Source organism: Oryctolagus cuniculus, chromosome 5 (genome assembly GCF_964237555.1).
Source record: "Oryctolagus cuniculus chromosome 5, mOryCun1.1, whole genome shotgun sequence".
NCBI classification, from domain to species: Eukaryota; Metazoa; Chordata; class Mammalia; order Lagomorpha; family Leporidae; genus Oryctolagus; species Oryctolagus cuniculus.
In genome coordinates this window covers 27,641,305-27,713,393 of record NC_091436.1, presented here as the reverse complement: position 1 = coordinate 27,713,393, position 72,089 = coordinate 27,641,305, and the positions used below count along the sequence as shown (strand labels likewise).

Genomic DNA, 72,089 nt, shown 5'->3' with positions numbered 1-72,089 from the left:
TATATATGAAATACATGAAACTTGTATAACTTAAATAAAATTCTTAAAAAGTAAATTTTTAGCATAATGAAATATTAAGGTGTGTTTATTTACCTGGATTTTGCTTAGAATATTCAATGTTTTAGTGCAAATAACCAATATACAAAATCTGCCCAACTGGTAATTCTTTTGTAATAGAGTGACAGCTTTTTAGCTGAACACAAAATACATATTAGATCATTTCTATTTATAGGCTAAGGAAAGTGAATGGGTGGAAAAACTGTCAGTGAAGATGTGTGAGGACTGCACTGTTCACTTTCATTTTCTTTTTTTTAAGATTTATTTTATTTATTTGAAAGATAGAGTTACAGAGAGAGGTAGAGACAGAGAAAGAGAGGTCTTCCATCCACTGGTTCACTCCCCCAATGGTTGCAACAGCCCGAGCTGCGTCAATCCAATCTGAAGCCAGGAGCCAGGAGCTTCTTCCTGGTCTCCCACTTGGGTGTGGGGATCAAGGACTTGGGCCATCTTCTGCTGCTCTCCCAGGCCATAGTAGAGAGCTTCATCCGGTCTCCCATGTGCACACAGAGGCCAAGACTTGGGCCATATTCCACTGATTTCCCAGGTGCGTTAGCAGGGAGTTAGATCAAACAGAAATGGAGCAGCTGGTCCCTGGGAGTTCTTTATCTGATCATGTTTTATAAAATAGTATTTCTGTTAAATATCTTTTTAAAATGTCTCATTTTAAAGGAAAACCTTATGCAGTTCAAGAGAATTAAAATCATGATTCTGCCAACAGTCTTGAATATTTTTAATTGACAAATCATTGAAATGAAAATCATATGCTTCTAAGACTATTCTTTTACTTCTAAAAGAATTAATTTTGATGTCCTTATAAATATGATGTCAACATATAAGAAAAATATGAGTAAATAGTGATTTCTATTTTCAACAATATTTGAACGTAGACATATTTTTCTTTTACATGTACTCATTTTGAAAATCATCTCTAAATCCCTGACTGAGATGAAAGGACCTAATCTTCTTAAAACATGACTAAAACCCCTTATTATAGTTCCAGATAATTATGACTCTTCCAACTGTAGAGACCAAGTAACATAAAACTCTATTTACCAAAATATTTTTTTTTCTCTTTTCAATATTAAGTTTGAGGCCACATGATATTATATAATCTCTAAACTTCAATTTAGACATTGCCAAAAAATATGGTTAGAAATTCATAACTCACAAATGAGTTTTCCCAACACCATATGTGATAAACAAAATTTTTCATACTCTGTCAGCTAAATAGTTATCGAAAATGACAGATCACAAAATGCAAATAGAGAAGTATGATTATCTGCAGCGTTTGAGTATTTTTATAAAATAAAAAGTCATCCTTCAGTTTGTTATCTGACACATAGCAAAATTCATTGTGAAATCAGCCCTCTTCTGAGTAGAGAATTCTTCCATGCCTGAGGATAGTGCAGGGGAAAGAGATCAAAGAAAACCAGAGTAATCATGGGAGCAAACAAAGTCTACAAGAATAATTCCATCACCTTTCCCATGATTCTCCATCAGAAGAATAAACCTACAGCTTAGAAGATGTGGGTGTCATTTGAGAAATAAACCTGGGATGCTGGATCTGCCTGTGAAAATCCATACCCACGAAAGGCACATAAAAGTAGGATTAACCGAAAGGACCAGGGTTTTATTAATTCAACATTTTGCCTGGCGTATTATGATCATGGTAGGTAAATTCAACAGTGATTTATCACTTCCATTTTTCTTGTTTTTTTTTTGTTTCTCACTTTCTTAATAATTTTAATCAAGATAAGAAGTCTAATCAAAGTTGGCAATATTAACGGTTGATAGAATTGGACCATAATGGTTTTCCTACACTTTCCTTCAAATGTGACAATTGATAATGATTTCTAAAACAGTAAAAATAGTAGAAAAGTCATGTTGTATCATTTATTTGCATACTTGCTTTAGAAATTGTATCTTTTTTCTTTTGAATATTTTATGAGAATTTATTCATATATTACTAATCTAGAAACACTTAATAGAGTTGTGCTTTTGGTGATGCCTTATTAAAATGGCTAGTTTCAAACCTTTGTTTTACCTTAATTTAAATAAAAATATGCCTCCCTAGAATAAAAGAACAATTGTCTTTGGATACCAAAACATATATATTAAATGATGGTTGGATCTTCCAAGCTGAATTCTCAGACAGCAAGAAGAGAAAAATTGATTCAGCCTATAGTGACTAAACCATGCTTCCACACGTAGGTGGAAAAGATGATCTACAGCTGGCCCAAAATGTTGAACTATGCAATGCATCAGAAGAGAATCCTCTGGCTCTTCACATCCTCTTCCATCTCCAAGTCCATTGACATTCACCAGGAGCTTGTGGAAGAGTTGGAAAAATGTAACAGGATCCCTTTTCTAAATGTCCATGTGGACTCTATTGCAGAACTTGTGTGCAAAGGGAGAAGAAGGCCTTCAGTGATCTCTAGAGTTTACTCTAGACTGGAATGGAAATGATGGAATGTTCCAAGTAGGTTGAAGAAGGTGTGCAGAAGTCACAAAAGGTTATGAAAGAAATATTGGACATGCTAACTGCTGCTCCAGGAGGTATCTGTGCCATGTTCCAGGAAGAATGTTGTCTCTGGGTCAATCAGACTGGACAAGTACAGACCCAAATTCGTACTTTTCCTGGACAAAGCCAAACAGATCCAGGACCAGGCCAAGTAGGGCTGGGATTTCTGGCCTGACATCTGGTCATGGAAATACTGGGTATTTCCTCTCCTTGCCCCAATAACTTCTATAATCTTGCTGCTTCTCTTTGGACCATGTGTTTTTAATGCCCTTGTTCATTTTGTCTCTAACAGACTAAAAGCTGTCAAACTCCAAATGGTCATCAGACAAGGCTTCCAGCCCATTCCACTGGACAACCCGAGCAGCCCTCTGGACCGAGCAGGACAGTCTTTCCAAGGCCACTGTTGCACACCATGAGACAGATAGCAAGAGGAAATACCCAAATCCCCTCGACACCCACATGCCAGCTTTGAAGAAGTTACAGGTCTCACTCTTCGTATAGACAGCTCTTGACTCACAACCCCGTCAGTGTACAGTAAAGTGATGTTACTATTGGCATATTCTTGTTCTACTTCTGAAATCTTCAGGAATATAAATATTACCTTTCTAAAATTAACCTTTATTAACAAATCTATTTGTTTAAAATCCATTTGATTAAACATATTGCATACAAACACTTAACCAAAAATTAAATAGTTTTTTTTTTCCTTATGGATTAACAAATCACTATCCCTATCTGTTCATGTTGGGCAAGTCTACATTTTGAAAATAGAGTCATTTCTATAGCAAGTAACAACGTTATAACATTAGAAAGGGAGTGGAAGAACAGACAATAGAAGTGATTAACTAAATACACTATTTTTATTTAAAATCTAAGTAATAATTATGATAAAGCCATCCAAAAATACTGAAGTGATTAAAATAAATACAAGATGATGACATATAAAGAAAATATTTTACAATAGATTTTCTATTTACTACTTTCTAACAGTTTATTTATTTGATAATAAAGCGGATAAATATTTTCTTAAAAAGGGATACTTTCCCAGTTGTTTCCTCTCTTTTTTTGTCTTTTTGATTGCCAGTGTGCCTTTAAATTTCAAGGCTATGTAGGATTCACTTTCTCTCAAATATACAAATATCAAACACTGGCACTTTATAATTTTGAAATAGCAAGTTCATAGCCAATAAAAATAAAAACAGCAACTCATACAGAATAGAAGCATGAGAAGAGAAGGGATTCTGAGAAAAACAATCTGAGAAATCATAACTCTTGCTAGAATAGTGCTTCGAACACTCACACACATCAAATGGCTGTGGTATCTATCACAAGTGAAGAGCTTCAAGTCAAAATAAATGAACTGATCATTGATACTGTTCGGTGAGGTACTAACATTTTGTCAAACTAATTGCTCTTTTTTTGCCATATCTAAGTGTTTGAGTTCATTTTAAATGGCTAATTTTACCTTTTATTGTGAATTTTGTTTCAAGGTTTTTGTTCAGTCCAACCAAAGCAGAACTATCCCACAAAGAATATCATTCTTCTAGTGCCTGCCTCTTATTTTTCCTGATTCGTTGGAATTTAACATACTTAACCCAAATGCTACAGATATCATTTTCAATTTCTTCTATTTATTTCTTTGCTATGTTTCAAGATTTTTATAATAACAAATATAAGGTTCAATTAGCCTCTACTGTATAAACAATGAAGTTACGAAACAACTGATTGGAAAGCATCTTAAAACTCAAGCAGAAAGACTCCCACATGATTACTCTTTACTAATACACTTTTATTTGAAGGCAGTTAATTCCATCATCAAGTTTTTCATTATATTGGTTTGAAAGCTGATGTTTTATAATTTCAGCTCTTTTAAAATAACTATTACTGCTTTCCTGGCCTCTTTCCTTAATCTTTTCAAATAACCCCTCTCTGGTAATTTGTGTCTTTCCTCAGTACATAAACATCCTTGATTTCTTCCTTCTCAAAAACAAAACAAAACAAAACAAAACAAACAAAACCTCTCCTTAACTTGGGGTCTTTTCTCTTCAGAAGCAAATTGCTTATAGGCCCAGTCATCTCCATTTCACCTTTCTTAACCCTTCCTGTTCTGTCAGGCTCCTGAATATTGCCCTGTTGTGCTGTTCAGGAGGGCCCAGTTTAACCCAATCACTGCCCTTTTACCTTTCATGACTTCTTCTCTAATTATGCAGCCATTAATACTTTTTCTCAAGATTCTGGCTATTAACGATCTACTTTTCCATAGTGTTCCTGAGTCAAGAGTCTATCTTTTCAAATCCTCTTTTGTAAAAAGATAAATGACATGTTTAGAAGATTTAAAATGGCAATGTGATGTCTAGAATCCACATTATTAAAAGGGTTTGTAAGCTGAAGATTTTCCTACTAAGGTATCCAGTGAAAGCATTTCATCTAGATGTTTATCCTGAGGAGTTTTTAAAGATATAAAACATATGGAAATATTTAAACTGCTTGTCAAATACAAGTCAACTTGTCTGTGTACTGACATTTTTAAAATATAGCATGGCTTCAATCAGAAGAGAAGAGAAGAGGAAAGAAAAGAAAAGGAAAGCCATAAATTTGTCTCTCTCTCTCTCTCTCTCTCTCTCTCTCCTTCTCCTTCCAACTCTCCTGTCATTCTCATTCTCTCTCTTTCTTTCTTCTCTGGTCTCTTTTTCTTATCCGGTTTTAGTGGACTTGTTTTATTCATTTATTATGTATTGGTATTATGTATTTTATCATTGATTATGCATTTGGAAACTTTTGTTAATCATCTTTAAAGCAACTATTTTTGCCCCTCATCCTTACTTTTCTTTATGCCATTTAGCAATGACATTGTACACATTATTACTGAAGCTCACTAGTGGAAAGGAATAGAATCAGAGAATGCTAAAGAGAAATCAGCAATTGCTGCTGTAGTTTGGATATGGCTGTCCTTGAAGGGCTCATGTGCTGGAAGCTGAGTTCCCAGGGTAGCAGTGTTCAGGTGGTGGAAGCTCTAAGAGGAGGAGTCCAGTGGATAGCAATGAGTTCAAAGGGACTCCATCCTTATAAATAGGTTAATGCTGTCTCCGGGGAGTGAGTTGAGTCTACTGCGACTTGATTAGTTCCTGGGACTTCATTAGCTGGATGTTACAAGATAATGAGCCTGAACTCTCCTCTGTCTGCTGCTTCCTTTCTTCCCAGGTGAGCTTGATGGTTCTTGCCGTGGGATACTATCTGCCACTGTCTCACCAGAACCTGGTGCCAGCACGGTGCTGTGGGATCTTCAGAACTGTGAGATAAGTAAGCCTCTTTTCCTCAAGAAGAGCTCAGCCCCAACTATTTTGTTATAGCAACACAAAATGGTCCAATACATCTACCAACCAACTAGGTACGTTAGGTTTATAAGACATTTTTAATTATAAACTTAGGTTGTTATTATCACCTATATTCTGCATTGAATAATCAACTTTTTATGTTAAGAAAATGTCAGGAAATTTAAAAAATATATAATATTAAATTTAATTGTACCCCTTGTAAACTTCTGTAACACCCTGAAATAACAATTTATTTATTTATTTATTTATTTAGGATTATCCATCATAGGATGCTGTCAAGATATATAACAAGTTATTTAATTATTGGAAACGTGTGTTAGAGATATTTGCAATCCCCAATTTCTTTCATAAAACAGAAAACCAAAGATAAACCTTTTTTAACCCCACATTTTATAATGGCTCAAATTATGTGAAAAAGATAGCAAATATTTTCACACACTTTGTATAGGCAATACACTATGAATATTATCATTACTTATCAAGAATATAATATGAATATTATTATTATATATGATCAATTGATTATGACTTTTCCGACTTCTATGAACACTGTGAAGACAGCATTTAGTTTCTGAGATACACAGAGGTTTGACTCTTGGAACAATTTTAGGTTTTATCTTGGGAAAACAGTCAGACTTTCTTTCCAAATTCTCTATTTCTCCTCTGTTAACCTCTCCCAATAATTAGCAAGCATACAGAAAACCTTCAATAATTTTATGTAGCCTTTCATCTTCTGCTCCCTAATTGTTAGCTTTCAGTTGTTTTAATCGATATTGAAATTTCTTTGAAATGCTACCATCCTGTGCTGTTACTGAGAGAATTCATCAGAGACCTTCCACTAGAATTCCTGTTCTAAAGAGTTGCAAAGACTTGGAGGAATTGAGAACAGTCATGGAAGGAGATGCAGTTTATTAAAATTAAATGTCATTAGGGTCAAGAATAAGCATGAAGTAAAAATGAAGATGGAGTTATCTGGTTTATGCAATCATAATATTTTCTCTTGAATATTAAACATCATATGATGGGTTTATACCAAGGTTACCACAAAGGAACTTAAATGTTATGTTTCAAGAACAGTTTTATATTTATAATAATGGCACAAAATGTTATATCCTAATTGAACTAAAACAGTAACATGTGCTTTTTGATTAGCATTTGATTTTGTTCTTCATCTCATTAAGGGATTTCCACAACTTGTCACCTTTTTCTTCAAAGAGGACATTTTCCATTATCACTATAATCCCGTTGTAAAGAGAAGATTATGTCAAGAAATATAAACACTGAAAGATATAAGAGGATAGCACAACAATTACATAGACCAAGGAAATCACACTTCTAGCAATAATGACTAATGAGATAACTGAGACCAACAGTCTCAGTGAGGACATACAAAAAATCAGTCAAAATATTAAAAGTAAAATCTGAACATGAGCCCTTGGCACAGAGTTAAAAGGCTGCTGGGGATGCCTGCATCCTGTATAGGAGTGCTTGGTTTCAAGTCTTGGCACTACTTCCTACTAATGCACACCCCAGGAGGCTGATGATTCGGGTTCATATCCTTGGCTCTCTGCCAACTACATGGGACACTTGGATTGAGTTCTGGGGTCCTGGCTTTTACCTGGCTCATACCTGGACATTTCGGCATCTGGGAGAGGGAAAATGTCTATGTCTTTCTCGGTGCCTCTGCCTTTCAAGATAAATAAATAAGCAAATAAATGAATAGATCAAAATTAAAAATGGAATTTGTACAAAGGTATAAAAGAGACATTAAGATAGTTAAATTATGATTAACTAAGAGGCACTTGTTTGTCCTGACATGTCCTAATATGAATGAAAAAATATCAGAATGAGTTTGTAAAGATATGTCCAACGTACACACACACACACACACACGCACATATGTACTAAAATAATTTCTTATTAGGAATATATATAGAATTTATACAAAGCAATTAGAAGATGGCAATCAATTTTAAAAATGAAAAACAAATTAAACATGGGCATAGGATTTGACAGAAATTTCAACAATTCTTTCAGTCCTCTCAGTTTCAATTACGAAGACAGTTACCACTACAGTCTATAGCAATGTTTTTTTTGTTGTTTTTTTGGTTTTTTTTTTTTTTGACAGGCAGAGTGGACAGTGAGAGAGAGAGAGAGACAGAGAGAAAGGTCTTCCTTTTGCCGTTGGTTCACCCTCCAATGGCCGCTGCGGCTGCTGTGCTGCGGCCAGCGCACCACGCTGATCTGAAGCCAGGAGCCAGGTACTTATCCTGGTCTCCCATGGGGTGCAAGGCCCATGTACTTGGGCCATCCTCCACTGCACTCCCTGGCCACAGCAGAGAGCTGGCCTGGAAGAGGGGCAACCGGGACAGAATCCGGCGCCCCGACCGGGACTAGAACCCGGTGTGCCGGTGCCACAAGGCAGAGGATTAGCCTAGTGAGCCACGGCGCCGGCCTTACAGCAATGTTTTTAAACCAAGAGTCCGCTAATACCAAGGTACGTGAGGATATAGAGCACCTGGGTCTTCTGGGGTCCATTAGAGTATAAGAACTGTTAGTGCAGCTTTGAAAAGCTGCCTGCTGTCTACCATGAAACTTGCATGGAATATTCACAATCTGGTAATTTCATCTAGCATCTATCTGAATAGATATATACACATATAAATGTAGATATATGTGTATGTGTATTAATAGCTATAGCACAAATGTATGCATTTGTGCACTGAAAAATATGCACACTAATATGTTTTATTTATTTTTTTAAGATTTATTTATTTTACTTGAAAGATTTGCACAGAGAGAGGAGAGGCAGAGAGGGAGAGAGAGAGAGAGAGAAAAGTCTTCCATCCGATGGTTCACTCCACAATTGGCCGCAACGGCCTGAGCTGCGTCGATCTGAAGCCAGGAGCCAGGAGCTTCCTCCAGGTCTTCCCATGCGGGTACAAGGGCCCAAGGACTTGGGTGATCTTTTACTACTTTCCCAGGCTATAGCAGAGAGCTGGACAGGAAATGGAGTAGCCAGGTCTCGAACTGGCGCCCATATGGGATGCCGGCACTTCAGGCCAGAGTGTTAACCTGCTGCACCACAGCGCTGGCCCCCATTAATATATTTTAAATGTATATATATACACACACACACACACACACACACACATATGAAAAAAGCTGAATCTATACCAATAGTGGAATACTTGGGAATGAGTTTGTTAAAGAAATTTTAATGTATTTAAAACAGAGAACACTGCAAAAATTCAGATGATATACTGCTATTTACAATAAGATATGTGACTCTAAAAACATAATGCTTAGTGAAACACTCTACATAGGAAAGGACACATGTTGTACAATGACAATTACAAAAGATTAAATTCTACTAACATTAGTTTTGTAGATATTTAACTATTGTATATTCAAGTCTTTTTTGCTAATTTTGAATACTTTTTTAATTCTGCTATGATAAAGTGACTGAACATAGTATTGTATTAAAACATCTGCTAACTTCAAGTGGATTTATGAGGCTAAAATAATTTATAGATTTTGACAAATAAATCATATTGAAATATCTGATTTGTAGAGAAAGCTTTTTAGAGGTCCTAAGCCTTATTGGACTAATATCAGGATTGATTAAGTTTATTAACATTTTCTACTTCAGAATGTAAAAATCAAATAAACTAAGGCTGTGATTTGCCTTTTTGATAATTAACTAAATAAGTTTTACCACATTGGAAAGAAAAATATGCATATTAAATAGTAATTAAAAGCCAAAATAAGTTACTCTTCCTTCCACCCTAAAACCTTCAAAGCCCATGGCCTGTTGAATGATGAGGAAGTCAGTGTTATATCAATTTCCGTATAATTTATCTATATAACCTTGTTTTTAAAATTAGGTAATTTTTTTTTTATTTCTTCCAAAGAAATATCTCTGTTTAGAGACTCTTCTTTTGGATAATTGCTTTAAGTAATTTACATTTTGCAAGGAAATTTATGTTTTAGAAGTCATTTGCATGAAGTTGAACAAATTTATTCTCTTGAAGTTAATTTGATGGCATACAGCTATGTTTTTTCCTCACTTTAATTAATAATTTTTGGACAGTGTTAAGCTTTTACTCTTTTTCCTTGATAGTTATATGTATTTAGCAAATTACTGCTTTATTTTTATTTTTTGAAGAATCAAATTAAATTGCAATTTTTTCCTTAATATAGCTCGCTTTAAATCTATTTTTGTTTATTTTAATAATTTTAACTATATTTGTTATTGATCTATTATTCATTTTCTCAGAAATTTAAAAAATATGTTGTTAAAATATTTTTTGCTATTTTGTTGCATTATCTCTAGAGTTGCCAGTATTTTGAAAATTAAGAAGACTTTGCTTGATAACTCAACTGGGAAAGAGATCTTACAAAAATGAATAACTAATTTGCCATCTATGATAGATATTCTGTAGTGTTGATTCCACATGACACTCAGGGATGCAAATGACTTCATGAATGATTAGCAATGATTAATCCAAAATGAGAAAATTTGCAAAATCACTCATTTCCTGCAATAAAGATTTCTTGTGTGGTTGGTTTTTTGTTTCTGTATTTGAAGAAAAGACTTCTAGGATCTAATACAAGTAGAGGTCTATTTATAAAACTTTCTCAGTAAAGTATAACTTGTTAGTAACTATTTATAGCAAAATACATCTAACATAATTTTAAAACATTTAAATATGACTCCAACTATCAGAAAAACATAATGGCTCTCAGATAACTTCCAATATTAACTTAAAATATATATCTTTTAATTTCTATATTAACATTCCAGAAAAGGAACAAAGCTTAGAAAAAAGATAAATATAAAATAATAGTTATGATTTTCGTATGCTGAATGACTGCTTTTATTTACCCAAGAATCACCTCAGATTTCCAGTATAATTTTTTTTTGATTTTCATGATTCTGCTAATACACTTTAAAATTAATATCTGAATAATTAACTTTTATTGTTTTCATACTTTTAATAAACAAATAAATGTATTATAGTTATTTTTCTTTTTTAAGATTTATTTATTCATTTGAGATGCAGAGTTACAGACAGTCAAAGGTAGAGACAGAGAGATCTTCCATCTGCTGGTTTATTCTCCTAGGGGTCAAAGCAGCTGGAGCTGGGCCAATCTGAAGCCAAGAGCCAGGAACGTCCTCCAGCTCTCCCACGTGGGTGCAGAGGCCCAAGCACTTGGGCCACCTTATACTGATTTCCCAGGCCATAGCAGAGAGCTGGATTGGAAGAGGAGCACCAGGGACACAAACCTGCAGCCATGTTGGATGCTGGCATCCCAGACAAAGGCTTAATCAAATCATCATGGCTCTGCCTCCCTAGAGCTATTTTTTCATCAACCAAATTTCAAAAACAAAACAGGGATCTTTCTTTCTCTCTCTCTTTCTCTTTCTTTCTTTCTTTCTTTCTTTCTTTCTTTCTTTCTTTCTTTCTTTCTTTCTTTCTTTCTTTTTCCCTTCCCTTCCCATCCCCTTCCCTTCCCTTCCCATCCCTTCCCTTCCCTTCCCTTCCCTTCCCTTCTCTCTTCTTTTCTTTTCTTTCATGCTGTCTTTATGTCATTCTCACTCTCTTTTCTTTCTCTCTTTCCTTTTCTCCTTCCTTCATTCCACACACTCTCTCTCTTCCCTTTGCTACTTTTTTCCTTCCTTCTAACCTTTCAACCTTCCTCCCTTCCTTCCTTCCATCATTCTCAAGGCAGGGAGACAGAGCCACACAAACACACACACACACACAGAGAGAGAGAGAGAGAGAGAGAGAGAGCGAACAAGAGCTCAGAGCAGGACTTGACCAATTATGGGAGTTAGAAACACAACCTAGGTCTCCCAGAGAGATGGCAGAAACTCAATTACTGGATCAAATCAAAAGCCAAAGCTGGATACCAACCCAGCCACAATGGTGTAACTTGTGGGCATATTAATTTCCATGTTAAATGTGTGCCCCCAAATTGGCAATTTTTATTTTAAATTATTGGCCTAGGAGAAAAATTGGAATACTTAGCTGTGTATAAACTTTCCTGAGATGAAGAATTTAGTTCATGTTTACCTTGAATCCAGCCCTATTTTCTGAGTGAGCTGACTTTTATAAAATATGAATTTGGATCTATACCATAAACCTCAGGGTCATTTGTATTAAATATTTGGACTTCATATTTTTAACATAATTCTATTTTTCAAAGATGAGAAAGTGTTTTTTGGCAGCACAAGCAAGGTCTGGAAATGAATTATTTAGAAGGGATGCCAAGCATTTCATAGGTTAGAGCTGTATCCAAATAGGGCAGTCAAAAGAGCTAGGGCTTTCTATTCATTCATCTGTTTGCTTAGGAAAGGATAAAGACTTAGTTCACTTTCACTTATTGTCTTCATTATCAAGGGAATCCAATACTAATAATGATAATAGATATTTTCGTTCAGGAAATTAAGTATTGCATTGGTGGGAAATTGCAAAATTCAGTTTACAATTGAAATTTTGATTTGGCAGGGCTACAAAATCCAGGAGCTAAATGTTAATCATTTGCTTTGAAGTGGTACTGGAATGTATATATTTAATAATAAAATTACTAGTAAGATACAACTATAATTTATTTTTTTTTAATTTTTTAAAAGATTTTATTTATTTATTTGAGGGGCAGAGTCATAGACAGTGAGAGGAAGAGAAAGAGAGAAAGGTCTTCCATCTACCAGTTCACTCCCCAAATGGCCGCAATGGCAGGAGCTGAGCCGATCAAAAGCCAGGAGCCAGGAGCCAGGAGCCAGGAGCCAGGAGCCACGTGGTTGGGCCATCTTCTACTGCTTTCCCAGGCCATAGCTGAGAGGTGAATCAGAAGAGGAGCAGCTGGGAGGGGAACCGCAGTCCATATGGGTGCCGCAGGCAGAGGATTAACTTACTGTGTCACAGAGTTGGCCCCACATCTACGGTTTATAAATCAGGAAATGTTGACATTATTCGAAGAACTTGATTTTGTTTCTGAATAGGTTTCTACATTTATCTTTTTTTTATATATTAAACTTATTTGTATTATTTGAAAGACGGGGGAGTGTGATAGAGAAACCAACGGGGTGGTGGGGAGGCAATCTTGTATCGCCTGGTTCACTTCTCAAATATCCACAACAACCAACATTGTACCAGGCTGAAACTAGGAACCCAGAATTCAATCTCAGTCTCAGAGATAGAGGGCAGAGGGAAAAGCCATGGGCCATCACTGTTGTCACCAAGGGAGCACATGAGCTGGAAGGTGAAATGAATGGCAGAGCTGGTACTTGAACCCAGATGTTCTCATATGGGATATAATCATCCCAGCCAATGGCTTAATTGCTATGTCAGGCTTTAAACTTTAATGTTTGATTGTAATATACAGCTAGATAACCTCATATTTTCTTTCATTACTACATAGGTTGTGTTAGAAAAGACAGTTCAGTCTGTCTGATTCAAAGAGTTTAAACAATTTTTTTTTTTTTTTGGTAAATGATACAACGTGAAATACTGCTGAGAATTATAGAATAGCAATCAGCTACAAATCAGCTATATATTATTTATCAGCTTTTCAGTTACATTTGAATATTACTGATTATAACATTTAAGCATGTTTAATTATTTATTTTGAAAGGCAGAGAGGAATATAGAGAGATAAAGAAAGATCTACCACTTTCAGGGTCACTCTTCAAATGCCTACAACACCCAGGGCTTGGCCAGGAAGAAGCCAGGAATGGGGAACTCAATCTAAGCTCCCATGTAGGTGGCAGTGACCCAACTGTCATCACCTGTTGCAACTCCAGCTGTGTATTAGATGGAAGCTGGAAGTAGGTTGGAGCCAGGACTTGAAGCTAGGTACTCCAAAGGACATCTTTGGATCACCTTAACCGCCCGACCAAACACCTTCCCCTGATTATGAATATTTATTTCCTATTGATCAGATTTGTTAACACCAATGTAAAATATGTAGAAAGTAGGAAAAAGTCATTGTCTCCTACATATTTACAAATTTAAAATTGCATTGGATTACAAAGATAAGCAAGCACAAAACAACTTGCTAATATGTGATTGTGGCAAATCCATGAATACATGGAAATACCAGTATTAAGTGTTACAGACACAAAAATAACAGACATCATTACGGGCATTAGAAAGAGAAATGGAAATATTTGCTGACTTCATACTCTTCTGGAGTAATTATTTCCAACTGGAGATGAGGTCATTTTTAAAGATTTATTTATTTATTTATTTGAAACTCGGGGTAACAAAAAGAGTGGAGGGGGAATCTTCCATTCACTGGTACACTCCCCAGATGACCACAATGGTCAGGGCTGGGCCAAGGAAAAGCTTCTTCCAGGTCTCTCACAAGGGTAGCAGGGCCCCAAGCACTTGGTCCATCTTCTGCTGCCTTTCTCAGGTACATTAGCAGGAAGATTGATAGGAATTAGAGCGGCCAGGACATGAACTGGAGCCCATATGGGATGCCAGCATTGCAGGCAGCATCTTTGTCTGCTATGCCACAATTCAAGCCCCAGATGAAGTAATTTTTTTTAGCAATAAGTGAAATAATAAAATATTTTCTAAAGTCTCCATGGAAAAATAGGTATTTGAGCAGGATCTTGAAGTTTACACATAATTTTTTCTGCTATCAGGTTACTTGGTTCTAGTACTTAGCCTGTCACTTAGATCCTTTACTATCCCCTACAAAAACAATATTTAAGAGCTACTATTTAGGAGTCAAAAGGCTTCCATGGCCTTGGCAGCTCATGTCAAGAGTTCCAGTGATCACTGACGTGATACATAATAGCGTTAATTGTTAAACGAACAACAGCAGTCACGGTGCGCTTAGTTCCCATGCAGGACTCCTGTCCTCAATGAGCTGTACTTTGAGAATTAACTGTAAAACTTATTCTCAGTTTTTAAGTTTTGTTTGTATGTGTGCAACTTCTTGAAATCTTTACTTAGTATAGAGCTTTTCTTCTGTGTATGAAGTTAATTGAAAACAAATGTTCATGGAGAATGGGACTGGGAATGGGAGACGGAGGAGGAGGTAGGGTGGGAATGGTGGTGGGAGGTGGGTATGGTGAGAAGAATCTCTATATTCATAAAGTTGTACTTATGAAATTTATACTCAATAAATAAAGGTTTTATAATAAAAGAGAGCTACTATTTAGTGAAAACTTACTACATACCACGAACAATTCAAAGCCTATTTCATACACTAATTTAATTATTTCTTATAAATCCTTATTAAATAAATGTAATTGTTGTCTAGCATATTACAGCTAAGAAACTGGGTTGAATTAAAGCACCTCAATCAGTGCTATTAAATAAATGTATATTTTTCATAAAGTTTTCTTTTTCCTTAGATGTCAAATGCATTTATTAATAATGAGGCTCTCTGATGAATATGAGTATTCACTTCTATATGACTTTTAATGGTCGTTTAAAAATATTAATGCTGATATTGAATTAGTACGAGGAGACAACTTGCCAAAAGCACTTTGGGAACTTGTGCTATTCAAGCTAAGAAAGGGGATGTGGATGGTATCAGTAAGTCAATGGGAATTCACTGAATAATATTTTTAAAACATACAGTTGAAGCTTGAGTAGATTCACATATCTGTGGTTTACTAAATGAAAGGAAGAAAAAGAAAGAATTCAAAACAGTAAGAGGTATTTATTGCCTTTTTACAGAAATTATAATTATAAACTATCATAAAAACAAACAGAGAAAATGAAGTTGTAAAATATTGGTGCCCCTGGCATGAAGGAAGAGAAGATGTTGGATAGAAAACAAGAAAGGAGGTATCTTTTTGACCCAAATCATCACACACAGAGAGACACACACACACAAACACTTAAAGAAATAGCATTAGGGCATTCAAATCAAGTTAAGGAAATGTATTGTACTTTGAATGGAGAGTACATTACAGTTTTATTATTAAAGTTCAATTTTTTTTTTTAAATTTTTGACAGGCAGAGTGGACAGTGAGAGAGAGAGAGACAGAGAGAAAGGTCTTCCTTTGCCGTTGGTTCACCCTCCAATGGCCACCGCTGCAGCCGGCGCACCGCGCTGATCCGATGGCAGGAGCCAGGATCCAGGTGCTTTTCCTGGTCTCCCATGGGGTGCAGGGTCCAAGCACCTGGGCCATCCTCCACTGCACTCCCTGGCCATAGCAGAGAGCTGGCCTGGAAGAGGGGCAACCGGGACAGAATCTGGTGCCCCAACCGGGTCTAGAACCCAGTGTGCCGGCGCTGCAAGGTGGAGGATTAGCCTACTGAGCCACGGCACCGGCTTAAAGTTCAATTTTAAATGGCCGGGTATCATTTGCTAAATTTATGATATACAATCTGAGTGAAGGATGAATAGAGAACAATTATAACAGGGAATAATGAATAATAATGTGTGAAGAGGGCCACCATTCATAGTGGTTGTAAGGTGTAAATGACATAGTTCTAAATTTAAAAATAAACATAATTCCTGTGTGTCTACTATATCTGAAGCACTATCCAAACAATTTTCCATGACTTATGCTGTTGAATTATTATGGTCCTATAAGCAATAATTATTTTATTCCTATTTTATTGTTAAAAAATAATATAAGCACAAAGTTTAAAAAATGCGCACAAGGTATCAAGTGCCTACTACTTTGCCTAGATGATGATAGAGACTAAACATAACTGTAATATCTACTTATATTTATATTAAACTATTCTTTCTATTAATGGTAATACATATTTTATAAGTATATATTTTAGGAAGAATATCTGTTTGAAAGTAAATTATTATTATTCATACAATTGAATACACAAGGCCAATAGAATAATTATTAACCAACAGTAGTCTCTAGAGCTTTTTTTGAGTTTGAAAAGATCTAAATGTAATATGAGGGAGGAGGAAGAATTTTGTTGGCAAAGTGATTTTTCTTTGTGGCTAAACCTGTTTTTAAAAATATATTACCAAATCATTATATAACATCAAATGTTTTTCAATAATGACTAAGTATATATGACATTTGTCCCATTCTCTCATTGTCAAAAATGTTTTTATAGTGAATACAAACTAAGCATTGGATATAAATATACTATACTTAATTTCAAAATAACAAGCATTGCTGTAAATAATATTTAAAAATAAGGATTTGATGACTTCCATTGGCCATAACTGAGAAAATGGGTCCAGTTTTATATTGTTGCCACAAGGACTACGAAGCTCCATAATACACATGAGAAAGTGTTTTCAGGTGTTATACAATAATCAGGACAGGACTCTGTGTTTGAGAGAAAGGAAACACTCAAGGCGAGCCCTGTGCACTTTCTCCATTGGTTTCACAGTGATGCAATCCTGCTGTGTTGTGAGAAGGAACACTCCGAAAGCAGGACTCTCAGTGGAATTTGAGAGGCACTGTTCTAGAAGAGTGAGAACTGTACAGAAGGGGAGCTTCAGGGATTTACCTTTGTTCTTGGCCAAGGGCTAAGATTCCCATATGGAGAGCATGAAGACTAAGTCCTGGTAGGAATTGCTTCTGTTGAATTTTGAGCTGAGTAGAGATAGTAGAGGATATACAATTCTGGGAGGCATTCGAATTTGGGAATAGCCAAAGAGATGAGTCCTCTGCAGGAATCATAGATAAAAACCTGGGACCCTAAAAAGCTCACCTGAAAAGTGAGAATCATGTCCATCCCTTAGAGTAAATGCCTCACCTAAACAACTAAAGGTAAAACAGAGTTAGGCTCATTCCAATCATGACTAAACACAAGCTCACAGATGAAAAGCATCTGTCAGTATTGTTAACAGTTTATTGGAATAAAGCTCAATTCTTTAAAGAAAGTAATATAATCCAAAATCTCTAAAAGTCAACATCCAAAACAAAGGATTCCTGTACCTGCAGTGAAACAGGGAGACATGACTACAAAGAAGAGGAGAGAGTGCTAGAAAGGCAATATGAGTCTGGGGGCCAGTGCTGTGGCATAGTAGGCTAAGCCTCCACCTGCAGTGCCAGCATCCCATATGGGCACCCATTCAAGTCCCTGGCCACTCTGCTTCTGACCCAAATCCCTTCTAATGGCCTGGGAAGACAATGGAGGATGTCCCAAGTGCTTGGGCCACTACACCCAAATGGGAGACCTGGAGGAAGCTCCTGGTTCATGGCTTCCAATTCACCCAGCTCTGGCCATTGGGGTCATTTGGGGAGTGAATCAGTGGATGGAAGATTGTATAGATCTCCTATCTCTGTCTCCCTCTGTCTGTAACTGTCTCTTAAATAAATAAATAAATCTTTAATTATTTAAAGCTATATATGGCCATAAAGAATAAATATTTGTGAAACCTCAGTAGAAAAATGGAAAAAAAATGGAAACAAACAACATAGAAAATCTACAATTTAAATCTACAATAGTTAAGGCAAAATATTCACTGGACATCTCTAGGATATTTTTATTTTGATATTGATTATTTGGATCTTGTCTTTTTTATAAAAGATTTATTTATTTATTTGAAAGGCAGAGTTACAGAGAGGCAGACATGGAGTGGGGGGAGGGTGTCTTCCATCACTCCCCAGATGACTACAACGGCTAGAGCTGCACCTATCTGAAGCCGGAGCCAGGAGCCTCCTCCTGGTCTCCCACACAGATGCAGGGCCCCAAGGACTTGCACCATTTTCTACTGCTTTCCTAGGCCACAGCAGAGAGCTAGATTGGAAGTGGAGCAGCCAGGACTTGAACCAGCACCCACATGGGAATCCGGAACTGCAGGCAGTGTCTTTTTGCCAACTATGCCACAGCACCAGTCCCGGATCTTGTCTTTTATAAGAGATTTATTAACCTTCTTGACCTAAAATAAACAGAATTTTATTTTATCAATTTTATTATTTGCCCAGATTTTATTTTATTGATTCACATTCTGATATTCATGATTGCCACACCTCTCCTTCATTGTTTGCTATTTATGGTTTTATAAAGTAGAATGTTGAAAGCATTGATTTAAGACTTTATTTCTATTCCACTATAGCATTAAATGCTATAAATTTCCTCATAAAAACTATTAAATTGCATTCCATAAATGTTGCTATGCTGTGTTCATTTTTGCTCACTTTTCACAATATTTTCTTTGACATATGGGTAATTTAGAAATTCATAATTTAATTGCACATCTTGATAAATATTTCATACATATTTATTTTATTTATTTGTAGTTTTATTATGTAATGCCCAGAAAATGTAGTATCTCAAACATATTGAGCCTCATCTCAAACTTATTGAGACTCAAATATGGCTTATTTTGGTCCACACAACATATGAACTTGAAAACGATGCGCATTTTCTTGTTGTTTGTGTAATATTTTACAATATTAATTAGATTGACTTATTTGACAGTTGTTCAATACTCTTACTCATGGTCTGGATTGATTAATATCAGGTAGGTGACTGGAGAGATGGAGTGAGTTATCTCAAACTATAGTTAGTTAGTTTATTCTATAAAACAGCAAGAAAATTGACAAAAAGTGAACAGAGCCTGGTGGGAAAAGGATCAAGTGATAGTAAACACTAGACCACATATACAAAGAGCGCCCTGCAGAGAAAAAAGGAAGGCAATGTAAAAGAAAAGTTATTTGAATAGACAGTGGCGAAAAATCCCCAGCTTGGTGAAAACACTAATTTACAGATCTGAAATGACCCCTGAAAAGAAAAGATTCTCTCAATGAAGAAGCTACCTTGGAAGAAATTGGAACACATTTTGACAAATTTTGTGGTTCAGTGTATGGCCCCTTTTTGTCTCTATCTACGTGAGCTTGAGTGTGTATACAAAATGTCTAAAGTCTTCATAAGTTTATTTCCTAATATATTTTGTCTACTTGGTCTATAGTTTACCAAAGATTGTCAAAATTCTCAGCTTTGTATGTGGTTTTGTCTTTCTGCTTAAGCCTGGAAGTTTTTCTACATGTATTTTGACATTCTGTCACTAAGTATCTTTCTGTGAAATTTACCATTTTCTTATTAGAAAATGTTCCTGTTTAACTGTGGTAATAATACTCTTAAAGACTATTTGGTCAGAAAAGTATATAATTATTATATAGTATCCTTTTTCTGTTCTCAAGATTTTTCATGCTATGTCTTTTTCTTTTTGCTTTCAACGTCTTTATGTTTAATATTTAAAGTATATTTCTTGTAGGCAGTATCCTGTCTTTTTTTTTTTTTCAAGATTTATTTATGGGCCCGGCACTGTGGTGCAGTAGGTTAATCCTCCGCCTGCAGTGCCGGCATCCCATATGGGTGCCGGATATAATACCAGCTGCTCCTCTTCTGTTCCAGCTCTCTGCTATAGCCTAGGAATATGTGAAGATCTGAAAATTAATAATTCAGTGACAAACATAGAAAAAGAGAAATATATATACACTTCATAAAAGAAAATCTACGGCCTGACATTGTGGTCAGTGAGGAAAGCCACCGCCTGCAACATTAGCATCCCATATGGGCACAGATTCTATGCCTGGCTGCTCTATTTCTGACCCAGTTCCCTGCTAATGGCCTGGGAAATCAATGGATGACCCAAGTCCTTGAGCCCTTGCACCCATGTGGGGGACCTGTGAGAAACTCTTGGCTCCCGACTTTGGCCTGGCATTGCCCCAGCCATTGCGGTCATTTGGGGAGTGAACCAGTAGATGAAAGATATCACTCTCTGTCTCTCTGTGTCTCCCTCTCTCTCTGTAAGGCTGCCTTTCAAATAAATAAATAAATCTTTTAAGAAAAGAAAATCTTTTAAAGAAACAAAATCTATGAATAATGACTATATATTGACACGGGGCTTCACTGACATAACTAATTGAGAATACAATTAATACTATAATTAAATATAACATATTAGAGTGAGAAATATACTAAAACCAAATGCTGGCAATGATGTGAAGCAAATTGAATTATTATAAGTTCCTGGTAAGTTTGTAAAAGTGTATAACCAGTTTATAAATGTTAAGCATTTTTTAAAGTTAAATAATCATCTAATCAGATACTGAGTAATTTCAATCTTTAGAATTTAATCAACAGAAGTAAAATTCATATCTGAGAAAGACAGTTGTCCAACATAATAAAACAGAATTAATATTCTTTAACAGAAGAGTGAATAAACTAAATATTGGTTATTTCTACAGTACACTATTATTTAGAAACATATGGGCGTAAAATATGATACATGCAACACCATGGATAGAAATTTAAAAAAAAAAATTAGGGCTGGTATGATGGCTCAGTAAGTCAAACTGCCACCTATAATGTCAACATCCCATACTGGAGTGCAGATTTGAGTCCTAGCCACTCTACTTCCAATCCACCTTCCTGCTATTGCACATGGGAATACAGCAGAGGATGGCTCAAGAAGTTCGGTCCCTTTTACCCATATGGGAGATCAGTATGGGGTCCCAGGCTCCTGGTTTAAGCCTAGCCCAACTCCAGCTTTTGCAGTCATTTGGGCAATGAACCAGTAAATGGAAGATTGTCTCTCCATCTCTCTGTCACCATACCTTCAAATAGATACAATTAACCCTTTAAAAAAATCTGAAAGAAAAATTATGTTGAGTGACAGATATTAAAACCACAAGTGTAACACAAGACATTATTCTTTTTATACAACCTATATAGTTAATTCATCATGAAAGCAGTCAGATTTATGTTGCCAACACTATTTCTGCAGTAATGTAAAATAGAGATATAAGTAAGTTTCTGATAGGATAGACATGTTCCATAACCTGACTGGGTTGTGGATTATATAAGATTATATGAGTATCAACTTTAATTGAATTTTGCACTTAAGCTGTGAATTTCTCTGTGAAAGCCTTATAAAAATAGAAGAAAGAGAATTTCTAATATAGTGGTTGCAAACATGTAGTGTTCTATACATACAAAAATTTAATAGTCGTAGGACTAAAATAGATTGCCATTTTATTTTCTACCAATATTTTAACACACATGTATACACACAGACATATTCTGAGTAATATTTGTTCTTTCTAGAAAAGTAACTATTTGTTTTAACCCTACATTGTTCATAAATGATAGATTATAAAATAATACATGCTATCACTAATAATTTGATAAAAGTAAAGCTGGTATCTACAAGAAAAAAATTTCTTCTTTAGTCTTGATTTTTCTGAGGAGAAGATCTCAAAAATTAGAAAAAAATTAAAGCTGTGACTATACAGAAAACTGAGGTGATTCCTAGACATTACATCCTGATATTACTCCCTTATCAGCAAGGTAAAGGTTGTTTCTCTTGGCTTAGTCGCATTTTGAAAACCTACTGGGATGCTAATAATGTCTGCTGTCAAGGTCTCACTAAAATCATTACCGATTGTAAGAGAGAAACTAATCATAGTTAATTTGGGCACTAGGCTTCCATTTCCCAAGCGTTCATCCCAATGCATGTAGTCTGCATGCCATATCTTACAAATGCAGAAGACACATGAGGGCTCAGTGGTGTCAGCTGGCAACAAGTCAATGACATCTTTGTTGAAGCTGATGCATGCCATGGTGTACCTGGGTTTGGACAGTGACACCAGACACACAAGCCATTTCTATGACCCACGATACAACCAGGGTCACTTTTGGTCCCCTTGCTCCACGTGTTATCACATACTTATTTTATCTTTGGCATTCCTCCTCCCACTACAGCTATACAAAATAGCTCATGATAGTCCAAGGCACTAAAAATATCACTTTTTGTTAGAATTCTTTGACTCCATTTTTAGACCTTTGAAACTGAAAAGTCAAAAATTTCACTTTTGTAAATCTAAGATTTGTTTGTCACATTCTGTGAAGTAGTGAGCATGAAATATCCTATCTCTCTTATATGAGTAAAGAACCATGTGTACAATAAATTGATTGTGCAAATAGCATCATAAACAAAGCACTAAAACTCAATTAATATGTTGAAATGCTGTAAAAGTTAAGAGTGGGAAATGGAAAGGGAAGAGAAAGAAGGGTTGGAGTGAGATTTGGAGGTAGGGAACTATCACTATGTTCCTGAAGTTGTATTTATGAAATACATGAAATTCTATTACAATGAGGTCTCACCTCACCCCAGTTAGAATGGCTCTCATAAAGAAATCAACAAACAACAAATGCTGGCAAGGATGTAGGGAAAAGGTACCCTAATCCGCTTTTGGTGGGAGTGTCTGGCTCAGCCACTGTGGAAGGCCAAATGGGCGTACATCAGAAATCTGAATATAGACCTGCCATATGACCCAGACATCCTACTCTTGGGAATTTACCCCTCCCCAAAATGAAATCATCATATGAAACAGTCATCTGTACCCCATGTTCAGCATGGCTCATTTCACAATAGCTAACATATGGAATCAACTCAGATGTCCATAAACTGAAGACTGTAAAAAGAAATTATGAAGACTGTAAAAAGAAAATATATATATATACACACATATATACATATGCACATATATATGGTGTGCATATATATATATATATATATGTACTATGGAGTATTTCTCAGCCGTGAAAAAAATGAAATCCTATATTATGCAACAAAAATGGATGCAAGTGGAAACCATTACGCTTAGTGAAATAAGCCAGTCTCAAAAAAAACAAACAAACAAACAAAAAAAAAAAACCAGATATCATGTTTTCCAAGTTTAAGGGTAACTAATAGAGTACCTAAAATGTAATGTAGGAAGTGAAAAGGACATTGCGAGAATTGATAATTGTTTGCAACCCTTGTCTCTTCTATTGAGGAACAGTGTTTTCCTTTTTTCCCTTCATACTATTTGTTCAACCCTTGTACTTAGATTACTGTTAACTGTATGATAATTAAGTAAAATGAAAGTAGATCTCTGTGAAATTTAAAAGTGGGAATAAGAGAGGGAGGAGAAAGAAGGGTAGGAGTGTGGGTGGGAGGGAGAGAAATATCACTATGTTCCTAAAGCTGTATATATGAAATATATGAAATTTGTATAATTTAAGTAAAATGTAAAAAAAGAAATTCTATCATATCACTGCTATTATGATATATAAATGTGTACTTCAAACAGTTCATGTAATAAACATAGAAGAAAGGCATTAATGATAATGTGCATTTTTCTATGAACTGCTTGTTTGAAACACCATTGCATTCTTCAAATCAAGTCTGAATTCCTAATTGGAACAGAAGAACACCTGCATGGAGGAACTTCAGTGTACTCCAACAACTGCATTTGTACTTGAAATAGGCAATTCCAGCCTTACTGAGTTTTTCATTTTGAAAATACTCCAGGTGTTGCTCTGCTTTGAACCTTTACACATTCATTCTCCTGCCAGGAATGCTGTCTACTTCTCAGCCATCCTCTAACATAATACATTCCTCCATGATATTGACAGGAAAAAAGAACATTTTTAATCTCATTAATTTATTCTTTATTTATTAAAAATGCACAGAAAGAAACAGACAGGTATCTTATACCCAGTGGTTCACATCCAAAAAGCCTATCAAAGGGCAGGCCCAAGCTGACCCCGGGATCTAGGAACTCATTCTGGTCTCCCACATAGGTTGCAGAGACTTGAGTCATCAACTCCTGCCTCCCAGGATGTGAATTAGCAGGAAGCTGGATGAAAAGTAGAAAATTAAAAAATGTGCTCTTTTATGGGATCGGGTGTGTAAGACACCTCAAGTGGTCAAAAATCTGCCACGGGAAGATAATTTTACTGAAGTAATCCACATTACTTTTGACTGTTATGATTTTCTTCAACCATGCAGGCAGCTCTAATGAAATTTAATTGAAAGAAAAAGTAACTATAAGATGATATGTCAAAAAGGTTGTGTCAAAAAGCATTTATTTTGTGTAAAAAAAATCTTGAAATCCATGTAAAATGAGGCCTTCAATAAGTTCATTGAAATGCATATGATGAAAGCACTCTGCATATATTTCAAAATATATGTACAAAATGAATTTTTTAGCATTGTGTTTACATGAGGCTTTGGAAGTATCTCATATTAGTCTGTTTCCATTACTATAATGAAATACTTGAGGCTGGTTTACCTTATCAGGACAAGAAATTGATATAACTCATTGTACTAGAGGTTCAAGGACCTAAATCTAGTGAGGGTCTTTTGGCCCACAAAGTCTTGAGGCCACACAGGGCATGAAATAGCAAGAGGCTCCACTGTGATGACTTTATTTAATCCTAATCTACTCCCCAAGGCCCCATCTCTGAATGCAATAGATAAAATCTCTACCTCACAATGGAGTTTAAATTTCAACACTTTAATCACTTCAAAAAATAATTTCTATAGCAACATTTCAGTTAATTTGATGTCAATCTGGAGACATTTGAGGTCATGGTAGGATTTTCTTTTTGGTCCAGGATCGATTGGCTTTAAAACTTAAAAAATAGCTTTGACTGCCTATATATTTTAGATTATTGGGTACTTAGGGACTTTCTGAAGCAACTTAGAGAAAAAAACTGTCCTCTTAACTACACACATACACACACACACACACACATAACCCACTGATATTTTCTTCAGGGAAATCAATATATGATACGGGCATATACATCTTTTCTTGACAGTTGGGGTCTCCCACGGCTTGGCAATTGCCTATGGATCTCTGTGCTCTGGCTTCTTGTCGAGACCAGTGCCCACCTCTTGGAAAAGGAGAAACCATAACCCAAGTTATAAGCAGATTTTGTCTCTTAGGACCAGGGCTAAATCTCTCAAGTCATTGCTAAAATCCTGGACACATAAATTTTTGTTCCCTGGAAATTCATTCAGGTAATCTTTTTTTTTGGAAAAAAATGAACTTGGGTTCACAATATTAAAATATTTGGTATGATTTAGTGCCATCACTTGATTTTAAGAGAAATTATATATTCATAGCATTGTATCTGAGAGCTCTGCTGCCGGGTCAATTTTTCAAAATAAATGTAGAAGGTAGTATATATTTGTAATGTAGAGACCACGGGTGCAACTAATTGCCCATACTAAACTATAGGTATTAAAATTCACACACACACACACACACACACACCCACACACACACACACACTTCACTTGAGTGAGTCCTCCGCTGAGATTTTCACATTTTCAGTTAAGAACATATAATATGTTTCAGATCTTTTATAGGATCAGGAGCTTCATAATCTCTGGAGGTAAATGCTGAGGACCAATTTTTGATTTAAAAAGAAATTAGTAGAGCTGTAACACATATTCTTTTTAGGTTTGGAAATTCTCCACTGCATGACATAGTTACATAAAGAAAGAGTGTCATAAATTATTGGGATAATTTCATTCAGAGTTCAGGTTTGTTACACCGAGGCCAACATACTGAATATAATCCTTAGGAAAACAATAGCAATCTGGCCTGTCTTATAAATAGATGGGAAACCGGGTCAGGAGCAATTTCCTAATTCACTCAGCAGTGAAGATAATTACTGTTTTTAATGATAATGTACTACAGGCCAATCTAATTGGTTCATGCCTCATGTTTAAACAGTTCTAACTTAACAAGTGCAAGAACATTATATCTATGTTGCTAGGTCTAAAAGCACAGATACAGAAAATTGACCTTTAAATGATCTCCTGTGCAATTCTGTACTATTTGTTTTGGATTATTGGAAGTCTTGAATATTTTTAGCTAAAGTGTGTACTTATACATTTTCATAGCTTCTCATTTCCTCTGTGTGATGTCCATTAGGATACACTGAATACATTAAGAAAAGCATGGTCTTGAAAAGCACACACCAGAAAATTAAAAGTAGAGGACTGTTTAAATTATGTGAATCAGAAAAATAGAATTAGGGAAAACTTTCAGCTTCTTCAGTTAGATCTCTTTTTTTCAGAACAAATGAATTCCATTTATGTGTTCTCAATCATCTCACAAGTGCTATGTGGCAAAAATACTGTATTTAGTGGCATCAAAAAGTCATGTTTGGAATAGGTTTACTCTTAGATAAAAATAGGTAATCTTTTGAGCTTCTTCATTATACCTGCTATACAAACTTATATCCCTTACGGCATAATTTTGTCGTTTTATCTCATTAGTGCTAGAGTACCAGGATGCTCTGAGAGCAATCTTAAGATCTTACACCCCTACTGAAACACTCATTTATCTAGCTGCTGGGAGTATTGGCAGATAACAGTTTACATCTCATTCCCTTTCATGAAAATTATCCTCAGCTGAAGGAAGTCACTTCATCTAAGGTCATGGTACCTTTCTGAAGCAGAATATATCCCATGACTGATTAATATGCATGAAATTGAACACACAGAAAATTTTCCTCAACTCACGCCAGTATTCTGTGATTATCTCAATTCTAGGTCTCTCTGAATGATAGTCAGAGGTCTTATTTTTATTTTATAATCGCATACATCATATTCAGTATGGTGGCCTACTTCCCAATCCTTCTACTTTAACTTTCAGAGAAGGGTTGACAGTGAGAACACCCTCAAACTAACTGCCCTGCCTGCCCACTTCCTCAGGCAAATGTCTCAACCAGTGTTCTAGATAACCTCACCACTGAGGCTACCCTATCTTGCATCTTACTTGGTTCTCTACATAAACTTTACAGTTCTGTTTTTATATTTTATTCAGCTTTTTTTATGTGGTTTTAATGAAACTGTTGTCTTCAATATGTAATTCTCTTTTTTAAAGATCTATTTATTTGCTTGAAAGACAGAGTTACAGAGAGGCAGAGGCTGAGAGAGAGGAGAGAGAGGGGGGGAGAGAGAGAGGGAGTGAGAAAGAGAGAGAGAGAAAGGTCTTCTATCTCCCGGTTTACTCCCCAGATGACTGTAATGGCCGGAGCTACATCATTCCAAAGCCAGGAGCCAGGAGCTTCTTCCAGGTCTCCCACACGGGTACTGGGGCCGAAGGACTTGCACCATCTCCTACTGCTTTCCCAGGCCATAGCAGAGAGCTGGATTGGAAGAAGAAACATTGGGATGACATCCCATATGGGATGTCAGCACTGCAGGTAGTGGCTTTACCTGCTGCATCACAGTGCCGGCCCCTTTAATATGTATTTCTTATCTAATGTTCATAGCATTGATTTGCACAAAAAATATTAACTCATTGTTCAACAGAACATAAAATATAAATTCTAACATTCATATATTTGAATTTATGTAAGTCAATCTTCCCAAAGATATTTAGAAAAATACAAATTGTAGTTTATATTCTCAAGAAACTATTATGTCTTAGTTTCCAGAACTTTAATTTAGCTATTTTCCTAGAAAGTCTTAACATTGAAATTACACTGAATGGGATGTCAACATTGCAGGCCACCCCTTAATCCACTATGCCACCACGTGGGCCCTGATAAAGGTTTTAGTGGCAGGGGCCAGTGTGCACATGCTCAAGGTGCTGCTTGCAGTGCCAATGTCCTCTGTCAGGGCGCCATGGAGTCCAGCCTCTTCCACTTCTCATCCAGGTTCCAGCTAACCTGCCTGGGAAGGCGATGGAAGATGCCCCAACTATTTGGGTCCCCCCACCAATTTGGGAGATCAAGATGGAGTTCCTGCCTTCTGGCTTTCAGCTGGCTCAGATCTGACTGTTGTGGTCATTAGGTGAAGGAACCAGCGGGTGGAAAATCCCCCCCCCCGCCTCTTACTCTGCCTCTGTCTCCGTCTGTTTCTCTGGCTTTCAGTAACTCTGCCTTTCAAATAAATAAATAAATAAATCATAAATAAATAAGATTTAACAGCAACAGTTCTCAATGTTTTGGGGGAAATGATTCTAATGGATTTCTGTAATTTCTAAATCATTATTCAAAGCAGCAAAATAAAGTACCTGGATGAAATGAAATTTGCTCTTCTCTGTGTTTTATTTGCTGGCTTTGAGTCAACTATTTACTATCAATTTTTAAAATGAAATGGAAGTAAAAGAATTCTAAGGTCATCCTTACTCTAAATTTATATGTTTTAAGTACTTTAATCAGAGAAAACCAAGTCAATTTTTATGTATCATGATATGAATTGGGAACATTTTACAGAGTTTTAGAAGTTACTGGAGAGTCTATTTTTGAACAACTTAATAATTCAAGAAACACTTTCTGACCACCATGTTCCAGGTTTTGAAAATAGATGAATTAATGTACTCTCTGTTCACATGCAAGCTCAAATTAAGAAGAATAAAGGAGAGGATAAGACTCATTAAAATTTTGAGCTGTGAACACATAATCTTGGTGATTTTCCTGCTGGTAATAAACATTGTCATATAATATTTGTACTAATCCTCATAAGGAAAAAAATATTAATTTCCTTGAACCGAATAAAATGTTTCAATGTAACTGCCTGAAAGTGCCTTTCTATTTTTCCTAGTTCCAATCACCATTTTTTTTTTTTTTTAGAAACTCTTCCCTAGCTAGTTGACCTAATTCAGGTATTTTATCTCCTGCTGGAGGACGGAGCCTGTACTGCAGTCTCTTTCTAGCTCCTCCCATGTTGCATTCCTTGATCTCAGCGGCAGTGTAGGGATGCACATGTGATTCCACTCAAACATAACCCATGTGAAAATTACTTACGTGACCAGGAAGAGCTATTTTCTTTCTTCACCATTTAACCTGAGGGTATTCAAGACTGATTGGCGGGCGCTGCAGCTCCCTAGGCTAATCCTCTGCCTGCGGCGCTGGCATAGGTCGGGGCGCTGGATTCTGTCCCGGTTGCCCCTCTTCCAGTCCTGCTCTCTGCTATGGCCCGAGAGTGCAGTGGAGGACGGCCCAGGTCCTTGGGGCCTGCACCCGCATGGGAGACCAAGAGGAAGCACCCGGCTCCTGGCTTCAGATCTGCGCAGCGCACCAGGCATAATGGCCACTTTGGGGGTGAACCAACGGAAAAAGGAAGACCTTTCTCTCTTTCTCTCTGTCTCTCTCTCACTGTCTAACTCTGCCTGTCCAAAAAAAAAAAAAAAAAAAAAAAAAAAAGACTGATTGGCTCCAAGCCACTTTGCCACCGTAAGCAAAATGTATAGAGACAAATCATGGTCCAAGGGAGATCAGTGCTGGGATAAAATTTGAAGAAAATTTGTTCTGATATCATCAGAATCCCTGTATCTATGCAAGCCTGAACCTAGAGTAATCACTGGACTACACTGCTATGTCTCTTTCTTTATCAAAATAAGGTATATTCGATTAATTTACAGGTATCATATTGATTTCCAGAAAATTATATGAAATAATGACTGCAAAACATTGAGTGTGAAAGATTTATTTTCTCATTTCCACAATGTATTTAAAAAGTAAAAATTTTCTTAGTGGTTTAAGACTCATGTGTCTCCCATTGGGATACCTGGGTTCAATTGTTTTTTCCCAGCTCTAGTCCCATGTCTGCCCCATCCCTGGAAATTGTGGACATCTGGGGGATGAAATATAATACAAGAGCTTGCTCACTCTCTCTCTCCTTCTATCTTCCTCCCTCCCTCTCTCTTTGCCTCTCTCCCTTCTTTCTTCCCTTAATCTCTTTTCTTTTTTCTTTTCCCTCTCCTGCCTCACACTTTTCTCCTCTCCCTTCCCCTCTCTGCTTTTCAATTAAAAAAAAAATGCATAGCATATGATAAGCACTCAGGAAAGAACACATAGTATATGGATCTGTCTCACTTCTCTATAAACTGATGATTGCCAGATTGTTGTTTCTGCTTATATTTGTGTTCATATATAGGAGAGGAGAGCAGAGTTGAAACAGTAAGGATGGTTGGGACTTTGAGGTACAGTGAAAGCACTGATGTGAAAAAAACTCAAGCTTCTTTTCTCCCCATTTATCTCAAAATTATGCAGAAATATAACTTAGAGTTCTTCCTATAATGTAGTTGACAACTACATCTTCCTAAATCTGTGGATTTTATCCAAATTTCATTGGTTGTTATTTGAAATTCTATTGATGAGTAAAAAATTTTGTCAGACCTAAAACATGCACTCTAAGATATTACATGCCCAAGCCATACACATATTACAGCATTTTTGGAAAATAATCTAATTAATTATATTTATATAAATATATATATAATTTTAGTCCATAGATTATACCATCCAAGTAACTTTGAACAAAAAAGAGACTTAAAATTTGCACAAAAGAATCAAAATGACCTGCTGGAATTATTCATGAATATTTTCAACACCAAACGCAAATGATATAATATTTCCAATGTGATAAAAGTTACTGTGACATAAGAAATAAAAATAACATTTTCTTCTTTAACAAGTGATAATGTAAATTAATTTTAAAATTAACTATAGGAACCTGGCCTAATAATCTTTGAGCATAATCATTGCACTAGGAAATGGGTGTTAGGAAAGATAAAAGAAATATGCATAGGCACACCCACTGGGAATATTCTTATGAATAGGTGATCAAAAGCAATAAATGGCAGGTGTCTGGCGTAGTGGTTAGGGTGCTGCTTGGAATGCCCATCCCATCTCAGTGTGTGTGTGTTTGAGCCCAGCTCTGCCTCCCATGATAGGTTGTTACTGATATGCACCCTGCAGATGGTGGCTACCCTGCAGGCAGCATATGGTGGCTCAGGTCCATGTGTTGTGGGACACTTGAGTTGACGTTCAGGCTCCTGGCTTCAGGGTGGCCAATTGCAACGTTTACAGGCATTTACAGAGTGCACCAGCTGTTGGAAGACATCTCTCTCTCTCTCTCTTTCCCTCTCCCCTTCCCTCTTTCTCTCATTCTCTCTCTGTCTCTGTCTCTGTCTCTCTCTCTGTGTGTGTCTCTGTAACTGTGACTTTTAAATAAACAAAAATTTTAAAAATAACAAAATAATGAAAAACACCACTAGAGCTAGAATATTGGGAAAACAATACTGCTTAGAAAAGCTATTAATCATTAAACATATGTAAAGAACACATATTCAAATAAAGATAGATGTTAATAATTTATAGTAAAATAACAAGATAACAAAAATAAGACTGAACATATAAACTAACAAATACATAAAGTAATCCTCAAAAGTGAAAAAGAGTTGTTTTTCACATCTTAAAAAATGTGTTAAAGCAACCATGTTATTCACACTGGATATACTTGAAAATGCCACAGAAATAATGAATATAAAATATATTGAAAATAATGCAATAAAATATAGTGAAAATAAATATTCAATAATATATTGAAAATAAAAATATATTGAAAATAAAAATATATTGAAAATATTTAAAATACAGACAAGGTATTAGAATATCTATATTCTAAAAGGATGCTTTTTGTAATTTTCATTTATCTATTTATTTGACAGGTAAAGAGATGGAGACACACACATACACATACCCACCCTCAGAGGGAGAGGGAACCAGAGACCTCCCATCTGCTAGTTCACACCCCAAATGCCCTCAGTGGTGAGGACTGGGCAAGGGCTACAGCAGGAAGCTATGAACACAATTTGGGTCTCCCACAGGGTAGCAGGAATGCAATTACTTGAGCCATCACTGCTGCCTCCTAGGGGCTGAACTGGCAGGAAATTACAGTTAGGACCCACACCAAATATGACTCTTAGGTGGTATTTTGATATGGGACATGTGCACCTTAATATCTAGATTAGATATTTGTCCCAGAGGTAAGTTTTAATTAAACTAATTGACTAAAATATGAACACAATTTACCATGGATTGTTTTTTAAATGCCACATCAGAACATAGCCACAAGGACAATGGGCAAATAAGGTATCACTGCACAATCAAGTATTAAAGTTGAACAATAAGGAACATTGATAAGAAGAAGATCTGAACCAATGTCTTTTAAAAATAGTTATTTATTTATTTATTTATTTATAAATCAAAATAACAGAGAAGGAGGAGAAACTGAAAGAGATTTTCTGTCAGCTGACTCACTCCTCAGATGCCTGCCACATTTAGGCCTGGGCCAGACTGAAGCCAGGAACCAGGAGCTTCATCTGGGTCTTCCATGTGGGTGGCAGGAGATCAAACACTTGGGTCATCTTCTTCTGCCTTTCCCAGGCCATTAGCAGAGAACTGAATTAAAAATGAAACAACCGGCCGGCGCCGCGGCTCACTAGGCTAATCCTCCGCCTAGCGGCGCCGGCACACCAGGTTCTAGTCCCGGTCGGGGCGCCGGATTCTGTCCCGGTTGCCCCTCTTCCAGGCCAGCCCTCTGCTGTGGCCAGGGAGTGCAGTGGAGGATGGCCCAGGTGCTTGGGCCCTGCACCCCATGGAAGACCAGGAGAAGCACCTGGCTCCTGGCTCCTGCCACCGGATCGGCGCGGTGCGCCGGCCGCAGCGCGTCGGCCGCGGCGGCCATTGGAGGGTGAACCAACGGCAAAGGAAGACCTTTCTCTCTGTCTCTCTCTCTCACTGTCCACTCTGCCTGTCAAAAAAAAAAAAAAAAAAAAAAAAAAAAAAAATGAAACAACCAGCACATGAACCCATGCCTATACGGGATGCCTGTGTCACAGGCAGTGGCTTTGGCTAAGCCGTAACCCCAGTCCCTGAACCAATATCATTGAGTCTTAATAGATCAATAACTGAAACCATGCTTAATTCCTCAGTAAACAAGCATATTTATAAAGTAAAAAAAAAAACAAGTATAGGAAAATATACTTTATAAAATATTTAGGGTAATATTGAAAATAATTACTATTGTTAATTTTTATAATGTTTATTAATGCTTAGAGAATTGGTTCTTCTGGTTGAAAATTATAGATAAAATCATAGTACATTTTTGAAAATATTTGACTATAAATGAGGAAAAATATTTTAAACATTTTATATTAGTTTCTGTATGAACCATAAGTTTCCCAAATTCTACCTCCAATGATAATCAAATTCTGTGTCTTGTCATAAATGACTCCATTCTTTATTTTTTTAATTTATTTATTTGCTTGAAAGGTGGAGTTACAGAGAGGCAGAGGCAGAGAGAGAGAGAGAGAGAGATAGAGAGAGAGAGAGAGGTCTTCCATCCACTGGTTCATTCCCCAGGTGGAGTAGCCAGGATTTGAACCAGTGGCCATATGGGATGCCAGCACCATAGGCAGCAGGTTTACCTGCTATGCCACAGCGCTGACCCCTCTTTATTTTATTTTTAGGTTAAGTGGAATATATTTTGAATTATTAGTAACTCATAAAATGAACTAAGCTTCTCATAAAAGATTTAAATCAAGGCTATTGCTAAAGAGTTATATTGCTGGATTTTAATAAGAGACCTTTTTTTAAAAAAATAAGACTTGTTGTCTTGTTCTTTTTAAAGAAACAATGTGTCACACATAGTTCAGAAATATAAAATCTTAGGCACAGTTAACCTAGAAGCTGCAGATATACAACTTGCCTACAGAAATGTGCAAACTCCATCTTTACTTTGTCATGATTCCCAGATCAGGTGCAGTTCTAGGAATCCACTGTGACATTGCACAATCCTAAAATCTGCATTGCTGGCTTTTTAATATTTCTTCACCCTGTGCCTGGGAATCAAATGGGAAACTTGAGGAGCAGGACGTACTGCTGAACTCCATTAGGAAAATAGTTGACTGACTACCAGAGCGGCATAATCCTAGGACATCTTTACCTTCCCTGTCTCAGAAGATTTTCTTCATGCTGGGTGTAGTTCCTTAACTGCATCCATTAAAGACTAAGGTATTTGACTTTAATGCTTTCTGTCTTTAGAATCTCCATAATTAGCCACATCCTGGTATTTAAAATCAGTTTGACAATTATTTCACTGAATTTTTTTCTTACATGACAGATGACTTCCTGGACTATGGTTTATACAACCAAAAAGAAAAAATACTGTTTACACAGAGAAAATTAGACCTGAGTGCATATATATAATAACAAAAGATAATCAAGAATCTATTTGGGACATGAAGGAAGGAAGATCCAAAAGGAAGTAAATTCAGGCAGAGTAATAAGGTGGGTGGTGTATTAATTCTATCATGTTAAGTACCAAGTCCTCCACCGCTCTTGATTCATTGTCTTCTTGTTAATAATAATAGTAATAACAATAATAAGAATATATTGAAATCCTTATGCTTGGGATTGCAGGATATCCAATTCCTGCTCACCACATCTTCAGAAATATTTATAGATTCCAAGATTTTTTATGTCATTTGTTGCTATGAGCTATCACCAAGTGCTTGCATTTTGATGATATATAAACCAACTTATAACAGTTTCTCAGTTTTGTAATTGATTGCTCTATTTGTCCTAAAACATGGAAACACATATTTACACATATTTTTTAAAGAAGAGGTGACAGGAGTTTTAAAGTTTTTGAAAAATTTCTACAAACCTGGTAAATTTACCTTTCCTGTAAACTCCTAGAATTGTATGCAAAACAAAAATTGCAAAGTTATTTCTAAGACATACTGTTTTTTGCAGTGACAGTGACAGACAGGGACTATAACGAGATTAATTTAAGAGATTTAATATCCTCAAGTCCAAGGAATATGTCTTTTCCGTGTGACTCCAAAGATTTTGTAATGCATACATACGAGGCAAATATCACTAATCAACAAATAATATCATTGCTCTTAAATTCAATAAGTTATGTCCCATAGCCTGGAATTACTTTCCAGTCATCTTCTACCTGGTACTTGCTTCTCCTCAAATCTAAATATTTTTTATTACTTTTTCTTTCTATTAGTTCCCAGATTCCAGACACCATTCTGCTGTTCTTCATTCCTGTGACATTTCCATGTGTCTATCTAGTATCACTTACCTTCTGCCAAAGAAATTGTTTCTATTTTAGTGCCAGTCATCCAGAGATGAATTATCCTGGTTGTAGTTGTGAAAAAGTATTTATTTTACCTTTGCTTATAAAAAATAAGTTTGCTGGGTAGAGAATTCTAGTAATGCAACAGTTATTCTGTAATTCTTTAGTGATACAATGCTACAATATTCATCTTTCAAATTTCCTGTAGAAAATTTAGTCCTCCATTGAAAACCCAGCTCGTACTGGTTGTAGTATATTCGTGTACATTTTAGGAGTGTTTCTCATACCAGGGATGCACCAACATTCTAATAAATGTTAGTTAAAGTTATTGTTGAATTATCTTTAAGCAGCATCGGCAGAGATCTATCTTTCCATTGTTTCTGCTGTTGTGACTTCCCAGGAGAGCTGCTAATTGCAGATCATGAGTTATGACACTCCTGGCACTGGCCCTCTTTCGATCAGCCCTGCCTTTTTCTGTAAAGTTATTGAGCTCTTCCTTTGCCTCTGATGTTGTCTTAACAGCAGGTTTTTGTTTTCTGTTACTCTGTAAGTCCGCAATGTTTGTTTCAAACACTTAATATTTTTGACATTTTTCCAACTGCTCCTTCTTGTTCTCTTCATTTACTTCAACATCACTTATAAAGCAGATGCAAGTTTGCCTGACTTGGCTGCATAAGATTGGCCAGGTTAATGAAGCAAATGTTTACACTCAGTTTTCAAAGCTGACTTTCCAGTTGCTTAAAATATTCTCTATAATTTCTTCCCCTTAAAATATTCCAAGCAGATTCTGGAAAATGTCTTGTTTTTTCTTCCATGAACTCTGGTAATGGATTCAGTATCTTTCCACCAATAGAACATTTGATTGAAAAATCTTACCCTCAACAGCTAGCTGGGGAAAATAACAGTTTTCTAAGCTAATGCATTCTTGGTGATCATTATGGAGAGATACACACAGGAAAGTTGTACCATACACACTCAATTTCTTCCATTACTAACATCTATTGTAGTTTGATATATTTGTTAGAAATGCCAGGTGATACCAATATAACATTATTAGTCCTCTTGCATATTTTGTTGAGATTTCCTTAATTTTTATTTGGTGATTATTTTTCTCTTCCAGGATCCAAACTTTATGTGACATTACATTTTGTCATTCTGTCTCCTTAGCTTCTCTTGACTTTGACAGTTTCTCAATTTTTCCTTGCTTTTAACATTTTTGACTTATTTTGGCATAACTGGTCAGGTATTTTATGTAATATCGTTTAGTTGGAATTTGCTTTCTCTTTTTCTCATGATTTACATTGCTTGGTTTAGGAGAGCATTGTATGTTTCATTTGAAACATTTCTGTTTAATGGATTCCAATTCTGTGGTTAAATTCATCTTCTTGATTACTCTTTTTTCTCCAATAATTTATTTATTTATTTGAAAGGCAAAGCAACAAAGAGAGGGAGAGACAGAGAGAATTCCTATCAACTGGTGCACTCTCCAAATGATCCCAACAGCCAGGACTGAGCCAGGCTAAAACTAGAAGGCAGGAATACCATCCATAGCTTCTAAATTGGTGGCAGGGGCTCAAACACCTTGGCCATCATCTGCTGCCTTCATAGGTGCATTAACTGGGAGCTTGATCAGAAGCAGAGCAGCTAGGACTCAAATAGGCACTTGGATATCAGATGTCATCCTGGAAAGAACAGGTTAATCATCTGTTTTTCCACAATACTGGCCCCTATACTTCTTTCTTGATCATATTAATAAAGGCTACTTAAATGTCTATGGATGACAGTGTCATCATCTAGGGAGAATTTGCCCTCTCATCTGGAAGGAAGATGCATAGATTGGCGGCATATCACCTTAATTCATTCAGGCATGGAGCTGATGAACAGAGGCTGCTTTGCAGCCTTTGCAAGGCCTAGTCCACATTTGATTCCCCTGCCTAGAAAACAGCCCAATAAAGAAGCCAACTTGGGGCCGGCGCCGTGGCTCACTTGGGTAATCCTCCGCCTGCAGCGCTGGCATCCATATGGGCGCCGGTTCTAGTCCCAGCTTTTCCACTTCCAATCCAGCTCTCTGCTGTGGCCTGGGAAAGCAGTAGAAGATGGCTCAAGTCCTTGGGCCCCTGCACCCAGGTGGGAGACTGGGAAGAAGCACCTGGCTCCTGGCACAGCTCCATCAAAGCGGCCATTTGGGGAGTGAACCAACGGACAGGACAGAAGACTTTTCTCTCTGTCTCTCCCTCTCACTGTCTATAACTCTAGCTCTCAAATGAATAAATAAAATGTCAAAAAGAAAAAGAAAGAAAGAAACCAGCTGAGACTCTGGAGTGTCTGTGAGCCTCACATCCTTCTCAAGCCCCAAACTCACCTTTTTTTTTTTTTTTTCTTTTTTTCTTTTTAGCACTGTGCTACTAGAAGCTTTTTTCTGCACTTTATTTCTGGTTTCTTTTTGTCCTTCCTTTTGCAATTCAAGTCCTCAGCATATGTCTTAAGAGGAAATTGGAAGTTTCTGGATTTATTTCTTGTTCTAGTCTCACCAAGATCTTGGCTGCCTCCCAGTCCTGGCTACTTTGGTAGGCACAGCTCCATTTTTGTCTCTCCATCCTCATGAGATTGCCAAAACTTGTGCTGGCTTCTTTTCCATTAGCAGAGGCCATCCGTCGTGGCCCTTGGCTCAGATTTTTGCCAAAAACTAAGAAGTGCTTAAGAATGGAATCAGCTTCAGATTTCTCTCTTTGGGGAATCTTGGCCCCTAGAGTCTTGTTTACTTCAATGGTTTTCTATTAATTAAAAAAAAAAGTTTTTTTTTATTTAACTTCTTTTATTTTCTGGATGTTATAAAGAACATTGGTCTAGTGCAAGTTACATCAGAAGTTTAGAATTCCATTTGTTTCATGTATATAAAACATGGTATTTAAATTTCACTTTTTAATATAAATGTGAATATGGAAAAGCAACAATAAGAAGAGATACTTTCAGTTTGAATTCAAACGTTATACCTATAAAAGTGGTGAGCTATACTTGTGAATTAAGAATGCATTGCACCAAAATAGAAACCAAATACAAATAATTTGAACAAATAAGGATGAATGAATGACCATAAGAGAATGCACTATTGATATAATTAGTTTCACCAGGAATACAACTCAAAATCAATTCAATTTTGAAAGAAAAGTAATATTTCATATGGTTACATTTATTCATCAGCATTAATCTGGGGAACATACACATTGATATAATAGCTTAAAAATGTATTTTAAAATGTTTGTATTTTGATTTTATAATCTAGCTGCTTATATAATCAAAGCATTTTCTTGGAATATGGTTGGAATAATGAGTGAATTTAAGAGGAGATCCACATAGATGATCAGCATATAAAATCAACAAAGTTTCCAAAATAAAAGCAGTGAAAATTAGACAATAAAAGAAAAGAGAGACTGATATCAAAATGAAGAAAAATAAGAATTAAAAGTATATGTGATTTATGTTTTTCTAAAAATGAACATAAAAAGGAAGGGGGAAATAATAAAATACCCATCTTCATCATTTGAATCACAGATTCAAAGTAATTTATTTGAAAAATCTCTGTCTTGAAAATGTTTTAAATGGTGCTTCAACTAGAAAGATAAAAATATATGGTGATACATAATAATGTTTAAAAGATAAACAGGTATGAGACAGGACCTTGCAAATACCAATGCATATTATAATGTTAAAATAATCAAAAATTGTCCAGCGCCGCTGCTCAAATATACCAATGCATATTATAATGTTAAAATAATCAAAAATTGTCCGGCGCCGCTTATCACTAGGCTAATCCTCCACCTGTGGTGCTGGCACCCCGGAGTTCTAGTCCCGGTAGGGGTGCCGGATTCTGTCCCGGTCGCCCCTCTTCCAGGCCAGCTCTCTGCTGTGGCCTGGGAGTGCAGTGGAGGATGGCCCAAGTGCTTGGGTCCTGCTCCTGCATGGGAGACCAGGAGAAGCACCTGGCTCCCGGCTTCGGATTAGCACGGTGCACTGGCCACAGCGCGCTGGCAGCAGCAGCCTTTGGAGGGTGAACCAATGGAAAAGGAAAACCTTTCTCTCTGTCTCTCTCTCTCTCTCACGGTCCACTCTGCCTGTCAAAAAAAAAAAAAAAAAAATCAAAAACCATGTTGTATCAGTATAGAAATAGAAAAAGAAAGAATAGTTGAAAAGGATAGTATCATTTTTCTATAAAATGTCAACCACATTTTAAGGAGAAAGTGTAATTATTCAATATATACTGCTAAAATATCTGACCAAAATATTTGGCCATAAGAATTGACCATTCATTTGCTAAAATAATAAATTTATTCCTAAAAGTAAAATCAAAATGATACAAATTCTAAAAGATAATATAGATTTTAAAAACATTGGTATGTCACTCTTCCAGTTAGCCTTGTGAACTTCCCCCCCCCCGGGGGTCGTTCCCTCTAGTCTCCTCTCTCCGCTTGCCTGCCGGTGTCTCAGGCTATTGAGGTTCGGCTCACCTCGCGTTCCAGCGCTGGTGTGTTGAGTCTGCCGCTGATGTCCCGAACTGTGGGCTCCCACGCTCTCCACACAGGTCCGCTGTGAGTCACGCGTTCCGGAAGAGTTTCTTCTACTGTTTCCTCCCCTACTCTTCCTTGAACCTGCAGTATCTCCACTTTTATTAAACTATCTCTCCCCAGACTATCAGTGTGCTCCCTTCCTATTCCGCCATCTCTCTGCGAGTGAGATCCCAGTGGAAAGAACAGGTCATCAAAGAAGCAGGTACCTTTCTCTGAAGGGAGGAGAGAACCTCCACTTTGACTATGACCTTGTCTAAACAAGATAAGAGTCGGAGAACTCAGAGGGCTTCCATAGCCTTGGAAACTCATGACTGGAGCATAGGGAGATTACTGAGGCCATAGACAGGAGTGTCAATTGGTAAAGTCAACAACAGGAGTCACTGTGCACTTACTCCTCATGTAGGATCTCTATCCTTAATGTGCTGTACATTGAGATTTAATGCTATAACGAGTACTCAAACAATATATTTCACCTTGTGTTTCTATGGGGGTGCAAACTGTTGAAATCCTTACTTAATGCATACTAAACTGATCCTCTGTAAAAAAAAAAAAAAAAAAAAAAAAAAAAAAAAGAAATTATCAATTCCCAACTTGACTCTCACTGGGATTAAACATGACAATAGGTCTGCTCTGATTTCATCATCATTTAAAAAATCATCTATTATTTTTCACTTTATGTTTTTGTGTGGGAGCAAACTGTTGAAATCCATACTTAATGTATACTAAGCTGATATTCTGTATAATAAGATAATCGAAAATGAATCTTGATGTGAATGGAAGGGGAGAGGGAGTGGGAAAGGGGAGGGTTGTGGGTGGGAGGGACGGTATGGGGGGGAAGCCATTGTAATCCATAAGTCGTACTTTGGAAAATTATATGCATTAAATAAAAGTTTAAAAAATAAATAAATAAATAAATAAAAGTATGTAACATGTAAAGGAAAATGAACAAAGACTAAACAACTCAATGAAATTTTAGAGTGAACACAGATTAAGAAACAGTGCTGCGATTAAACATGACAATAGGTCTGATCTGATTTCATCATCATTTTAAAAAAATCATCTATTATTTTTCACTTAATGTTTCTGTGTGAGATCAAACTGTTGAAATCCTTACTTAATGTATACTAAGCTGATCTTCTGTATATTAAGATAATCAAAAATGGAGCCGGCGCCGTGGCTCAATAGGCTAATCCTCCACCTTGCGGCGCCGGCACACCGGGTTCTAGTCCCGGTTGGGGCGCCGGATTCTGTCCCGGTTGCCCCTCTTCCAGGCCAGCTCTCTGCTATGGCCAGGGAGTGCAGTGGAGGATGGCCCAGGTGCTTGGGCCCTGCACCCCATGGGAGACCAGGAAAAGCACCTGGCTCCTGGCTCCTGCCAGGATCAGCGCGGTGCGCCGGCTGCAGCGGCGGCCATTGGAGGGTGAACCAACGGCAAAGGAAGACCTTTCTCTCTCTGTCTCTCTCTCTCACTGTCCACTCTGCCTGTCAAAAAAAAAAAAAAAAAAAAAAAGATAATCAAAAATGAATCTTGATGTGAATGGAAGGGGAGAGGGAGTGGGAAAGGGGAGGGTTGTGGGTGGGAGGGACGGTATGGGGGGGGAAGCCATTGTAACACATGAGTCGTACTTTGGAAATTTATATTCATTAAATAAAAGATAAAAAAAAAACAAAGGCAAAAAAAAAAAAGAAAAAAAAACATTGTTATGAAGAGATGAAGGAAAATATGTAATATCAAAAAATTCAGAAATATTAAGCCAATATTTCATTAAAAACTTCTAAATGAATATGTTACAAAAATATTACATATGTTGTGGGGCGCACAGATTAAAAACACAGCAAGACTTTTGAGGTCAAATTAGGAATCTTTATTAGCCAGCTGGTGACAAACAAGTCCGGAGAAGACAGCCCTGAGTTGCAGTGGAGGGACTTTTAAAGGCAAAATCTACTTTGTATCAGACATTTAATTATGCATGTGCAAGCAGGAGCAGGCATACAGAAGTGAGAAGCAGTTAACCAATCAGCCAGTTTTTTGTAACTTTATTGAAAAATGTAATGATTCAATTATTCAAGTGTTCCCCGTCAGGGATGAGCATGGTGTAACTCACCTGTGTTATGTGTGGCTGCAGCCAGGAGAAGACAGGAGAAACCACAGTCTGGTGCCCTTGGCCATTATCAAGCATGTAGGGATACAGAAGCTAGAAATGGGCCAGTTACAAACTAACATTTACTTTTATGAATAACAGAGCTTGTTTTAAAACAACCAAGCCAAATAATCTATTGTTTATAAGCATCCAGGTGTGCTATACTATATAGACAGTTTAAACTTTTGACTCAACTTGTCACACATGTATTAACACAGAAATGTCTTTAAGGGAAAAATGTGCTTATCAGCATAATATATGAATATGTGATCATGGTAAAAGATTATCAAGTGAGCATTACAAATTTGGTTCATAATTTGCTGTCATATGTTAGATCTATACATTAGGATGGAAATTTCAAACCAAATCTGTCTTGAATTGTTTATCACTATTTGCCCAGGTCTTAGAATTATGTTGATTAAGAAAATGGTAACTTTTCAATAAAAAATATTGAGTTCATGAATAAACAATGCAGAAAATACGAATAACATAATGAAAAAATAGCCTAATTTTAAATAGGATTTCAAATAAAGTCATAGTTCTGATTTCTCTTTTTACTTCTTTGTGTATGAGAAAGATAGACATTTTTCAAGTCTACTAGAACTGATATTTCCTTGTCCTTTCTTTCTTCTCTTCATTTTTTCAAAGTGTATTTATTTATTTTAGAGACAGTTAGATCCATCTATCTATATCAATTTATTATCTTATATATTTGTCTATCCATTGAAATAGTTCCCATCTATTGATTCTCTCTCTAAATAATCATAACAGCAAAGAGCCAAAGTTTGGCCAAAGTTGAAGCCAGAACCCAGGAACAAAATTCAGGCTACCCACAAGTGTGACAAGAATCCAACTCTTGGGCTTGCTGTTGCAGTGCGGTGGTTTAAGCCATTGCCTGCAGTGCCTGCGTCCCATATGAGCGCCAATTCTAGTATTCTAGTCTTGGCTGTTCCACTTCCCATCCAGCTCCTTGCTAATATTCTGGGACGTTAGTGGATGATGGCCCAAGCATTTGGATCCATGCCACCCACATTGGATACATAGGTCACCCAGATGGTGTCCTAGGCTCTTGGTTTCAGCCTGGCCTACCCCTAATCAGTGCAACCATTTGGAAAGTGAACCATCAAATCTAAGTTCTCTGTTTATCTCTGTCTCTGTCTCTCTGTGTGTGTACGGGTGTGTGTGTGTGTGTTTGTGTGCATGTGCATGTCTCCTATGTCTGTATCTCTGCCTTTCATATAAACAAATAAAATGTAAGAAAAGAGCTCAACTCTATAGCCATAATTGCTTCCACTGATGTTCTGCATTAGCAATAAGCTGGAACACGGGGCCAGGGGTGGGCATTGATTCCAGGTACTCAGATATGGGAGTCAGGTCTCTCAATTCCTAGGCTAAATGCTCACTCCTACTTATTTAATATTTTCAAGACTTTTTTCAGTCTTTGAAAGTTACTTTAATAATATTTCTTTTTTACTTATTTATTTTTATGAATTTGCTTGTTTTCATTAGTGGGAGAGAAATATTTTTATAGCATGCTTCCTAGCCAAAGTTGAATGAGTACTTGTTCATTTTTAACTAATGCAATTTCCAGTAAGTCTTTGAAGTTAGGTCTAGGTTTGTAACTTGTTCCTGTCACTTAATAATTTATAATATAGTATACTTTACTTAATTTCACAGTCTCGGCTTCCTGATAATAATAGCTATATAAAACATAGTGTGAGAATTAGCTAAAATGGCATATGTAAAGTGTCTAGGCTGGTGTCTGCCGTGTAGGATTACAATTGGTAATCATATTAATCAAAATTGCTTCTCATGATTAGTCCTCCTTGATAATAATGTTTATATATTTCTTAATATATCTTATAGAGTATAATGTGATTGACTGTATCAATTTGTTTAGTGAAGACTAGGACTATCTTGGACCAGATACTGTCATTCATTCACTATATTGTCCCTTGAAACAGTCAGTAAACATCTTTTCATGTAGTCTGCACTTAACATGTATCTGCTGAATTTATTTAAGTCTAAAATAATCTGAATAGTAAATCATCAATTTTGTGAAGAAATAAGTTAAATCAATTCAACGTAGAGAATAAATTATTTTATTTTACTATTCTTTTTGAGTTGTACTATGTGAGTTCATATAATTATCATGCATTGAAATACATTATTAGCATTGAAATAATGCTCCTTTTAAAAGCTGTATTCCCTCTGTTTAGTTACAAATGTCACCACTTTAGTTTGCAAAAGGGAAATTTCAAATTTTGAGAATAACAGGATCTTCCGTTACCAGAAAAAATTGTCTTCCTATAAGTATCCTTATAATATTTAATTTACATTCAGGTTACTGTTTGAAGGAAAGAGTAAAAATGAAAAGAGAGGAACTCTAAATTTAATGGAATAACACACAGAATTACCAAGAGTTTTATGCTTTTATAAAATAAATACAATATATATAAGTGTATATGTTTATACATATTTAAATAAATATGCTTATATATATGTTTACTTAAAGGATAGATAGCTGTAGACCTATAGACATGAATACATAGTAACAGATATTTTTCAATGTTGACATGTCCCTTAACCCCCAATCATTGCTGTTAGTGCTTTGCTACAAATCTGAACACCCATGAATATTGGTAACTCCACAACATTTCATAATACTTTTTTCTTATTTGTCATAAAAAAAAAATCTGATATGCTGTCATTTGTCTAACAAACGGTCATAGTTAACTCTGTGGCAGCAAAGCAAATTGATAGAACCTTCAGATTCTAATTAGTTGTTTTAAAATCTAATTTAATGTAGTGACAAAAGTGAAGAAAAATCTATGTGGAACTAAGACTCAGTCAATCTATTTTGCTTGTCAGTTAATATGTAGAGCACTCTGATAAATGTAACTCTTTGAAATTCTCCCAGCTTGATTCAGTGCTATTTACAGCTATTTATTTACAGCTCTGGAACACTGTTTTCTCTTCTCACATATGATTGATCGTCAGTGCCATAAAGGTTCCACCTTTATTCTACCTAAAATGTACCCTGCAGTTATCTCTGATGAGTGAACCTGATTCTATTCTGCCAGGATTGTCAGTAATAAATGATGGGCTAAAGTGGATGTCCTCTTAAGAGGAGAAAACAACAAAACAAAACACAAACACAAATAATGAAAAGAAAAGGCCAATGAGTCTTGAGTGGATTCCATTAACAATGATCGTAAATGCTTATACAAAGGGAAAATATTGTTACGTAAGAAACTATTAAAATGTCAAAAATCTGCTCTGCTATTTAAATATTCTTTAATTTTTAAGTGTGGTACTAGTGAGCAGAGCTGCAGTAGATTGGATTAAGCTTCTTTATTGATTCCCCAAGAGTTGTTGGTGTGCTGCCCATTTAAACACATTATCAGATACTTAAAGAGTAATTTATAATGCTTTTAGAACGTTTGCTTCATTTAAAACAGTTAATAACATCATTCAAATGAGAGAGGGTGTCAGGACTCAATAAATGAAAATGCTAGATGCAGACATAATGTCCATTAGAACAGAAGCCAAACAGATTTTTGTAACATATTGAATAAAATGTTTTCAAATATAAAATACTTTAATAATGGAACAGCATTCTAAACTGCAATTGTAGAGTCAATTAACTAATTATGGTGAAGAACATGCAGACATGATGGCAATATACCAGAAAACAGCCTTGGAACTTTAAGGTTAGATGAATCTGTAAGTGTTTGAAGAGGTATTCTGTTTATCACAATTTTCTTATTTGAATAGTCGTATTTTACAAAAATATACAGGTTTCTATAAAAATGCCTTACCAGCCATGCTTTCTATTCAATATTTTACAAAATGTAAGGTCTGTGCAGAATTTCAATGCAGGCTTTTAAAAGGAAGAATTATTTATTTAACATATATAACTTATTCCAATACAAGTATCAATGTTAGGCCTTAACAAAATTTGCCCTGCCTCCTCCTACTAACAGGTTAAACTTGCATTATATGAAAATAAAAACTAGGATACATTTTATTTAGGAGTCTTATTTTGTGTCCACATTAAATTGGTCAAATAATCTGGTTGATCATTAAGTTGATGGGCTCAACCAGTCCAAATATGCTCCCATCTAGTTCCACTAAAGAGTTTGATATTTAAAGGGAGTAGTGAATGCTAATTGTTAAATATTACATTAATGTTTTGCCATTTATTTCCTGAAGTGAGTATTTTCTAGACATAAGCTAAGCACTACTCACTTGAAATAAATAATTAGATTAGGATTAAAGCCAGCTATCATAGATTACAGTTTTCCACCTAATAAGTAACACATAATGCTGAAATATCAACTTATCATATTATTATTCAAAAACAAAAGAAGCAATTTCTATTAAGTTTGATTTGTAGATTAATGAAACTTTTCTATTTGTATTCACTTAGCTTTCAAACTAATTTTCCAATCAGTTAAACACTCTAATTTTAAGGCTATTAGAATAAATTACATATGTCATAGCCTTCTATGTGATTATTTACACCAGTGATATTTTAGTTCTATAAAATATTCCAAATATCTTGAATAGAAAATGCTAAATAATACCACACCTGGAAAGAACTCTATTTGTACAAATTTTCTTCTTCCGCAATGATACAAATGAGAATATTCCCAGGTTACTTCTATACTTCCCACGTATATTATATAGTCTTTCTTATAATCCACTACAGCTGACATGACTAAATTAGGATTTATTCTACTTATTTAGTCATAATTGTATCTCAGCTTGCATTTGGAATACACCTGAAGCTAGTGAATGGCTAGCTTGAATGTTCTTATATAACATACTAATGCAATGTTCTTTGTAAGTATATAAAAACATTAGCACATTGCTTTCAACTGAACTCAAGTGTTATTTTGATTTTGTCAGTTACCCACTAATGCTCTTATTTCCAGAACCAAGAGACAGTCCAATATAACTCACTGCATTTTTCTCATCATGTGTTCTTTATCTTGTCTTGCCTTTCGCTTCCAATTTCTCTACTTTTAATGGCAAAACAGTGCTGAGAAGTATTGCTCAGATGTTTGCAGAATGCTCCAGAATAAAAGCTTGTCTAATGTTTTTATTATGTTTAGACTTAGATTAGTAACGGGTTTTGAGAGGAAGTCCGTGAAAGTTAGTTGTCATTCTCAGCGTATTTTACCAGGGAACACATGATGTCAACATGACTTTTCATTAGCGATGTAACTGCTGAGTTGGTTAATACTGTGTTTGTCAGTTTTCTGAACTACAATAGTATCTGTGTTGTGTTTTTCACCCTTCTACATTCTTCCTCACACCTAGGGAAAGACTTAGAGTTCAACTCTTGGAGGGTAGAGAATAGATAGATAGGTAGATAGATATGGATAGACAGATTCTTCTCTAAGAAATATTTGTCTCATTTATTTATTTGATCAATAATTTATTTACAACAATATGGACTCATGTATATTTATTCCAAATATCAGGGTATAAATTATCTACTTTTTCTTCCTTGTAATTTATCTGATCTTGCTTGGCAATTGTATCTTTGTGAACATCATAAAAGAATATTTTAAAAATATTCTCATAATTTATTATTAAATTGTGGGATAGTCTCTAAAATCTTTGAGATACTGAAAATTCCTACTTTCTTCAAGATAATGTTTGTTTCCCCACATCAACCACTGTTATCACCTTAATAATAACAACTATTTTTATTAGCGGCTGCAGTAAAGTAATATGCATAATCTATGGATCCTAAATTAGATCTTATTTTATTGTTTTATCAGAAATTGTTCATATTTCCCTACATTATTTAATATATTGCTAGTGAACAAAGAACACCAAGATAACACTATTTTTGCTACTTTATGTACCTTAAATATGTTCTTCTATGTTTCTTCACTTTTTGGATAAGAAGTTAGCAGTAGTTCTGACCTTTTTCCTCATTGTTTTTAAAATTTTTTGTTTACTCTAGACTTCATAATTTTGTGATGTGATCAGGTATAATTTAATTTGTGCATATTATTTTTGAGTTACTCTGAGATTCATGAATTTATAAAGTGTTGTCTTTTATTAATTTTGGAAAATAATCAGCCATTATTTCTTCAAAGTTTCTTGTGCCACATGCATTTTAACTTTTGGGATTTAAATTATTCATGTGATAGACAATTTGATATTGTCCGATAACTATCAGATCATTTGCCAATTGTTGTTATTTGTTTTGTTTTTCTTCCCCTTTTTTTTTTTCTACATTTCAGTTTGGGTAATCCTCACTGTACTATCTATAATTGCTTATCTCTGTTTTATCTATTTATAGCTTCTAAGTAGCTTATCACAAATTCTTTATCTAGAATATCTATTTCTACTATTTACATTATCCATATGCATTGTGTGCATGAGTATTTGCAGTCCCTTTGAAGAATCCTTCTCTAATTCTGCATGCAGTTCACCGCTAACACCTTTTACATATTATGATAATTATTGCATAGTCAATGCTCAGTCATTCCAGTACCTAGATAATCTCTGTGTCCGGTTCTATCAACTGATTTTTCTCTTATTAATGAGTATTTTTTTGCCACTTGTTTTTCTGAAATTTTGACTCAATGGTGAAGACTGTGTGCAAAGAAAGAGGTAAGTGGGATTCATGACCAGAATTTAATTTATGTACTTTTCCTTCACGCTGTTACTCTGGGGCATTGAGTCACTTGAGTAAGGAATTGATCTGGTTTGGGTTTTAATGTTGCTGGAATTACAACTATAACACAGACCTACTTAATATCTCTACAAACCTGGGCAGCTGCTACCTGAAACTGCTGCACGAGGACTTGGGATGTAGAGGATGTTCTCTCCATGCTTATACACCTCGTCTGTCAGATTATTCTTATTTGTGTTAGTGGACACAAGGAGTCAGTTTTCTTGGAGTGTCACCAAACAACCAATCTCGAGTACGAGTTGCAAAACAGAAAGCTTTATCTACTTGAGATAAGTCAAGGAGACAGACTTAGTCATAGATCCCTAAAGGCAACACGTCCCTAAGAAGTCCTTTGCCAGGATTTTTAGAGCAATAAGTTTGGGCAAGTGTCTAGGATGTGAAAAGAGGAAGCAAAAGAGCCCATCTACTTAAATAAGGAGGTAAAAAAGGGAAAGTGGGAGGGTTCTGTATGCTTAAGCAGAATACATCTCCACCCATTGTGTGTTGATGCGGTAATCTTGTAATTAACAAAATAAATCAAAAGTATGTTACTGTAAAAATTAGAGGAAAAAAGAAGGAAGGAGGAAGGGGGCTTGACGGAGGTTGAGCTGGAGAGAGAGGGGGAGGGAGGGAAGTAGGTTATCTTCTTAGAATTCTATCTATGTTCATAATGAAATTTGTTTTATATTAATAAAAATGAAATAAAAAACAAAGTGACCTAACTGAGAGAGAGAGAGAGAAAGAGAGAGAGAGAGCCAAAGAGAGAGAGAGAGAGAAACTCTGGCCTAAATTTCTATTGAAACTTTCCTTGTCATAGTGACCTGGCCCCCTCTGAGTACTACTTTGTAAGGTAAACCTTCCTGGAAATTCTCTGAAAATCAATCTCCAGCAAGTGAACTGGTTCTCTCTCTTGCTATATCCTACACATATTTTTTTTTTTACATTTGTTAGAAAGTCTTGTGGACAGGGGAGGATGTTATCTGAATTGTAGGGTTGTTGTTAACAAAATATGAAGTAGGGGCTGGCGCTGTGGCATAACCAGTTAAAGCCACCTCCCGCTATATTATGAGCATCCCATATGGGACTCTGTTAAGTCCTAGCTGCTCCACTTTGAATCCAGGTTCATGTCAAGGCTCCTGGAAGGGCAACGAAGGATGGTAGGAGTGCCTGGGCTCCGGCATCCTACAGGTAGTTCTGAAAGGAACACTGGCTCCTGACTTCATCTGGCCCAGCCTTGGCTGTTGCAGACATTTGGGGAGTGAGCCAGCAGGTGGAAGATCTCTCTCTCTCTCTCTCTCTGTGTGTGTGTGTGTGTGTATCTCCCCTCTCTATAACTTTGCCTCTCAAATAAATAAAATCTTTTAAAAAATCATCAGATGAATTCAAACAATAGACACAGAGATATTTCTTTCTTTCTTTCTTTTTTTTTTTTTTTTTTTTTTTTTTTTTTTTTTTTTTTTGACAGGCAGAGTGGACAGTGAGAGAGAGACAGAGAGAAAGGTCTTCCTTTGCCGTTGGTTCACCCTCCACTGGCTGCCACGGCCAGCGCACCGCGCTGATCCGATGGCAGGAGCCAGGTGCTTCTCCTGGTCTCCCATGGGGTGCAGGGCCCAAGCACTTGGGCCATCCTCCACTGCCTTCCCGGGCCACAGCAGAGAGCTGGCCTGAAGAGGGGCAACTGGGACAGAATCCGGCGCCCCGACCGGGACTAGAACCCGGTGTGCCGGCGCCGCAAAGCAGAGGATTAGCCTAGTGAGCCGCGGCGCCGGCCGATATTTCTTTATTTTTAAAGATTTATTTTTATTTATTTTAAAGGCAGAGTTACAGAGAGAGGTACAGCCCCAGAGAAGGGAAGGAAAAGGCCTTCCTTCTGCTGGTTCATTCTGCAAATGACCCCAGTGGCCAGAGCTGAGCTAATCGGAAGGCAGAAGCCAGGAGCTTCTTCCAGGTCTCCCACGTGGGTGCAGATCCAAGGAATTGATCCAACTTCTACTGCTTTCCCAGGCCATAACAGAGCTGGATCAGAAGAGGAGCAGCCGGGCCTGGGACTGGCGCCCACATGGGTTGCCGGCACTGCAAGTGGCAGCTTTATCTGCTATGCCACAGTGTTGGCCCCACAAGAATATTCATAGTACAGTATTTCTTCCATCGATGGCTAAAGTCATAGTAAAGTCTAAAGTCATAGTGTTGACAAGTTTGTGCTCCCTCTGAAGGCTCTTTGAATAATATCTCTTAACATCAGTTATTGCAGTCTTCGGCACTTCACATCACATCAACCTCTGCTTCCTTCACATGGTTGTCTCTCTGTATGCTTCTATTTCTTTGTCTTGTCTTCTAATAAAGATATCAGTCATATGTAATAGGTCTGCCCTGATGACTTCCTTTCAAAAGGATTACATCTGCAAACCTCTATCTCCAAATAAGGTCACATTCACAGTGGTATTGGAGGGAAGAAGGTAGGAGCTCCACAGGTCTTTTCAGGGGATACAATTCAGCCCAAATCAAAGAATTTCTCAGTTCTCTAGCATATTTGAGGTATTTGTTATGTGCCTGGTTTAGGGTGTGGGCCTTTTTAGCATTATTACTCACTCTGCATGGTGTCTGAGCTTTGCTTCCTATTTTGCACAGGCAAAGAATTCATGAACAAGAAGGAATTTGCTGCCCTATCACAATAGTAGCAGACACCTGCTGAGTGTCAAGGCAACATACTGGCCTCAATAGGTTTTCTTGCCCATCTTCCATAAGCAAACTCTATTCTATACTTTTCTCTCAACTGCAGTGCTGGTCCAGTGCTTACAACTCTTGATTAATAGACAGTGGTTGAGGTGGTGTTTGGGGTTCCCTTGGGCCAGTCAGGGAAGCTCTCCCAGGTCTTCTCTGCCCTCAGTCTTTCCTGTGAGCACCCCCTAAAAGCCCCCTGGAAAATTGCCAGTGAATGAATATGAGATCTTATGCCAGAGTTAACAGGGGCTCTCAACACTCACTGTCATTCACATTCATCTTTCAGGAATTTGTTCCGATTGTAGCTATATCTGATATTGTGGCCACCTTTCCTCTTATCACCAGCTCTGCAGTGAAATAATTGAAGGTTCCTTCTTTGGAAACCATTCACCTCATCATTGTACTATCTGCGCTTTCTGTAAGACTGATGAAAAAGCGGGGTTCTATGCGTTACCCAGCCTATTCTCATGTTAGAGTCAGAACAACAGTCTCTGTATCCTCTTATATCTAAATGGAAGCAGAATCCTATTTAACCAGTTTAATGTCAGTTTTGCTCATACATCATTCTTGAATTTAATTTATTACTTTTGTGCCCATTATGCTATTGCCTAAAGTTTATCATTCAGAAAATCTTTAATTAAAAAGTTATTAATAGTAAACTACTTATTATTCCTATGGTAAAAACTATATCTGTCTAAATATTTCTTAGCAAATAATTTATTTCTATTTAATGGTAAATTTATCTCTTCCATTTCTCATTGACATTCTGAATTTTATTTAAAATGTTTATATTTGAAATGTTTTATTATTCTGTTTGAAAACTACTATTATAGCTGTATCTGGGGATTCATGACTTACATTATTACAGGAGGTTTTCAGCCTTATTACTTTAAATATTTCCTCTATCACATTAGTTTTTGTTGCTAATGTGAAAACTGCAGTAGATACATTTTATACATTTTTTATTCTGCTCTTCATTATATAACTTATTTATATATTTTAATTTTAACTCTTTGTGTCAATGACTTTTCTTTCAAAAATATAAAATTATTTAGGAGATCAGTGTTGTGGCACAGTAGGAAAAGTCACCAACTATGGCATCCTATAGGAGTGCTGGTTTTGTCCTGGTTGCTCCACTTCCAATCTAGCTTCCTGTTAATGGCCTGGGAAAGCAGCAGAAATTAGCCCAATTACTTGAGTACCTGTCACCAACATGGTAGACCTGGAAGAAGCTCCTGCCTCCTGGCTTAGTCTGGCCCAGCCATGGCCTTTGCAGCCATTTGGGGAGTGAAGTAGTGAATGGAAGATTCTCTCTCTTTCTCTCTCTTTCTCTCCCTCTCTCTTCTTTCCCCTTCTCTCTCTGTAACCCTGATGTTTAAATAAATCTAAAGATTTATTATTTTTAAAAATAATGTATTTATTTGATTTTTTTTTACATTTTGATCCATTTTTTTATGTTTGTGATCATTTTAGTCCTATTTATTTATGGATTCTTCCTATGATTTTATTAACTGGTACTTTTGCATCTGTTCTAATGTTTGTGGTTACTGCTGAGCTTTGCTGATGATGGATCTTTCTTTATGAGTTTTGTAATTTTTAAATGTGATTTCATATTTCTCAGGGCTTTAATCATGGGAATCCTGTGTGGATGCGAATAAGAGAGAGTCTTTACAGATTTATGTCTTCTTATTACCAGACACCCCAGGGGTATAACTAAATAAAGATTAGTTTTGCATTATATATTTTTTTTCTTCAGAGATCCTGGACCAGGTAGATAATGTAATTTGAGAATCAAGGTTATAGCTCTTTTTTTTTTTTCCTTTGATATATATTTTTGTGGAAACTGATTTTTTTAAATTGAGAACAAAGCAATGTTTTCCTTAAAAACAGAATACTAAATGCATTATTCATTCAATTGTAGCAATATCTGTGCAAATAATCACTCTAAATATAGATGAAAATTTAGTAATATTACAGAATTCTCCTTCAAGATAAAAAAGTGTACTTGCTAACTACAGTGCAAGCAAAACTAAGATTATGTGTAAAATACCATTGCAATGAAGGATTATGAGTGGATGAAAATGTTTAATTTCTTTAACTTTCTTTATTGTTTGCATTATTCCAGATCTGAGAATTTCCACATCCTCAAAGCATTTGCTATGTTACATTTTCCCATCCATTAGCCTTTAGTCCTGCCTTCATGCAGGATTTGATTCAGGATATTAATATATGATTCTGTGTTTTATTCTGAACAAATAAATTGTATAGAATCAAAAGAATAAACATACCAAACACATTAATTATCATTGGGATTTAGTGTTTTCAGACACACTGCTTTCTTCTTAACCTACAGCCCCTCAAATAATGCAAAACTCTTCAAAGCAAAGCTGTTCATATTTTATACTAGTTGGTATGTAAATCAATATTAGCTGTTATGATCAAGATTAATTTTTGACATTTGTCTTGTTGACTCTAGTAACCTTTTAAAGCTGTATATCAAAAGCAAATATTAGCTGACATTGAATGGGCAATGCAATATGTGTCCAATTCACCAAAGAAGTCACCAGGTAGGGCTATTCATAGGAACTATTTGAGACATCAATTGGCCAATCTGTAGTCTGCATTTTGTTGTGTTGCAGAGAGGGATTCTGAGTGTCAATAAAGGCTTCAGTTAAGAAGATTTAAGTTTTCAAAATTAGATCATCTAAGTCACCAATTTTCCAATGGAAGTCTCTAGTAAAAAATGTGATACATTGAGTTTTTCCCACAATATTGAGTTTTCCTTTTGATATCTGAGGTTTTGGATTGTTTGAGCCTGATAGAGATAGGTCATTTCTGGCACAGAGGTACATACCACAGACATTAATGGAAACAAGGGCCAAGAATGTTGTAATTGTTTAATTCTCTTGAAATTTAAGATACTGAAATTGCAAGCCCTTTGTCCTGGCATTTCCTGTCCCTTTTTGCCACTTATTTTTCTCCACAGTATTTTTCATGACATTCTTTAGATTCAACTGATTCAATGTCTGCCATTGAAATATTGTGATATGATAAGAAATGCAGATTTGTGTTTTGTCCCTGATTCCTAGCAAAGAGATTTTGAAATTTTTCTGAATGAATGAGTGATAGGTGTTATAAAAATGTCTGTGTTATATTTTCCACTAGTTCCTGAAATAGATTAGGAGTGGAAAGATTAAAGGAGTGTATTTAGGTCATAATAAACCTCTTTCAACAATACCTTAGTTTATGTTAATGAGGTTACTTTTATAAAATCCCTAAGGATTGAGAAAGGCTCATTGTCAAGGGAAGCAACCATGTAATTAAAGGGTTGGAACATTCAGCCCCATTTCCCAACCTCCAGGAAGGGGAGAGGGGCTATAGATTGACTTAATCACCAAAAGCCAATTATTAGATCAATTTTGCATATGTAATCAAACCTCCATGAAAAACCTAATTAATGGGGTTTAGAGAATTTCTGTGTTAGTGAACAGGAATGCACCTGTGTTCTGGCATGACAGCACACCACAAACACACTAATAGAAGTCCCTGTGTTTGGGACCTTTCAGAATGTCACACTAGGTGTTTCTTTAAATGTCTGTTATAATGAACCAGTGATAGGAAACCGTTGTCTGAGTCCAGTGAGGTATTCTATCAAATTATTGAAACTGAACAGGGGTCCTGGGACCCTTGAATTTTAGATAAATTAAAGAAATTTATGGGTAACACGGGGACCTACTCCTTGCAACCTACATAAAAAATAGGGGACATTTTTATGGGACTGAACACTTTATTTGTGGGTCTATCTAAGGCTGGATAATTTAGGAATTGAGTTAAATTTGTAGGCCCTCAGTTGATACCTATTGAGAGTTGGAGAACTGGTTGGTGTGGGAAATATTTCCAGTTATTTATTTATTTATTTTTTTAGCAGTAGAATAAAAATCCTATGGGTCAAGGGTTTGATCTGTTTCACTCTGTTTTATATATGTAAGCAACTATGAATTCCCACTATTATTTAATTGACTCAGGTTTTACATTGTAATTCCTTTTCTAAGGAAGGAAGCATGGATGATTATTTTGCTTAGAATCAGACATACACATTTGTGAAAATGATGGCATCTTAAATGGACTATAGACTATAAAATAATGAATATGGACAGAAGAAAATGAAAAGTGCCTACTTTAAAAATACTCTGAGAAGTAAGTTCTAATGTTCTTCATCTCTAGAGAGAGAGAGAGAGGAAGGAGGAAGTGGTAGATGAATAAGGGAAATGTTGAAAATTATTCAAGACAAGCAATATTTACCTGCTAAAAAACGAACCTGGCCCCAAATCTCAGATTCAGTGTTTTGTTGACAACTGCAACAGACTTGGATAGATGTCCATCTCCTCCCCAAAAAACCCACAAAAATGATTTTGAGATCACACATACCACCATATTTGACACAGAATTAAATTCCACTATCAGTGAAAGTAAGGCCAAGGGAACTGACTAAATGTCTTGCTGTAAGTTCCAGATTAGAAGGAGAAGCAAGCTCATCTGGTTCATCCTTCTAGGACAAGTGAAAGAATCCATTGTAAAAGCAAAATGGCAGAAAACTAGATTGAAATAAACCATTGGTCTGCAATTACACTGAAATAAATGTATTGGATACTTTAACTCCAATGGATTCTACGAAATTTGAACTTTGTAAATTTAGAAGAATTTTTATAAATTTATTATTTGCAATCATATATAATTTTAATATATAATATATTTAAGTATGGATAGAGTAGGAACCAGAAAGATCAGCTTTCATGATTTAGAGTAAAACATATTGTTTCCAATATTTTGAGTATAGTTAAAGTCATCATTTCATTTACTCTGTATATATTTACTGGGGATTCTTCAAGGAACTGAGCCAATGTCTTAAATGTATAGATGATATATACAGATAACCTCCTCCCAATGGATGGGCAGACAGATATCTGGATATACTATAGGAATAGGTTCCTACAGTTAGGGAGGCCAAGAAGTTCCATGGCCTTCCACATGCTGGCTAGAAATTGGTAAAACCTGTGACATAATTCAGACTCAATCTCAAGTCCTAAGGTGAGGGAAGCTAATGGATTAAATCCCACAATAAGACCAAGGCCCTAATTACCACTGGCGATGGGTGGAGGGCCAAGCATTGGGAGTGCCAGTGTCTGAGGACAGGAGAAGAGGACTGTCACAGCTCAAAGAAGAGAGTACGTTTGTCCCTCCTCTGCCTTTGTGTTCAGTTGGACCCTCAATAGATTGTATGCTGCTCACATTAGTGAAAGCAATCCCTTTTAACTTTACAGATTGAAATGCTATTCTCTTTTGGGAACATCCTCACCATCACACTCAAAAATAATCTTTAACCAGCTAACTGGGCTATGTTTATCATAGCCAACTTAATATATTGATCATCATTATGTACTATGTCAGTACAAAAAATAAGTTAAGAAAATAAAAATCAGAACTTGAGATAATATGTGAGAAATTTATTATACTTTATTATTTGGCAAGAAAACAAAAGTGTTGAAATTGTATTATATAGTATGCATTTTTGGAAAACTAGTACTTTGTATTATCTCAAAACTGAACTAATGTAGCCCATCAATGACATCTAACAGTTAAGTCATCACCCTTACTTTGTCCTATTCCATCTCTCCAGTATTATTTTCAACCCTCCCCTCTTCTAAACATATGTATTATTTTTTTAAGAGAGAGAGAGAGAGAGAGAGAGAATCAGTCTTCTGCTGGTTCACTCCCCAATGGCCACAATGACCAGGGCTGGGTCAGACCAAAGCCAGGAGACAGGAGCTTCTTTCTGGTTTCCCAGGTGGGTTCAGTGTCCTGGACTGGAAGTGGGACAGCTGGAAGTCAAACCGTTGCCCATATGTATGGGGTGCTGGCACTGTAGGTGGAGGCTTGAACTTCTAGGCTATAGCACTGGCCCCTTATGTATTAAATTTTGTCAGAGACTGTGAATAATCATTAATCTTGGACAAATGGTTGATGAAATAAAGGGGAAAAAAAGATTAGAAAGAAATGCAATTGGTTCCATGATTTTGATTTGATTTATCCTCTGAATGTTCTTGTGTTATAGGCTTGGTCCCCAATATAGAGGGTTGAGGTCAAAGGACACTTAAAAAAGTGGGCCTTGTAGGAGGTGCTTAGGTCAGTGGGGTGTGTCATTGGCAAGGAAATGAGATTTGGCTTGTTACAAAAGCCTGACCCTGTCCCCACACAGTTTTTCCTGACTTCCTGTTTGACAACGTGTTGCTTCCTCCCACACATGTTCCCACAATGAAGTGATGCAGCTGGAAGGATCCCCACCAGAACTGAGCTAATTATTTCTGTCCCTTGAACCCCTGAAAATGTAAGCTAAATAAGATTCTTTTCTTACATAGTTAGCCTGTTTCATGTATTTCCTTTTAGCAATAAAAAGATCAAACATTCAGGTAGATTAAGAAAAAAACTTAAAAATCCGTAATGCTGAACCATTTTTATAATTTTGTTTGCTGTTATAATTTTATATATACTCCACCTAAAATAATTTTCTAGTTGATGTGTTAGTGTATACGAATATTGAAATAATGAGTATCAGAAATGTTAAGTGCTTCAAAATTATCCTGAAGTTTCTCAATATTCATAATTCTTAGGACCACTCTGTTATATGCCGCCAAAAGATGGATACATTTTGAGTACTTTAATCTGGAAGTTGTATATAGAAAAAGTAGTCCCTCAAGTTGTATCTTCTGTGGCTATATATTGATTTTTACATAATTTAACATTTCCAGGCTTCCATTAGAAAGTGTCAGTGATGTGTTGCTTCATTAGTGAGTAGATTCAATAATATCTAGTACAATAAGACATTCAATAATGGCTATAACTAAATATCTAATAGTACACAAAGATACAGACTCTAATCACAGAATTACATGAAATCTTCCACTTATCTTACATATCAGTATAGATGAATTATTCTTTCTACACAATCTATTCATATTTCTACTGCTCCATGTACTCATTTATTCATAAATTTTACCATTTTCCTTAAAATAGCATCAGATTGATCTACATGTAAAATGTAAAAATGTTTCTCCTAATTAACTTTTGAGAATTTGATCAATTAACATAAAAAATCTGTCTGCTTTTGAGAATTAAAATGTGGTGTGTAATATTGATCATTCTTTTGAAAGCAAAACAAACAAACAAAACTAGAAAACAAAGAAATAAACCACAAGGACTAAGCTGCTGTTAGCTTTAGCAAGTGTTTAGATTATCATCTATTTGTTCTATGTAGATTAAAGAACTCTTGCAGCAAGGTAACTTTTGATTTAAATGACTTGGTGGTAACCTAAAATGTAGCATCAATGTCTGAAGTAGTAGTCAAGTCCCAGATGTTGATTTTGCCTGTAGCCAAGTGAAGATAGAACAGGATTTTTTTTTCTTCCAAATATAAACCCACCAATTTTCCCTGTCATGAGTTGCTATGTGGATGCATGTATGGTCTTCCACTTAAAATTCAAAGTTGTTTTGCTTGTTCCTCTTAATCATTTTTATGCATTAATGTTTGGAATATAAACATTAAATCAGAAATTAATGTTATGATCTATGTACTTCTGAATATTTAATTATTTTCCAAGCTGATCTATGACTTTAGACATCAAAACAATGGTTACCTTAGAGGGATGGGCAATGCATGAGGGTCCAAGAGGAGTTTCGGTACTATCTGTTCCTGATCGAGGTCTAGGTACAGAGATTATGCAGAAAATCAACAATGTGTGTGATGACTTTCTGTTTGCTTCCTGTACATATATTTTACTTTCACTAATATCTACCAAAAATGGAATGTTCTGATATGGTTATTTTTGAAAATGAAAGATAAATTTATACAATTGGATTTCTTATTCATGTTAGAACATTCTGAAATATTTTAATAATAATATAAAAGCAATAAGCCTGATGAAAGATAAAGCGATATGGACAACTCATTATTAAATGTCAGCTAAAGTGCCACATTGCCTTCTTTTAATTTTTAAAGAGGCTAAGGATGGCATGAAAATAACCAGGGCTTGGGAATAATTTTATAATTCATGGCCTTATGTTACATTATTGTCTGATAAATCCTTCTTAAAATAGATGCAAGCCTTTCTGCTCCTATGTCTCTATCTTTCACTCTTGAAGGTCGAAGCTCTCTTATCTGACTGAGGAAAAGTGCCTCCAGAAGGGATACAGCTGTTTTAGTCAACTCCCTTACAATCTCATCAAAGAGTTAACATGAACTCACAGGCAAGAGAACATAGGGTTGACAACACATCAGAGCTCAGGTAAACTTTGTCTCTGGCTACTGCATATTCTTCAGACACAATCATGTCCTTTAAAAATCATATATTTTTCCTCTAAGATTGTATACAGTTTCCACTTCCCTCTCCCCCAGAAATAAAGTACATAAGTTCCTGAATCTCATTCAGTTATTGGGTACTCACATTCGCATGATGCCCTTATATGCATAATGAATTTGGATTCCTTTTTTGGTGTTAATCTGTCTATTGTTAATTTGTTTCAGCAGATTCATTTACTGGAAAACTTCAGAGAGTGGAAATTTCCTTTACCCTTACAATATATGGTTTTATGATATATTATATATTTATAATTAGATATATGGCATAATAATTAGCTGCATTATTTTAGATGGCAAGAATATCATAATTATTACTTGCCAACAAAGTCCAGTTTTGAAGAGACTGTTTTCTTGAATATTGATCACATATATCATGTATCCAATTTTTAATATTTTTATTATCTTGAAGACTAATACATTAACCCTTCATACTCAAAATACTTTAAAATATTAAACTATTTATTCTTTAAATATTTTATTTATTTGAAAAGTAGAGTAACAGAGAGAGAGGGAGAGACCGAGAGTGAGATCATCCATTCATTGGTTGAATCAAATGGCCACTATAACCAGGGCCAGGATTGAACCAGGACACAGCCAGGAGCCAGGTACTCCATCCAAGTCTTTTACATGAGTGAAGGTTCCAAGTGTTAATAAAATAGTATGGTCATATTTGGGCGCCATTTTAGGCTGTGGCCCCATGGCAATTTTGTACAATAAGCTTTGAACTTCAGCCCAGACTGGCTTACTAGAAGTCAGGTGACCAAATGGCCCAACCACAAGCGTCAGTCTAATGGGATTCACTGCTCCCACTTCTTACTTCTGCAAAGCTATATAAAAGCTGTTCTGCTAATACAGGCTGCTGTTCTCTCGTGCATGGGGAGGCAGTCTGTCAGATTTTCCCCAACCAACAATAAACCTTCTCCCTTACTCCATTGTTAGGTGTGTTTTGTGATGGCCTTTCACCAAGTACTCAGACCATTATCCACGGTTTACCTACACACATTAACAAGAAGCTGGATGGGAAAGGGAGCAGCTGGTACTCAAATAGTACTTGGATAGGGGATGATGGGATACCAGCAGCTTAATCTGCTATGCTATAATGTTGGCACCTGCGACAATGATTTTAAAACTATAGAACTTGGTGAAAAATATGTCTCCCTATATAGTCATAATGTGACAAAAGAATGCAGAAAGTCTTTGTGAATTCTTTGTAGTCACCTATCATACTAAAAGATCAATCCAAATTCCTCCCATTCCATCATGATTTCCTTTTCCCTGAATTTTATTTATGAGTCATTGATAAATGAAAATTGTATATATTTAAGCTATGCAACACAGTATTTTGATAATATGTATATTGGGAAATGCTTACCATTATCATGTTAATTAACATATTCATCCCCTTTTATAGTTGCTACATTTTTTTCAGTAGTGAGAAAATCCAAGATCTACCTTGCTAGAAAAGTTCAATTACGCCCTATGGGATCATAAATCATACTGTATTAGCTTTTCAGGATCTTTCACCATGCATAATGGAAAGTTTGTACCCTTTGATCAAAATCTGCCATTCTCACCCTTCTTCCTAATATCCCCTCTCTACCCAATACCTCTCTCAATCTACCATTCTATTTTCTGATTTTAAGCAGTTAGTTTTCTTAAATTGCAAATACAAGTGAAGACATGTCTTTTTGTGCCTGGCTTATTTCATTTGCCATGCTGGCAATGTCCTATGGCCCATTAATGACCACTATTTTTGTTTTAATAGTAGAAATAGGGTGGACATTTGGAACAGCTGATTCAACTTTCAACTTGGGATGCCTATATCTAATATCAGAATACATGCATCCTGGTTACTCTGCTTCCAATCCAGCTTCCTCCTAATGCATCCTGAGTGGCCATAGATGATGGCTCAAAGACTTGTGGCTCACCTACATGGGAGATCCAGAGGGAGTTTTGGACCCCCGGCTTCAGCTTAGCCCAGCCCTGGCTCGTGCAGACATTTGCGGAGTGAACAGCGGATGGAAGATCTCTCTTAACTGGATGAATAAATAAATATATATTCATTTGTTTTTATGTAGAGCTTTCTCTTCTTTGAAGATCTTGTAAACCGTGGGGAAAACTGAATTTCAGGATGTATCCTGAGTAGCAAAATGGTTCTAAAATTCAAAATGGGTCTGAAGAGACCATTTGCTGATGAGAGATAACACACCACGCTTCTGGAAAAAAACATGGAGAGGCCCTTGTCAGGCATATTCCTATCTCAACTGCCCAGATAAACAGTCTCGGAGGAAGTTCCAATCTGTAGTCAACAAATCAAACTCAGAGTAGCCAAATAGAATAGAAGAAGCATGAATTCCTGATTGGTGTTAAGTGGACCAGAGTAAGTAGTTAGGAGGGCACTCTCTCTTTAAAAGATAGCCCCTGTGTTTTGTACCTTGGAATGTGTTTTTGCTTTGCACTGCCAACTGTTTCTCCCCAGTCTGTAGATATTTTCTTGTAATACATCTCTTCTTTTAGTCATCGCAGGCTGATTGTGATTATTTCAGTTGACAAACTTTAAGAACAAATATGTACCCTTTGCTCCAATTATTTATTTCTTTGTACCATAAAAATACTACTCTTAACATATTTCTAATTTAAGTCTTAAAATTGCCTATCTACATCAAAACTTTCTTTTTAACAGCAACTCACTTCGTAGATGAACATCAGATCATATTACTTTCTACCACAGTAAGTCCTTATGGAAGAGCAAATGAAACCATAAAATAATGCAAGCAAAGTAGAGAGTTTGAGCAACTGTTTAGGTAGTTCAGTCTCAGCTCTGGGTTGAATGAGTTACCAGGCATTGAAAACCTGCTGTCTGATTTCTCTGCTGCGTCATTTCATGCATCTGCTGCAGTCTTAAGCTTCAGCTGTGTGTTGGACAAACTGACTTCATTGCAGCCGCCACTGCAGGTCACGGCTGCAAAGCTTCTCCTGGGTCTACCCAGAACACTGCCAGCAAAATAGGACTGGGCTGGAATTAGAAGCTTGAATTTTCTGTCTGGAGAAATAAACAGTTCACACCCTGGAAGGTTTTTTCATCTCCATTTAAAAATACAGATGAAATTTAGCTGCTGGAGCATTGCTCAATCCCCTACCATCTCAACGAGTTCATACTGTGTAAATATTGTGATCTTAATAAATAAATACTGAAGCACAGCTGGCGCCTGCAAGATATCGCTGTTAGGTGGCTGTGGCCCTGTTATCACCAGTGGGTGTTGCTAATTATTCTCAGAACCAAGGCTCTGGCATACTAGGGGAAAGGAATGCACGGGAAAGTCAACAGAGGTTGAAACAAAAATAAAACATTGTTTGTTTCAGTCCAGAGCAAGGGCATTCCACCCTTGTGCAAACCAGAGATATTTACAGTATAGGTGTATGAGCAGCTTTTCTCTGTAAAAATGATTTAATAACACTATTTATTTCAGTCCTGATTGCATTCTAGCTGATTAAAATTCACACCACTTGTTTGTAAGGGCAAGAAGAGGTAATTGGGGTGTTCAAAGGACAGCCCTGGGAGCTCCATGTCTTAAATGAGTTTACCAAGATGAAGGGTTCCCCCCTTCTGCCCTGCTTTTCTGGCAGGTGTGTTAATGACCCAGGTTTGCACATTGCACACAGAAGTGGATCGTTGTGTGTAACAGTCTCGACAAGACAGATGCTCTTTCGACATATTGTCAAGCAGAGGAGAAGCTGCACAGGAATTGCTACATTCCTTTTTGAAAATGCCATGGTTAATTTTTAATTGCAAGCAGCAGAGTAGACCTGATGACCACAGCAATCCACTCAGGTAGAGTTGTGCTGGCTCATCAAATTATTGCCGTGTCTCAGGTAACGTTATTTGACTTTGAGTGCAACAGGCAAGTGGGGACAGTATGGTGAAAGGGCTTCTCACTGTGTTCTGTTATGTTAAAGAATCTTCTCTCATTTACTGCTCTCAGCATTTAATTACACAACAGGGAGAGATGACTTCAGAAAATGCAAATTATCATAAGCACAAGTTAGATTTCTATTTCTACTTCTCTCCACATTACTTCTCCTCTAGTCTTGCTCTGGGCAAGCTTTCTCTGGACAGCCCTCAACACCCACCAAGACCCCCCTGCTATTGTTAACAGGATTGCTTCTAAGACAAGATGATTGGGAGCCGGTTTATCTGATTCTCAATGGGGCATCTCTGTCCCCTAAAATCTATTACAAGGCCTGAGACTGTAGGCATCTCCTGCTGCTTTATTCAAGAATGCCTCAACAGGAGGTATTCTTGGGGAAGAAAAAATATTCAATCCTTGCTAAAACCATTGGTCAATTTCTCTCAGGCAATGCATAGTTAGAAGAAACAGGCATCTTTCTTATTATTGCTTGGATCATTCAACCAAAATAATTTCCCTTATTATTCTGTGTCCCAAATAAATTTATAAACCAGATAATAAAGCTATTAGTGGTTGGAACAGATTGCATTTGTTTTGACTAATTCTGTTTGAATGTTGTTTCTATAGTTGCCTGCTTGAGTCACTGTATCAGGAAAGTGGTATTCACTTCAATTAAACAGGGAAGAAGGCTTCTCCGAAACAGCATCTTGCATGGTTTTCAAGCATAACAAACATTGATGCCACGGGGACAATTCAAAAAAGGCTTCTAACATCATTAAGTTAATGGAATTATAATCACAGTGTGTGATATTTAGCTAAGTCACCAGCATTTTTATATCCGCTCTCAGATGGGCCAAACTACTGTCACTAAAATTCAGATCACAGACCTTACCCCTCACCTCTCCCAAATTCCTTCTTTCATCTTAATTTACTCTTCTTTCTGGTTCACTCGCTTGCTCTATTTCTTGACCTTTCGTTCAACTGAACTTTTCCTCATTCTCAACTGCATCTGTTTGTTTTTCAGTGGTGTCTGTCTTAAATTGATTATCCTCTGATTCCTGTTTCTTCTCAGTAAGAATTGAGCATCTATCTGAGACTCAGGAACCCAATGTTTGACCATATTTCCAATTTTGTTAATAGCCAGGACAACCTTGACTATGCTGAGTGGTCGTTTTGTCTAGAGTCATGAGTATGAAAGAAATTGAGATACTCTTGTTTAATATTTTCTAACATGGGCATCATATCAAAAATTAAACCAATATATAACCCAATAACTCTGATCTGGATGCTCAAGCGATAAAAGTGCCATTACTTTCCAAGGGCAATTCATCACTTTGGAAAACTCTTATTATAATAAATTACTTTTTATCTTGAGCCATCCTTTCCCTTCCTGGTGGTCTTCCCTTCTCCAGTCATATGTAATTAATATAAGTCTTTATTTTAATTGATCATCTTTCAAATATTAGGAAATTATTATCTTCCAAAAACATTTCTTGTTTAGAAAAATTCTCTCATATTTTTTAATGTTAGTTCCTCAAATAATGTATTATTAAATTCCCTGGTCTTGTCATTCAGGGCTCATTTCAGTTCATTGGATTCCTTCTGAATGTTCAATTATAAAACTAAATGCAATTAAAGCTAATTTAGCATCTTTTAAAAAAAATTCTAGTGTCAAATATGCCTAGCATGTGGATTGCAAAATAGTACATGAAACAGGTAGACAATATGAACAAAATCTCAATTCCACCACTTCCTACTTTTGTAATCTTGATATCATTTTCTAAAATCTTTACCAATATCTTTCATTATCTCTAAATATAGGTTGGTATAAAAATTAGAAGTCACTCAGTAATACAATTAATAGAGTTTCTTGCCTTTGGTTCACAGTAATTATTTCCATTTTAGGTAGATTGAACTGAGGTCAATGTAAATAGCCTAATTACTTCTTTAGATTTTGGCCTAACATTTTTTGAAAATATTCTCTAATAATTAACTATGTTTTTGCTTATTTGTCTTTTTATTATATTTCATTTTTAGAAGTCATGTCAGACAAAATCAAAGAAAAGATTCCCAAACTTTCTGCTTTGATAGCACTCTTAATGTCTGAATATTTTTTGCAGTGTTTTGGGGACAATAAGAATATACATAGTAGTTGTTTTCACTAAGAAACTAGATTAAAAAATATGCATTTTTTTCTAAGTACACAGTTATATACACGAATTGAAGGAAACTGATATTTTGCTTCATTTTTGCCTAAACCAATTATGAGATAGTGAGAAGTGCATGAGTTGGGCACTGCACTTCTCGAACTTTGCATGGCAACAGACTTGTTTCCTACGCTTGTCACATTTGATAATTTCTGGCATCTCTGCAAAGGTAAGATACCACCAAAATGAATGCAGAAAAGCTGATCTTCTAGTGGGTTTTATGATATTGTAGGGTTTTTCAAATGGGGAGACAGGACATGGGAGTGTCCATTCCAAAGCATGCTACTGGATATCTCTGTGCTCCCACTTTTTACCAGCAAGTCCACAAGTTAGCTGACATTTAGGCAAGGTTATACATCAACTTAAGGATTTAGAAAAAGGAATTCGGTCTGGTGGTCTAACATAGAGATTAGAGCTGTGTTGTAAATCTTCAGAGACAGGCCCATTTAGATGCTCCTACAAATTTAAAAATTCTCCAAAATACTACAGTTACCAATTCATATCCATTAGCCCCCTGCTGCCCCCATTGCCACATTCCTTTGGGGCAGGTGTGCCCATCCCCCGACCCTGTTTTGACATGAGCAGAAACTGCAGCCCTGCCTCTAATTTCAGGGGGGTGTGACCCTGAGAGGCATTTATGCAACATGTCTACATGATATATCCTTTATTTTTTTTGTTAAATTATGTCTTTTGTTCAATAGCATGTTCTAGTTGATTTTATTTTATTTTTTAAATTAATTTATTTATTTGAAAGGCAGAGTCACAGAGAGGCAGAGGCAGAGAGAGAGAGAAGTTCTCCATCCGCTAGTTCACTCACTCTGCAAACAGCCACAATGGCCAGAGCTGCACCTATCTGAAGCCAGATGCCAAGAGCCTCCTCTAGATCTCCCACGTGGGCGCAGGGGCCCAAGGATTTGGGCCATCCTCCATCACTCTTCCAGGCCACAGCAGAGAGCCTGATGGGAAGTGCAGCAGCCTGGACTCGAACTGGTGACCATATGGGATGCTGGCACCCTCTAAGGCACAGCACAGGCCAGATAGATCTTTAAACATTTAAAATATCCTGTAGCATCTTATAAATTTCTTAGCAGTGTTTTGAAGCATGGGGTTATAGCTTACTAACACATCCATGTTGTCCTTTTTTAATGTTTGATTATGATGAACATTGATCATTATTTTGTTAATAGCAGAGGTTGTTATATATTAATGCAGGAATTTCACCCCCTCACAATGTTAAATGTTGTCTTGCAGAATAATAGAAGTACTATTCTATCAACTGAAATATATATTTATGTTGATATGCCAACAAGTCCATTTGGTCGATTTTTCTGCCTTGATGTTTTCCACAGACTAAATAATTTAAATTAAAACCATCTCTATTGCATGAACTGGTGGTTTCTGATGAATAGCTATAGACTAAGCCACAGCATTATTAATAAGGATTTAAGGCATGTTACCCTTCATGAGATACGATTCTTTACACGGTATTTCTCATTATCATCCAAATCAAAGATGAAACAACATTGTTTCTGACAATTTGAAGGCTGGCATATCATATTCTCAACTAATTTTAAGGAATCAGAATTTAAAAGGTGCTGTGGCTTTGTTTCTGTCCTGTTTGTGTCTCTGAAATGAGAAGCTGTAAGGCAGAAGTGTGTCTCCTGGGATGTCTCCTGGGGATTCCTTGCATCCTTGTTAGGAGACAGGACTGCAGGCTGAGATCATCCTACAGTTGTCACGAGTGAAGCGTGTGAGCTATCATGCACTATACTTCTGAGACATGGAGAAGACTCCCTCGGGCCACTAATGTGTTTGGAATAGTTCATTAGTAAACAGTATTCTCAGGTAAATTCACAAAGACGCTTCTTTGTCCCCAGCTCACTCATCCCTCAGGACCATTCCCTAGCTGCATAACTTCCAAAACTATGATTACTTTTTTGTGAATTTCTACAGAATGTGATTACCTCCTTGTGGCCCTTTTACCAAGGGTACAATGATGTGGCAGAGTTCCCAAACCAACTTACCATATGAACCTTGTTTACTTTGTAATAGCAAGAGACTTTCTCAATTTAACTTATTTTTAATTAAAATATAAAATGTCAATACAGAAGATAGAGGACAGCTATGGAAAAGTAAAATATTCTCTTTTATGAAAAACAATAAGTGAATGGAAGAAAAACATTATTTCCAAACTATGATAAACTTGACCTTAAAAGATTCAATCTCTGTATGATTAAATTATTTTTCATTCTAGATTTGTTTGATTTTATTTTTTAAAAGATTGATTTATTTCGTTGAAAGTCAGAGTTAAAAAGAGAGAGGAAAGGCAGAGAGAGAGAGAGGTCTTCCATTGGCTGGTTCATTCCCCAATAGGCCACAATGGCTGGAGCTGTGCCAATCTGAAGCCAGGAGCCAGTAGCTTCCTCCGGGTCTCCCACGTGGGTGCAGGGGCCCAAGGAGTTGGGCCATCCTCTACTGCTATCCCAGGCCATAGCAGAGAGCTGGATCAGAAGTGGAGCAGCCTGGTCTCAAACCAGCGCCCATATGGGATTATGGCGCTTCAGGGCAGGATGTTAACCTGCTGCGCCATGGCACGGCCCCTCATTGTAGATTTTTTTAAAATAAAGTTTTTAAACTTTCATTCGTGATTATAGGCCTGTTGCTTAGGAGTTCATAATAGTTGGATTTCTAAATCATGGTCATACTCATCATCAGAGTTTTTGAATATTCCTAAAATGCACTGCTTTGATTTTTTTTTTTTTTTTTGACAGGCAGAGTTAGACAGTGAGAGAGAGAGAGAGAGAGAGAGAGAGAGAAAGGTCTTCTTTCCGTTGGTTCACCCCCTAAATGGCCGCTACGGCTGGAGCTGTGCAGATCCGAAGCCAGGAGCCAGGTGCTTCTCCTGTCTCCCATGCAGGTGCAGGGCCCAAGCACTTGGGCCATCCACCACTGTCTTCCCAGGCCACAGCAGAAAGCTGGACTGGAAGAGGAGCAAGCGGGACAGAATCCGGTGCCCCAGTCAGGACTAGAACCCTGGGGTACCAGTGCTGCAGGCAGAGGATTAGCCAAGTGAACTGCAGTGCCGGCCACTGCTTTGAATTTTTAAATTTACTATAATAGTCCAGTCTATTGTGAAGTAACTGTCCCTTTATATTAATTGTATTTTTCATATATAAATATTTTATTTATTTTTAAAATATAAATCAATTTTCACAATGAAATAATCTATGTACTACAGATGCAAACCTATATGGGTTACATCACTTAAGCATAAGCATGTCCCTTACATTAAATATCTCCCCTTTTGGGGGCCTGTGTGTGTCGGCACCTGTGATGCTGACATCCCATAAGTTTGAATCTTGACTGCTAATGTGCCTGGGTAGGCAGTGGAGAATGCCCCAAATATCTGGATTCCTACCACCCAGATGGGAAGGTTCAGATGGAGTTCTGTGCTCTTGGTTTCAGCCTCATACAACTCCTGCCCCTGAGGCCATTTGAGGAGTAAACCAGCAATGGAAGATCTCTCTTTCTTCTTCTCTCTCTATTTCTCCCTGTGTAAATCTTTCAAGTAAATAAATCAATCTTTAAAACAAAAATCTCCTTTTTGTACCAGAACAAATAAACCTACCCCACACAGAGAGAAAGTGAACCTGTAAGGCTGTATTTGTACACGCCTTCTCTACGAGAGTATATGTTCGTTTTTACAAAAGCTTGTATACTTTGAATATCCACAAGTTCACTTAGGCATCCTTTCCTGTCTCTCATCACAGCCACACTACTCCCGACTCTCTAGTGAATCCTGTAAAACTTCCTAGCAGTTTAATGATTAATCAAATTCCTTCCCAGATGGTATACGAGACTGTAATAGCAAAGACGGTCTTTTAAAAGTGCACAATGAAATGAAAATAATATACAATGTCACATCACGTGCACTGTGAGAGAAAAATATTCAGATTTTTCATGAACAGTATCAAGAAATTTTTCTTGGAAAAATTTTGGAAACATGGAAAATTAGACAATATTTATAAAAAGGTGAGGGAAGGAGGGAAGGAGAGTTGGAGTAATTGACATTGTGATGAGCAAGGCCAAGGCAGCTTAGAAACTGTTTTGTGAGTTCATGGGATGTAAATCCATTTGGAAGGTGGGTGTTTTGTGCACAGTTAAGTCATCACTTTGCAAACCAATTCCATATTACAGTGTCTGTTTCCAGTCCCGGCTGTTCCACTTGAATCCTGCTTTGTGTGAACATGCGCTCTGGGAGGTCACAGATGAAAACACTGCTGCTTAAGTCCCTTCCACTCATGTGAAAGACCAGGATAGAGGCCCAGCCTCCTGTCTTCAGCCTGGCTCAGCCCTGGCTTTTGCTGGCATTTGGGGGAATTATCCAGCAAATGAAAGTTCTTTCTGTGTGTGTCTGTCTGTCTCTGTCTCTTCTTGTTTCTCTACTTTTCAAACAAAACAAAAAATAAAAAAATTAAAAAAAAAGTAGTTTGGGATGTCTGCAATCTAAACTCAACTGTGTGGGTAAGTGTGAGGAAAGGGGACAGATGAGACATGGAGAGGTAAACAAGGACCTGTTCTTTACAGATTTTTGATCCAGTTGGGAGCCTGAACATGTTTGGAATTTTTTTTTCAAACTTTTTTTAATTTGTTTAATTTTATTTTTTTAAATTTCTCAGGTGTAGGATGTGAAAGAAGGAACCGAGGCTAAGGGATCAAATGGAAGAGAACATCCTTAAAATCAAAGGTTGCCAATCACACATACAAATGTCCCCACTGCTTTACAGTTGCATGTGTGGGACATGTTAGTGAGCTCAGGTTCTTTGGCTCACTCACAAATAGAAATTGACAATAGATCAATATGCACCCAGACATGGTTTATTTGGAATTATGCTTGAATGGAAGGGATACAGTTTGGCAGGAAGAAATTCTGCCGGCTGGCTCCCTAGTGGGAGCTAAACAGGTGTTTTATTGGGTTGAATAGGCTTGGTGATTCCCCCACTGCAGAGGACACTGAGTGTGTACCTAGCCGCCTGTTTCCTGCACTAGAGCTTTTGGTTTTTGCACATAATATGTGCTAAAAGGCACTTTTACTTGCTACCACTACCAGAGGTTAGTCACTACCAGAGATAAGTAAGTCACCTATGAGTTGCTTTGGGCCATTCTGGGCATGTGAGCTACAGTCCCTAGAACTGTAGCAGGTGGTCTTCTGAAGCTAGGATCTGGGTGCTCCTTCCTCCTGATTGGTTTGGACCTGGAAATGGGTACATGTCAGGATCATAAAGTGGGTACACGGCTGGAGAGACTTGATTGAGTGACTGCTATTTGTGTCATGTCTCATGGCTCTCAAAGCTGAGCATAATGACGCTGTACTTTACAGGAGAAGTTCGTAGATTCTGGTCTAGAATTGTCACTTATTGTTATATTATTATTATATTGGAAAACATTTTACAATCAGAAATCAAATGTTTTCTTCAGTAACTTCTGTGGTCAGCATTTTCATCATTGCCACAAGGTCGATTTTTCTCTTAATTCATGCTAACAAGTCTTCCTAATTATTCCAAGTCGCTAAAATATCTTTACTTGTTCCGTCATTTGATTTTACTGAAAGACTGAACAGGTTACAATTTAGCTGTCTGATCAAACAAATACTGCATCCGCTGGTCAGTCTTCAAACTTTAATTCTGTCTCTGAGGGGACACAAGGATATTAAATCCCCAAAATTCTTCTATTCAACAAAAAATAGAATTTGGTAGTATAATCAGGCACACTGTGTAGATTTCTAAGTTTGACACAATATTTACCTCTTAAAGGATGGACACAAGAAAAAAAGAAGGAATGGGAAGAAGCAGGAGGTTATCTATGAAGAACA

The 72,089-nt window shown here is 36.5% G+C and overlaps 1 long non-coding RNA gene across 2 annotated transcripts; it reads left to right on the top strand.

Moving 5' to 3' along the window:
* The first annotated feature begins 34,330 nt into the window (after positions 1-34,330).
* On the top strand, positions 34,331-70,671 carry LOC108177390 (uncharacterized). 2 transcript variants are annotated; one of them, XR_011388859.1, is made up of 3 exons: positions 34,331-34,484; positions 34,594-34,760; positions 70,415-70,671. It is a non-coding gene; the product is annotated as an uncharacterized lncRNA (long non-coding RNA). The 2 variants fall into 2 exon arrangements; XR_001794169.3 differs by lacking the exon at positions 70,415-70,671 and adding an exon at positions 59,886-60,067.
* The last annotated feature ends 1,418 nt before the right edge of the window (positions 70,672-72,089 follow it).